This window comes from Lactuca sativa, chromosome 3, assembly GCF_002870075.4.
Source record: "Lactuca sativa cultivar Salinas chromosome 3, Lsat_Salinas_v11, whole genome shotgun sequence".
NCBI classification, from domain to species: Eukaryota; Viridiplantae; Streptophyta; class Magnoliopsida; order Asterales; family Asteraceae; genus Lactuca; species Lactuca sativa.
Genome location: NC_056625.2, coordinates 168,502,427 through 168,574,515, shown reverse-complemented (window position 1 = coordinate 168,574,515; position 72,089 = coordinate 168,502,427).

The window sequence follows — 72,089 nt, the reverse complement described above, 5'->3', positions numbered from 1 at the left end:
TCAAATTTCACTGGTAAAGGCAACCCAAAAGGACCATGCTACAATCGGGTCAAGTACATCCCAGTAATAGTTATGGGCTTAGACACCAAATCCAACAGGTAGCCCATGGCAATCCAGGTAAAGACCATGGGGGTAGCCCATGGAAATCTTATGTATGTGGCATGTGTTCTATGCTTGTATATTATATTATATTTTAGGAACTTACTAGGCTTTTGCTTACAGTTCATTTGGGTGTTTTCAGATACTTCTAGTACTAAGGGGAAGGGCCTGCTTGATGGCGCAACATTCACTCCCAACATTTTCTGCATTTATCGATATTGATACTCTGATATTTTGGATATGATATGATGTAATGGATTTTGACAAACAAACAATGATTGTAATTCCTATTTAAAAAATGAAAAATTTTAACTGGATTTTTGGGTTGTTACAAGTTAGTATTAGAGCCTTGGTTTGAGGGATTCAGACACACTCTCGGGTGTGACAGAACTCAAACTAAGGAAATGGTAACCCTTTAAAAAACAGGAAGAAACAAAAGCCAAGTATTTCTGAAAACAATTTTCTTAAGTAAAAAGAGGGAGTGCAATTCGCGCAATCGACCGAGCTCAATTAAAAGTTTCCTAAAATCTAACCATGCTTATGAATTGCAACTTGTATGCTAATATGTATAATTCATGCTAGAATAGGGCTATGGATACCTTCAAGAGTTATGAAAATTGACAGATTTGTGTGATGCCTTGTAGCCTAGGAGAGTTCGGTGTTGACTCTGTTATTTGCGAAGTGTATGCTTTCAAAGTTGTATATGTTTTGGATTGCATTGCCCTAGAATGATGGATTCTACCTCATTTCCTATTCCTTGTTTGGTTGTGGTCTTAGGGTACAAACTTTATTTAACACTCTATGTGATTCTATCTATGTATAACTTGCATACATAAGGCAACATGCAGCGTTGATTGAGGTTTTTGGTTCTGTGAGGATTGAGAAATCCTAGAAGAGTCTAGGATATGCGTAATTGCTGTGTTTTGTAGGTCATGTTTTATCTATGGTTGGGTGAATTAGATTTATCGAGTATGGCCTTGGGGAAGGTACAGCTAGGTGTGGAAGGTAGGATTGGGCTCGTATTACTGAAAGCACATGACCTGTACCCGAGACAAGGACACACCTTGAAACTCTAAGGAGTATGGTGGGGAGGAATCCCTTTGAACTTCCTTATCAATTGATTTTTATGTTGTATATTCAGTTAAGGATGGTGATGGCTATGCGAGGAGGTTCAGGTTTGGGATCGGGTTCAGGATCAGGTTTAGACTCTGGAGAAGAGCCGATTGATGAGAGGCTGCATGAGCTTATCACAGCCGAGATTACTCGCGACATCCTTGACACTACCCTGGTGATTTTCAGTACCGTCAAGGAGGGGATCATGGAGATTATAGAGGAACGACTAAGTTCTTTCCAAATTGAGATCACTGCGGGTTAGATTGGGACTCGAACTCCTTCATTCCGGGAGTTCAAGGCATGCCGAGCGCCTGAGTGCTTTGGGGTTAAGCTGCTCGTCGCTAGTCGCCGCTGGATTGCTGACATGGAAAATGCTCAAATCATGAGCTTTTTCCCCGAGGGGGAAAATGTGGGATTCACGTCTTGTACGTTGAGGAATTGGACGCGAGGCAGGTGGGAGGAGGTTACCCGTGAGGTTGGGGCGGCAAGTGTGATAGTTATGGCATGGGAGGAGTTTGTGCGGAGGTTTAATCAGGAGTTTGCACTGGCCATTAAGGTGCAACAGCTAGTGAGGGGGTTCCAGGACCTTCACAACACTACACAGTCTATGGCATAGATTACCGCAAAGTTCAGGGAGAGGGTATTACTGGTTCTGCAATACGTTTTGGATGAGGAGATTAAGAGACGAGATATCGTGCTATGCTGAGGTATGATATCCGGGAGTTTGTGAGCTTTTCAGGGTGCAAGACCTTGAATGACATGATTGAGATGGCCCGCGAGTGGGAAATCGAGTTGGAGCTCTAGACGAAGCGGAAGTCGGAGCAGGTTTAGATGACAGTGGGACATGCTAAGAAGCCTAAGACCTCCGATCCTCATAGCAGAGGCCAGCAGGGCCGGGGCCGTTGTGCCAAGTGCGGAAAGCCGCACATGGAGCCTGCCGGGTAGCAGGCTCAGTATGTTATGGTTGTGGCCAGTCGGGCCACATGAGCAGGGAATGACCCAAGAAAGGCTTGATATGTTTCCACTGCAAACAGAATAGGAATAAAAAGGCCAAATGTCCGAGGTTGTATGATGGGGCAGTGGTGGCGCCTACGCCAGCCACCTTGAGGATTACCGATGGCCACCAGGGCAAGGCAGAGGCTCTTACGGTGAAGAGCAGAGCGTTCCAGTTGACCACTGATGAGGCCCGAACAGCGCCGGATGTCGTTACTGGTATGTGACTTATCTCAATCTTTTTATTGCTTTCTTGTTATTCTTATGATGTTTTGATCTTGTATAGGGAATTTTTTGGTCAATGGATTCTCGGCTCATGTTCTCTTTTATTCGGGGGCTACCTGATCCTTTGTATCTCTTGCACTCAGCAAGAAGTTTCGAGATGCTCCGGGGACTTTGGAATCCCCTCTTGAGGTGGAGATTACGGATGACCATACTATGAGTGTTGTGATGGTGTTCCGAAGATGTGTTTTGAACATGTTCAGTGAGAGGTTTCCGATCGACTTGGTACCAATTCCTTTAAGGGGATTGAAGGTAATCATGGGTATGGATTGGTTGGGACCTAATGGATCCGTGATTGATTGTGAGCGGCATTGGTGAGGATTCGAACCCCAAGCGGGGAAGAAATAGTCACTCATGCTGAGAGAGCTTCGCATGGGCCAGCTCTTTTTTCAACTGTGAGGGCTAGGAGGCTTCTTCAACAGGGTTATTCTTGGTTTTTGGCGTATGTTTTGGATACATGGGTTGAGACCACAACAGAGTTGAGCAAGGTACCCATCGTACAATATTTTTCTGATGACTTTCCCGAGAAGTTTTCGGGAGTGCCTCCTAAGAGGGAAGTTGAGTTCTGGATTGAATTGATTCCTGGTTCGGTTTATATCGCCACAGAACTATATCGCCTAGCCCTGCCCGAGATCCAAAGTTGTCTACATAGTTGCAGGAGCTGCTAGATAAGGGTTTCATCTGACCGAGCAATTCTCCGTGTGGAGCACCGATCCTATTCGTGAAAAAGAAGAATAGGTCACACAGGATGTGTATTGATTATCGGGAATTAAACAAGCTGAAAGTGAAGAACCATTAACCACTTCTAAGGATCGACGATTTATTTAATCAGCTTCAGGGTGCATCTTGGTTCTCCAAGATTGAACTTAGTTCGGGATACCATCAGATGAGGATGTGCAGAAGACAGCCTTTCTGACTCATTATAGGAATTACGAGTTCGTGGTGATGCCATTCGGGCTCACCAATGCACCATCAGCATTCATGGATCTCATGAACCGGGTTTGCAGGTCGATGTTGGATCGGTATGTCATTATTTTCATTGATGATATTACGGTCTAGTCCAAGACCAAGGAGCAGCATGAGCAACATTTGCGAGGGGTATTGGAGACCTTGAGGTGGGAAAGGATTTATGTCAAATCCTCCAAATGTCACTTTTTGTTGCATGAGGTGCAGGTTCTGGGGCACATCATCAACTAGGAGGGTATCTTGGTGGACTCGGCCAAGATTGAGATAGTAATGCGTTCGGAGGTTCCAAAGAAAGCATCTGAGATCCGGAGTTTCTTGGGCCTAGCGGGGGAATATCAGAGATTTATTTAGGACTTCTCCAAGATTGTAGTACCTCTGACTCGCTTGATCAGGAAGAATGTGACCTTTTAGTGTGGTCTAGATAAGCAGTTAGCCTTTGAGACTGTGAGGCAGAGGTTGTATGAGGCCTCGATTCTCGCGTTACCTAAGGGATTGGATGATTTCGTGATGTATTCAGATGTTTCTATTTCAAGTGTGGGTGTTGTCTATATGCAAAGGGGGATTGTGATTGATTAAGCCTCGAGGCATCTGAAGCCTCATGAGGCGAACTACCCCCACATGATTTGGAATTTGGGGTTGTGGTGTTTGCCCTCAAGATCTCTAGGCACTATTTATATGGGGTTTGATGCACAATCTACACTGATCATAAGAGTTTGAAATATTTGATGGATCAGCCAAACTTGAATATGCGGTAGCGGAGATGGTTAGATGTGGTAAAAGATTACGATTATGATATCTTGTACCACCCTAAGAAGGCCAACGAGGTGGCCGGTGCTATTAGCTATAAGGCGTGTGCTCATCGATCTGATATATTTGTTTGAGGATGACTGTTACTTCACCCTTTGATGGATTTGATCAAGGAGGCTCAGGTAGAAGGGTTTAAGAAAGAACATTAGAAGACGGAGAGAATCAAAGGGTAGATTTCGTTATTTGTTAGAGACAGCCGGGGGTTATTGACTCAGTGTGGTAGGGTTTGGGTTCCAGCGACAGGTGGGGTGAGACAAACACTCTTGGAGGAAGCACCAAAGTCTAAATTTTCTATTCATCCAAGGGCAACAAAGATGTACCAGGATTTGAGGTTGAGATATTGGTGGCCCTGCATGAAGAGGGAGGTTGTGTGGTTTGTTGAGCAGTGTTGAGCTTGTAGGAAGGTCAAAGCCGAACATCAGAGACCTCGCAGCAAGGTGTTGTTGTTACCCATACCTATGCGGAAATGAGAGGAGATCACTATGGACTTCATCACCAAGTTACCCAAGACAGCTCGAGGTGTTGATTCTATATGGGTTATTGTGGATAGACTGACCAAGAGTGTGCATTTTATTTCGATTTCCGAGAGCATATCCGCGAAAAAGTTAGCGGATATCTATGTTCAGGAGGTGATAGTCAGGCACGAGGTGCCAGTATCTGTAGTTTCGGATTGAGATGTTCGTTTCACCTCCAAATTTTGGAGAAAGTTCCATGTGGAGTTAGGCACTCAACTGCATTTCAGTACAACATACCACCCTCAGACCGACAGTCAAAGTGAATGGACGATCCAGATGCTCGAGGATATGCTTAGAGCTTGTGTGTTGGATTTCTGAATGAGTTGGGATACTTACCTTCCACTAGTAGAGTTCTCCTACAATAATAGTTATCATGCTAGTATTGATCGGCCACTATTCGAGATTTTATATGGAAGGAGGTGTAGGACCTCGAGGTCATGGGAATCACTGAGGTCGTGCTTAAGATCACCAAGTTGATTCAGCAGGTGCACGAATGATTGCGGGTCGTGCAGAGTCGCCAGAAGAGTTATGTTGATCGATGCCGATCGGGTCTCGAGTTTCAGGTGGCATACCTGGTGTTGCTGAGGGTGTCACCTTGGAAAGGTGTCATCCGATTCCGAAAAAGGGCAAGCTAGGACCCTGATTCATTAGTCCATTCAGGATTTCTATCCGGGTCAGCAAGGTTGCATATTGGCTGGATCTTCCGGATAAGCTTAGTCAGATCCATTACACATTTCATGTATCTCTGTTGCGGAAATGTATAGTCGATGATTCTGCAGTATTTTCGTTAGACAACACACATGTTGATGAGCGCTTGAATTATGTGGAGAAGCCCTTAGCAATTCTGGATAGGAAAACTAATACTCTTCGTAACAAGGAGGTAACCCTAGTGAAGGTGCAACGGCAGCACCGCAAGGGCTCTGTGTGGATGTGGGAACCCGAGGGTGAAATGAGAGAGCACTACCCAGAATGAAACTTATTTGCAAGGAGATCCCTATGTACACTGGGTGTACATATGTGTACGCTTAGTGTACTAGGGTGGTTTGGACGTGGTCATGCACAATGTACGCGGGGCATACTAGGTCATACATGGGGCATACGTGGCCTAAGATAAAAACCCTAATTTTTTGGGCATGTACCCTATTTAAGCACTCTTATGTGACTTGGACCTAACCCTAAATAAGCTCCATTGCCTCTTATCATCCCTAAACCCTAGTTTGAAAGAAGGAGAAGGTGGTAATAAAGTCTTGGATGTTGTTGAGCTTCTAGATCCTACATCTACTTCATCTTAGGGAACTTTTGGAGGTAAAAATTCCAGACCTTGCTTATCCTTTTGCTAGTTTGAGTTAGGGTTTGGTAATAAGTTTATTTTTGGTCTATGGATCCTCTCTTGTGAGTTTGAGCAACTCCAGAGGTAAGAAATGTTAGATCTGAGTTCCTTTGGCATGCTAAAAGCATAAAAATGCTAGCTTGATGTTTTTTTGGTACCATACTAAGTTTAAGGTCTTAAAAGGAGTCTTAATGGATAAAATGAGGTGTTGGGTTCCCATATGGTATGAAAAGGCATAAACTTTCCAACTTTATTCCCTAGGACCTTTAAAATGACCAAGATCTAGATTTGGACGAAGTGGCTACATGAATTAAGCACTTAATAGCTCTTTGTGAAAAGCAGCTTGTATGTTGGGCATACTAGTTTGTACGTTGCGCGTACCGCTAAAGAACCGAGATAGCTAAGCGTACTAATGATGTACGTTGGGCATACGCTTTTAGTGAGTTTTGGGCTTTCGGTGGGCTTTTGATCCATTTGGGCCCTACTTAGCCTTAGGCTTGGATCTATTAGAGTATTTGGTCCTTTGAACTTGTTATTGGACCATAAGTAGCATTGTTGGGCCTTTTGGCCCTTGTGGCCCATTATTGTTTCGGACCTTGGATGTCAGGCAATTAGAGGAGAAAGACTGTTGGGCCTTATTGGAGGAGCTTGGACTTAGGGTTTTGGCCTATGCTTTGAGTTTGTGAATAAATTCTAATTAGGTTAGCTTATGTATATTTAGTGTGAGATTTCCAGACTAGTAGCCGAGCAGTATTTTATCAGCAGTCTGAGGTGAGTCTTCTCATAATATCCATGGGTAGAAGGCACCAATGTTGGCCCATTATCTAACATGTGGATTAACAGTTTTTATGCAATTAATTGTCTGAAAGACCCCAGGGGTAGCCTGTGGCACTTATGTGAAGACCATGGGAGTAGTCCATGGCAATTGGATATCAGATCATGGGGGTAGCGCATGACATTCCAGGTAAAGACCATGGGGTAGCCCATGGCAATTTTATGTATGTGGCATGTGTTATGTGGTTTTATGTTATGTTATATTGTGGGAACTCACTAGTATTTTGCTTACAGTTCATTTGGGTGTTTTCAAGTACTTTCGGTACTAAGGGGAAGGGCTCGACTTGATGACGCAACATTCAGTCCAAGCACTTTCCGCATTTATCAGTATTGATACTTTGATATTTTGGATATGATATGATGTAATGGATTTTGAGAAACAAACTATGCTTGTAATTCCTATTTTAAAAAATGAAAAATTTTATCTGGATTTTTGGGCTGTTACAACATACCAAGACACCAAGTATCCTAACTACACATACATAACAAAGGAGTTATCCTAGCCACTAGCATACTTCTACTCTAATGGTACCTTTCTCCTACCATGCAAATTATATATATAATAGGATACGTTGCATAGGGATTTGCAGAACCAGAGAAACACAACAACACTCAAACTCCTTGCACTGATCAATCCCTCAAACCGACTAACACCCAAACACCTAAATCCTCAATTAGCAAACCAATCCTCCAAGTTTGACCCCAAGTCAAACTAGTCAAAAGTCAAAGGCCAAATGCTCACAAAGTCAAGGGTCAAACCAGTCAAAGTCAACGTCATGTTGTTACCATTCCTTGGTCACGCCGTGGGGAGGTAGAGACAAAACAATCGTGATGATGGGTTTTGTCATGTTGTAACGACTGCTAGAGGCTACATTTTTTGCATCAAGGACTTAATCTATTAATTCCTTTACTCCAAATTTCAAGAAGGATTCATAGCCTAATAAAGCGCCATAAAAATCCTTACTTTATGGACATGCATGTCCAATGCATGGCATTCCCCAAAACGAGGTCCAAAGGGTGAAAATGGAGTCAAAACTCCATGTATTGCACCAAACAACATGAGAATGTAGATCTGGAGCATATAATAACCAAGGGACTTCAAGGAGTGACATAGTTTCTAGCTCTATCTAAATCAACTGATTATAACCATAAACCATGAGGGAAAAAACTCAAAACCTAGATCCACAAGAGATGAACAAAAAATATGGAAACTTGGAGACTTACCCAAGTCCAGAAGGTGCACCAATAGATGTAGACAAGCTTGCTAGATGATCCTTTGCTCAACAAAGTCCTCCTTCAAACTTCAAGATGCCAAAACACCATTAGAGAGCTCAAAAGGCAACGGGAGAGGCTCAGGTTTCGTTGATAGAAGTTAGAGGCTAAGAAGGAACCCTAGGTTATGAGTTAATGGCTTTAAACATGGGAGAAACCTAAAAATTCATGGGCTTGGGTTGTAGTTTCTTGTCATGTCGTGACCATCTTTTTGTCACATCGTGACAAGCATCCCGAATACATTTTCTTCATTTGGGATGCCACGTTTTGACACCCTTCATGTCACGTCCTGACACGTGGTTTTCCTAAAAAACAATTCCTTTGACTCCTTTATACCTTCTACTGATCCAATCTGGGAAACGGTTGTTACAATGATTTTGGTCATTTTACAACTAAATAATATTCCAATATTTATACAGTATTTTAACTCCCATGTCACTTCATTGAATAAAAATATGTTGCATGTACTCTCATATTCCCTTAATGAGCGTTGTTATCGATAGATTGCATTCATGAACCGATAACATATGGATGAATTCTGGAATGCCAATGTTGAGTACATTCCAACGATATTTAGGGAAATAGGGTCTTGCCTATTTCGCATGAACGATGTTTTCATGCAAATCACATGCGGCTGGGGTAGTTGACAAAATGTTTCTTCAAAATTAGACATAGTATATGATTTGCATGTATGCCATAACAAAAGTTTAAATGTTCTGTTTCGACCAACTCTTGAGCACACAACCAATGCCACACTCTTATAGCAATACTCGTGATAAGAATCAAGGAATACATGTCCTAACGAAAAAGTTATCACATTGTCCACATATGTTATGAATGAACTTCCCTAACATCCATGGGAGCGTCCTTCAACCTCATCAAGAACCAGGTACAAGAATCAACAATATATGCTATGTCCAGAAAGAATGCTATAGGCAGGGTCTGATTGTTTCTGTTCATAACAAGCGTTATGAACATTGTATGTAGGTAGTGTCTTCTTAAAGGGACACTGCCTACAAAGATGGCATGCAACAAGCAACCTATGAATGTATGAAGTTGGATTTTTTTTTCCAAAATAAAGCAATTAGTTGTAAAAATATTAGAAAATATAAATAAACAATTAAAATTTAGAACAAAATTATCTTACCATACATCCAATAGCCACAAACCAAAGTTGGAAACGATCCATAACATTAGTTTTTATGTTGGTGTAATTGTGGGGGTTTGTCCTCCCAAAGTTGTGCAAGTAAACATACAAGTTTGCAAAGCTTTCTTCATTATCGTTGTCTGAGAAACTCATATTGAAACATATATAAAACAACACAATTATGGATTTTGGTTTGTATGTAATAAAAATGGAATACACATGTTATATAGTGAAGGAAAATATAGTTTGTTTTCTAGAATATGTGTCTCGGTTATGATATATAGTATGGACTGTCTGTCCTATATGTACGGTTTTGACTAGAATTGTTCGGAAGTGACCATGTCAGTCTGGAATGTACGTCCATTGGTTCAGGAATAGAAAATTGAAATACAAACATGTATATTATTTAAACTCGACAATGTACGTCCACATGTTTAGGAAATAGAAAATCGAAATACAAACATGTATATTATTTAAACTTTATCTTTCAACTCTCGCCATTCAGTCCATATATAATGTAACCCACATCTCACCCCAAACCGTATTTGTGCATTGATACAACATACCAAAATCCCTAAAATTCCATGGAAACGGTTTTGGAAAAATTATATTATTTTTTTATTGACATGATTTATGTAATTATTTCGGTAATTATGTTTAACTTATTAATTATTTATAAAATTAAAAGAAAACTAAAAAAAAATCGTTTGTGATCAACCATGTTTTTGGAACAACTAAATTTTATGAATAACAAGATGCTAAAAGAAAACGAATACAATTACAAAGGATAGACATCACTAGGGTTTGGTTTGGTAACTAAAGAATCCTTGTCTTTTGAGTTTTCTAAATTTATGTTCAAACCGATTAAAAGAAAACGAATCTACTATAATAAAAATCTCATGTTTATATTTTTGCACCAAATAGCTCAATAATACGAAAAAAATCGTAGCGCTTAAAAAAAATTATCACGACAATCGCATCTTCGACCCGTTTTGTTGAAGATAAAGGCAATAAATTCATATAATTACATAACTTTGTAACATGATTCATAGTAGCCACTATAATATCCCATATTCGGCGAATTTGATTTCAATTTTTGAAGTGTGGCCTCACACGAATGCAACAAGTGATCAATTTCCTCTACTTGATTTACGTGAATCGGGCATATGACCAAGTCCAAATCTACATATCTATCCATCAAATTCGTTATGGTAAGCAATCAGTTTAAAATAATCCTCCATGATAGAATATTAATTTTTCTCATGCCTAAAATTTTCCATCTAGTAATGAAATTCCTAAACTGAACCATCAAATGACCAATGTACGTTCGAGTAAATCCAACCTCCCAACGATAATTACACCTCTCAGACCATTCATATCAATGTAATGTCACTAATTTTTCAATTGTACCACATTAGTTTTGCAATGACTACTTACATACGTGCAATAATACTCATCTTTGCAAGGTTCTCTCCAGTTGAAAGATGAGTTGACATTTTTGTACACTGATATCAATTGTGGCTTTCAAATTTTCTTTGCAATGTGTTTGAAAGAGCCCATGTAGATGCTCTAACCATTTACAATTTTTATCTATATCTAATAAGTACAATCTAGGAATAAGATTTTTAAAAGATACTCACATATCTAGTATCTTTTCAGAACAAAGTATTCATTCCATTACAATTCCTCTTTTTTTAAATTCGAATGGAAAATAATACATTTTTCATGAAGCTAATTGGTTTAACCAAAAATTATTGCCCAAACTTCAATCAATTTGAACACTTGGGAATTCGGATCCAGGTCATGAATAGAAGTAATGGCTTTGCCTATTTCTAGTGTCTTCAGTGGCAAATCCAAATCGTCACCTCCATATTTGAAGCAAGGTAGAACCAAAACTAAAGAGACTCGCGATACCAAGACCACTTTTCCTTTAGAAGCCAATATAGTGGCCCATTTAATTCAATTAATCTTATTTTCATGAATTTATCCTCACGAGAAAACTTATAGCGATTCTAACATCTGAATTTATCCTAATTTTGATCTTCTAATAAAAAGGGATATTCACGAAAATGAACATTTTTATTAATTGCATTTAGAATCGTTTTTAGAAAATAGTTAAAATAAACTATTAAAGATATTTACGAACATTGCCATTTTATTAATTACATTTAGCATACTGGCCATCTTTTTTCAAAAAACAACAAAAATGATCGTCATATTCAAAAATTTGGTTGGCTTATGACAAACGTTTCTTCCATGACATTTTTTCTGACCCATGCACAAGTTTCAAAACACATTATTAGTTTTAAAATACCTTTTTATGTAAAAAGGTGTTTAAAATACAACTGAAGAAACCTCCCCAAGTTGCGGTCCCATCTAGGACTTAGGTCACGGTACCTACTGCTGAAGCAATCAGTCTAAAACCATATAGACGAAGGAAAATGATGATAAAGACACAAGTCACCCAAGTTTTCAAGAAATAAAAAGCCAATGACGAAGACCATCCCTAACCCGGATCCAAAATGCATGTCCAAATTAACATTATCGACTTCTCAAAAGACCGAAGGAGAAGTTGAATCGAATGGTTGGTCACCTTGAGTCACCCCAACCAACCATCTTCCTCCTAAAAGTGTTGGCATTTCATCTATGCATAAGGAAGCACACATAATCTGTCTCTGCCATCTTAAAAAATTGATGGCATTGAAAAAGGTCTCAAAAAGCCTCGCAAGAAACACTCACACGAGTTAGTCCTTAATCTACTAAAGGTGACCATATCTCCTATGTTTCAAACTGCACAATCACAAGGAGACCACTTGGATTCTTTTTCTACAAAGGTGAACCCTAAAGGGTCAGGATACTTCGGAAAGCCTGGTGCAGACAACTTAAGTGTTGGTAAGGATGATAGATATACAAGAGAAATCATAGAGGGAGTGTACACATGAGATTGTGGTAAAGACTAGAAAATGTGTGGGAGAGTCTGTGAAGAAATCCTTAGGAATATGAGATAGTGGGGAGAGAATGAACAAGCTAGTAGAGGAGGCATGTAAAACAAAAAGAATTTCATGGGCAAGATTATAGTAGGAAAATGCCAAAAAAATTCTAGTAGAAGAATGTGACTGACGTCTCTGCAAGAACTAAACCGAAGTAAAGTACCCTAAGTGCCATATGTGGGTGCTACTCTTTTTAAGGGATGATTATAATGATTTAAATAAAGTCCAACCGGAGACTCACTTTTCCTGTGAGAGAACCTAAGCTGAAATACACTTCGAGGATACATATATGGATACATCTCAATCGCAGGATGAATATCAAGATGTAGATTACGATTTTGAATTCACGTGTACTCCCGAGGAGCATCTATCTTCAAAGATACTATGACATGTTCCACCCCTAGAGCATATCACTAAAATATTTATCACCAAAGAGGAATTTCAATCCTTAGAATGCAATGTAGATCTTCTTATTTATAGACTAACTTCGCTCAACACAAATGTATGTAATGTTGTATATTTTGAAGAATTATAAAAACTTGACGAAACTGTATCCAAGTTTTCTTCAACTATTCCAACCGAAGAGATGAAAGAACAAAGGATTATCAACATGGTGTTAAAACAACAATTTGATGCCATTATAAAAACCAAGGATTGTAACACCTAGTTTTGTGATGTTTCTAATTTTAGAATATCGGGTCGTAATTTGATCGAGTAAAGGTCATGGGCTTCAATGGAATAGAGTTTAGACCATATCGGATGTTGATAATGTTGATTAATTGATTAAATCTCTCTGTAGCATCCTAGATTTTCCACGTATTATTATTATTCATCCTAATTAAAGTGTGGAGTGGTTTGGTTTGGGCTTTGACCTTTGGGCCTTGCTAATGGGCTAAGGAAGCTGCGTACGCGGGGCGTACATTGCCATGTACGCCCAACGTACTCGTGGAAAGGAAGCGAGGAGGCCAAGCACGTACGCCCAACGTACGTGTGCAGCTCTTTAAACCCTAACATTTAGGGTTTACTACCTCTATAAGGAACATTACCTCTATTTGTGCAGCCTCCCTTCACCTTCATACAGCCTCCACAAATACCCTAGCCTACTTTTGTGTGTTCTTGTGATTTGGGAGCTATTTGAGAGTAGTTGGTGTAGTTTTGGTGCTTTGGAAGAGAAAGGAACTTGAAGAATGAGCAAGGATCTACTAAGAGCTTGTAGATCTAGGAGATTAGCACCATTTCTGACTTATTTGAGGTATCAAGTTCCAACCTTGGCCATTATATTCTTAGATTTGTTTTTTTTTTGGGGGGGGGGGTGTTTAAAGTTACTTTTGGACTCCTTTGTTGAGGTTTCTTGCATCTTAATGATTTCAAACCATAATAGTTGTCCTTTTGGGCTCTTAGAGGCACTAAGAGTCATAAAAGTTGGATCTTGATGGTTAAGCCACAACCATGCAAGTGTTTGTGGGTCTTATAGTTTATTAAAAGGACCAAAATCATGTTTTGACCCCAACCTTGCATGCAAGCACATAAAGTGTAACATCCCAAAATTCAAGGCCAAAAAAAATTCATTTTTAAATAAGTTATTACATAAAACCATCAGTATAAAACATTCATTATAATATCTCGTGACAAACCAAAGTGTCAGTAACCAAAACATATTATCATAAAACCATATCAGAGTGTAATCCCAAAGATCTCATGTGCGGAAAACATAGTGTGATGCGTTGCGATCGAGCCGACTGCTTTCCTTGAAAACAAAATACCTGAAACCAAAACTGAAAACCATAAGCACGAATCTTAGTGATTTCCCCGGATACCACATACCATACAAACCAACTAATCCATACATGCCATACATAGCCAAGAGCCATACATAACCAACATATCCATAATCATGTAAGGGGCTATGTGCCAAACATAGTCTTGCCATGGTGCTATGTGCCAAACATAGTCTTGCCATGGTGCTATGTGCCAAACATAGTCTTGCTAAGGTGCTATGTGCCAAACATAGTCTTGTGGTTATGCCACGGGCCGCACGTGGTCTTCCTGGTCAAGCCTGGGGCCACTCCCTGGGTCTTACAGACAGGTGCCAAGGGTCACCCCCTGGTCTTTTATGCAAGTATCACAAAGACAACTATACATACTACTCTACTAGGCTACTCTGCATATAGTGTGCCAGGAGCCACCTCCTGGTCTTTCATACACAATGGCATACAGTGTGCCACGAGCCACCTCCTGGTCTTTCATACATATTACCTAGGGCTAACCCCGGGGTCTTCCTATCATACATAAAAACATACTGTGTGCCAGGAGCCGCCTCCTGTTCTTTCATGCATAATGCCTAGGGCTAACCCCCGGGTCTTTTTAGCATACATAAACCAAATGGGCCGACATTGGTGCCTTAGACCCATACAAACAGTGAGGAGACTCACCTCGCACTGCTGAACTTTGCCGATAATCCTCTGGCTGCTGACCAACAAACCTCTCAACCGTTGCTCCACTAGCTCCACTAGCTACTAGTATCAACATAAGACTTCCAAACTGAACCCTAGAAGCCAAACTAAGTCAACTCTGGTCAAAGTCAAAGTCCTGGTCAAAGTCAACCTTCCAGGTCAACCCTACTCACCGAGTCTGCCTACTGACTCGCCGAGTTCATATGCTTAGAATCCTTTCATTCGCGACTCGACTCGCCGAGTCAGCCCCTGACTCGCCGAGTCTAACAATTTGCGAGTCCTGCACTGTCCAACTTACTGAGTCCCCACTCAACTCACTGGTCCGAGTCTTAACTCGAAGTGTTTGGGGTTTCGTGACTTGACTCGCCGAGTCCAAGAACAGACTCGTCGAGTCCAATGCTATCTTCAACAGACTCGCCGAGTTGTTCATCCAACTCGTCGAGTTCATCCCCATCTTCATACTACTCGCCGAGTCCACTCGTAGGACTCGCCGAGTCGCTTCAGTTCTTAATCCATACAGTGGATTTTCGAGCCATGTTGGGGCTCCAAACTGTAGATCCACTCTTCCCAAGACTATTCCTCACGTAAAGTTGCAAACTTTACGTGAAACCAAAGAGATATGGGGTTAAAACGCTCAAGGGCTAGGGCTTAGGGCAAAGTTGCTTTACCAACACACCAAAAACTGATACTTTATGGGTCTCTAGGCCAAGACACACCTAAAGCTGAAGGGATCCATCTTGAGGACGTCCAAATCCCGAAATGCATCCTACTTGGTCCAAAATCTCATAAAGAGGGACATGAAGAGATCTAACAATAACAAGACAAAGAGGAAACTTGGTTACCAAAATGAGCAGCAAAAGAGATGAATCTTCTAGATCCACAACCTTCCTCTTGAACCCTCAACTCCTTCTTCTCCTTCTAGGCTTCAAGAACACTCAAAATCCTTCAATATTGGCTCACACACTCAAAGTGAGCACTAGGGTTTCGTGGGATAACTTCTGGACAATGGGGGATACAAATGAGGCTGATAGAAGAGGAATGAGATGCTTAAATAGGGTACAAGTCCCGGAACTATGGTTTTCCCAACCCAGACCAGACTCGCTGAGTCAGTCTCCCCGACTCGCCGAGTCGGTCACTTAATCCGCGACACGGATCACGCTCCGACTCGTCGAGTTCCTCCTTGGACTCGACGAGTTAACCCCCTTGACTTAGGGTTTTCCTTCCTTTCTTGGTCTTTCTGATTATGGGTGTTACATAAAGTTCGTGACTTTATGGTTTAGGAGGTCTTGAAGGACCTGGATCTGCATCTTGGACGTAAAGACTTAATGGATTAAGGTATGATTGAAGTCCCTAAGAAGTTGGCCAGTATGCTGGGTGTATTCCTTGGTACGCCGCGTGTACTGGGTCAACCCCCCGTCTTGTTCAAGCCCAGCGTACGTTAGACATACGTGCGAAGTACGCTGCACATATGCATGCAGAATGAATGTTTTGGGCTTTTGGGCCTTAAGAAAATTGGCCTAGACTTTTGGGCCTCGTGGCCCACTGTGAAGGATAATTCTGGACTTTGGAATCTGGAACTTGAGTATTGGGCCTATTGAGCCATGATTGGACCCTTTGGTATCATTATATATTAGGACTCATAACTTTTGGGCCCATTTGGGGTTAAGGCCCAATTAAGATATTGGGAAATTAGTGGGCCCTTAGGGAGTCCTTGATGGACCACAGGAGGGTTGGACTTAATAAGCTAGAATTGGGACTTATGAATGTTCCACTCGGACCAAGGGGTAAAATTGTCATTTTACCCTAAGGGGCGTTATAGATGCTGACTAAGTATTATTATGATCATGATAGTCGGGAGTTATCGGAGCAGCTATTAGAGGTTACTTCCCGTGGGATTCGAACCTCAGCTTGGCGAAGTGAGTTACCTTCCATTAGAAGTGGGTCTAAGGCCACAATGTCGGCCCACTAATAGGAGTTCGTAATAGATAATTGTCTGTGTGATAATTATTTTGTATGCCACTATCTGTTATGTTTTATGTGCTAGCATGATATGACATTACGTGATAGTAGTAGTAAGAGGGAATAGTCCCCGGCTACCGGTCGATAGGGCCAAAGGGGTAGCCTAGTATCCAACTATGCTAGACAATATGTTTCAGTTATGTTATTATGTGGTAGTGGTAGGGGTGAAATAGTCTCCGTAACCAGTTGAGATACACCGGAGGGTAGGTCGGGCACTCATATATGCCTGGCAGGGTAGGTTGGACACCCAGATATGCCCGACAGTATGTGATTTGTATAGTATGTGGTATGTTGGGGGGGGGGGGGAGGGGGACTCACTAAGCTTCGTGGTTACAGTTTTTAGTTTTGTTTCAGGTACCTCTTCAGTGAAGGGGAAAGAGCCGGCTCGGTTGCTGCACATCACACGCACACCAGATTTCCACACTATGTGATTCATGGGATTGTACTCTGATTTTATTACTGTTCGATGTTTTGATTTTGAGACAAGTTCATGATGGTTTATGGATTGATATGATATCGACAATGTTTTCAGTAAACAATTTTATAAATTACTTAATTAAAAACGAAATTTTTGGACTCGAAATTTGGGATGTTACAAGTTTGTATCAGAGCCTTGGTTTGAGGGATTCAGACACACCTTCGGGGGTGCCTGGACTCAAACCTAGGGTTTGAAATATTTTCACAAGAAAATGTTTTCTAAAAGTTAAAGTAAGAAAGTTTTGAGAAAGAACAAGGTGTGTGATATGCGCGACCGGCCGAGCTCAAGTAAGTTTTCCCCAAGATACTCGTACACTTTATGTTATATGATGATATGGTTATGAGAACTGCATGCTAGATTAGGGCTAAGGATCTAGGAAGGATGCCTTTTATGCCTGCTATGTGTATATGAGAACTGCATGCTAGAATAGGTCAAAGGATCTAGGAAGATGCATGCTATGCCTTTTGTATACGCTTATTAAGTTGCATGATAGCCCGGATAGGATATGTTTAGGACGGGCTACACAATGCCCGAATGCTGCTTGTTTTGTGCTAAGAGGAGTTCTAGTTACTTTCAATTAACTAGTAAACAGATACATTACATTACATATTGCAAGGACTAAATAATTTCAGAAGGTTAAGTCTAGCCCTATTTCGCAGCTCTTGTCTGAGTCCAATCGTTGTAGGACAGGACCTCTCATTCAAAGAATTATTTGGTCTTAGTGGTATGTAATGGTATCCACGAGCTAGTTAGGTGAAAGTGGCAGGAAGTTCTCATGCAGTTGATGGTGGAGAGTAGGTTGGACGAGTTACCCTAGGGTGAGCCTAGGAAGAGATTAGCACTAAGTACAGTAGTAGCAAAAGGGACTTGGCGAAGTCGAAGCAATCCTTGAGGAAAGTACGAATAGATGTGGAAGGTAGTATGGACCCGTACTACTGAAAGCAGAGGATCCGTACTCGAGTGAAGGAGGGACAAGATAGAACCAGGAAACTTGTAGTATGTGAGACCTCTTGAGGTTGTGTATGACCCTGACAATTATTTGCTTGTTTCAGAATGGTGATGATTATGCGTCACAAAGGAGGATCAGGTTCAGGATCGGGCTCAGGATCAGGTTCGGGATCAGGTGCCGAGCCAGTTGACGAGGGACTACGTGAGTTCATTGCTTCTGAGATCACTAGAGGCATCCTTGAGGCGACCCCGGTTATCTTTGGGTCGATCAGGGAAGGTGTGACAACCCGAAATTTCCATTCGGTCAAACCCTAAAAGCCAACCACTTTGTATCATAAGTTAATGTAATTATTTCTTATTTTTAAGAAATATAAAGTTCGTTTGATTATTTTAATATTATTTTTAAACGAACGGGTGAAAGAAAGTGTGGTCTCGGGTTTTAAATTTCAAAAACCGCAAACACCTCGCGTCTTAGAAATTCCCGACCAAACTATTATGTTTGGGTTGAAAATTCATCCAAAAACCGTAAACTCATACCTATGTATGAGTTTACTCCCCAATAGTCTAGTTATTGTGTTTACTCCCCAAGATCACAAAAGAGTAAACTCCAAATACTCTCTCAAGTATCATCCAAGATTTAATTCCAAATCTTCAATCTTGTAAGTTTTCTAACCTTTTTAAGTTAGTAAAACACTTAATCTAGTGTTTATACATCTAATCATCCAACCATATTTGTATTTTGACTAGATTTCCAAAACACCAAGAACACACACTAAGTGTTCTTGGCCTTTTAGCTCAAATCAAGCCTTCTAACAGTAAGTGCTTTCATCCTTGAGTGATTTTAAGCTAGTATTACATTTGAATAGCAAGAAAATTTGTCAAGAACACAAGGATATAGGTGTTCACGGTCCAAGGAGATGCTTGGACCGTAAACACCAAAAAGAGCACCAAAGTGTGCCTAAGTCCTTATCTAAGCCCTAGTTTGATGTTTAAGCCTTCCAGGAATTGATTAAACCTTACTTTGATGTATCTAAGCCTTGAAAAACGCCAAAATCCAACATGTATAGGTGTTTACGGTTTGGGGATCTCCCAAAACCGTAAACACCCTAAAGTGTGTCTAAATGGGTTATTTTCCTTCCTTAGGCTTAGAAACTAGCACATACACTTACCTAATTGTGTTAGGGACTTGAAAACATGGAAATACACTTCTCCATAAGGGTTTACGGTAGTAAACCCAAAGGAAAATGCCATTAGCCCGTAAACTCCTCAAAGGAGGTGTTTTGTTGCCCTAGTCCCTTCCAAAGGCCAAACCACTTAGTAGAATTTCTTCAAAAGGCTTGCTAAACCACAAAACAACACTTGGACATTAAGACTAGAGTTTACGACCGTAAACTCTAGAGTTTACTGCCGTAAACTCCCTAGGTCTTGACCATCACAATCGTAAACTCCAAGGGAGTTTACCCTTGGACTCCAAACACACTAGTTTTTCCCTACCAACACTCGGATGCAATCCTTGTGATCTTTAACACTTGAAACAAAGTGTTTTCATGTTCTAGGGTGTCCCAACTTAAATTTATTAGTTATAAATTGGCTAATTAGTTATATATATGTTCATTATATGATAACTAGGCTCGTGCGTGTGTACAAGTCTTCATTTGTCACCTAGCACCGTAACCGACACTTCAATCTAATTCACTCACCACAAGTGAGTTCATACCCCTTTAACTAACCTTTGAAATACTTTTAAATGTTTTAAATGCTTTAATAGGGGGGGGGGGGGGGGAACACAAGTTGAATACTTATAGTTATTACATCAATCACATGTGAATAATAACTACAAAACCAATGATTTTATTACTATTCAAACTGTTTATCAAACTGTTTTACTTCAAACTGCTTTACAAACTCTTTTACTTATCAAATGCTTTTACTTAATCTTTGTTATACTTATTATAAATTGCATGCCCGTATATGTATAGTTATATAAGAAATGTTTAAAAGGCTTAGGAAGACCGTCCTCCTTATTTCCTTTTCCTCGATTTGGATGTGGTCTGGTGGATTATCGGGTAGCCGTCCGAAGGTCGTTTCAATATTAATTATATATCATGTGTACATATATAGTCATAAAAGTTCTTCCATTCTTATACGTACTAGTTACATCATTAGAAAGTTAACATCGGGGTAACACAGGATCATACTTATACTATTGCTAGATCAATGAGTCAGTTCATTCATGAGTCAATACTTATTACTAAGAGAACATATACAACTATAATAGAAGGAGAATATATATAAATATACTAGAAAGAGAACATATACAACGATACTAGAACGAGTAACATTACATTACATATACATGAATACATTAACCATTGTGATCTGAAACGGAGCATGACTTCAATGTCATGGACCGTGTTGTAGCCAGAGTCTCTTGAAGGGAGAGCGTGAGTTTGCGTATAGATCTATACTGGATTGACTATCCTACACCTTGCTGCTAGCTACAGCCGGACCTACAGGTTTGCGGGTGCCATACGTCATTTCTTTTTACGACCTACATTTGTCGTTGTTTATCCAGTCGATAGTATGGTACAATAAATCACATGATACTTTAATATAAATCCGGTTTAAGGTAGTTAGTACAGCAGTAGTTCTTATAATACAACACTACAGTACTACAATAATTTATCCTTTACATATATTAAATGATTATTTCACATAAACATTAATGTACAAACTATATTTTGTTAATGATAGTTACACTTGGGAAATTACACACTTTTACAACAAACGAACATACGGAACAGTTACCCCTTGGTAGAAGGCTACTTTATTAGAAAATATAGGTTTTTCTAGGAGATTCAAACTTTTACAAACACTTACAAACATTTACCTATTTTTTTCAAACTCATACTTAAAACCATGTTCAAACGTTTTGATAACAAACACCGACACTAAAATACTTATGAACTCACCAGCTTAATGCTGATAAAATCTTTCAAAATAACTTGTATTCTCAGGTCGACAGTAGACAGGTACCGAGGCCAGCTTTTGAGAAGATAGAGCGCATTCAAGACTCATCTAATTATTTTGATTTACTTTTTGGTGCCTATAACTGTACAGAACACACTTGTATTAAAATTATATATTTAATGCAATGGATGATGTTGTTTGCTTATTTATTGTTATACTGTGTTTTGATACTTTACATGACGTCCTCCGCCCTAGAACGTTTCCTCCGTTCTTGGTTTTGGGGTGTGATAGAAGGGATCTGTTGAATCATGGAAGTGACCCTATTGAACTTAGCTACCGCAACCACATCAGCACCCGGAGTCAGCTACCGCAGTCATTAACTAGATTACTTTGTTTGTATTTTGTGTAATACACTCTATTATCCTGTATGCCTTGCATGACTGCTTATAGAGTTGCAATCCAGTGTAGTTGTATGTCTCTATAAATAGAGACTTATTCTTCTGTAATGAATACCTATCCTGTTCACTGATAACTTATGCATTTCATCTGAATACAAATTCTAAAGTTATCATTCTATCACTCTTCACTCTCCACTTCTTACTTAAACATATCAGATTATAATCACTCTTTGGAGCAAGTCCTTGTGACTTATTCACTAAGTTTGATCTCACTTACTAACATTGGTTTGAATGCATTCCAAGTTATGAATCAACTTACGTGTATTCTTGATATAACAATTACTGTCATTTACATTACTTTACTTTCCGCATCTAACTTGCTAACTTCTAACTATTAATATTATTGTTGAGCTAACAGATCCTTCGAGATTAACTATTCTGCTATATACTTGTTCTAACCATCTTGTTCAAGTGTGTCTCAAAGTTTTTCTCTCAACAATTGGTATCAGAGCCATAGTGGTTGCTTTTTGAAAATCGGAACTCTGATTTTTCAAAGAGCCCTCTATACCACTGAAGCTTATCTCTAAACAAAATTTCAAATGGCACAATCATTATCACTAAATTTTTCCAACAGTGTTGGTGGTTCCAATCGAGCCCCAATACTGGTTGCAAATGAGTATCATCGCTGGTCTCAAATGATGGAAAGGTATCTCAGACGACTTGGTAGAGATGTCTGGAGATCTATAGAAGAAGGACCCCACCTTCCAGTCCTTACCTCTGTTCAAATTGATGGAGCCACAACAAGACTTGGAGGAGGTCAAACAGCTTTGAATCGTCCTACAAAAGATGATCTAGAGAAGATGGAAAGTGATGCTATTGCCTTTTATGAAATCTCTTGTGGAGTTGCTCCTGACAACTTCGACATCATCATAAATTGCAAATCAGCAAAGGAGATTTGGGATGTTCTTAAAAACTTGTACGAAGGTTCAGAGTAGGCTCAAGACAAAAAGCTCACTACAACACTCAACGAATTCAATAACTTCAAAGCCCACTCCGGTGAAAGTTTGGAAGACTCATTTAAAAGGTTCAACTTGATTGTCACAAAACTGTCCAATGCGGGTACCATCCGCAGCAATCATGCACAAAATCTGCAGTTTCTTAATGGCTTAGGAAGACACTGGACAACAGCCAAAATGATTGTACAAGGTGGCATGAAGATTCACTCCTTATCTCTCTATAAGCTTTATGGAGAATTGCAAGCTCAAGAGTCCACTGTACTCAAGGATTGTTCAGACTTCGGAGGACCACTCACATTAGTAGCCCAATCACCTCACACTCAAACCTATCCCACCTCGTATGACTCTCCACCGCAGTCATATGAAGCTGACTCAGAATATGACGATGAAGAAGAGTTTCAGAATGCCATTGCTCTTATCAGTCAGAAATTCAATCGCTTACCACCTTCATTTTGCAAAAACCAACAATTCAACCGACCATCTTTCAACCGCAACTTTCAAAACAATCACTTCCGTTCCACCAAAAACCCTCTCCCTCCACCGCAGTCTCAGCAAACTCAGCCCAAAGAACTACCACCGCAGTCCCAATCAACTGACTCCTATACCTCTATAGAAGACAAGAGTGACATCATCATATGTCACAAGTGTAATAAGGAAAACCATTTTGCTAAAGATTGCAAGGCAAACGTAGTAAAAGATAGAGCCTTCTATCTTCGAATAGCTTAAGAACTGGAAGATAAAGAAAAGGGAAAGGCCTACGTTGCTCAAGTGAAGAGGAATCATCAAGTGTGGTCATCAGATGACGAAGATGAAGATGTCCTTAGCAAAGGGAAAGGCAAGATCTGTATGGTAGCAACTGCTGATGAAGACAGCTCAACCAATCTAAAGAGGAACCATTGCTATATGGCTAAAGATAGAACTCTCAGCATTATGGAACAGGTAAGACTCATGATTCACACTTTAAATTACAACATGCATGATTGTCAACCTTTCATAGACACACTCAATGACACTTGTGCTGCCGTCCTTACAGACTACAATAACGCCCTAGATGAGAAGAACATCGCTTTGCAGGAGATGTTCCATGTTAAAGGACGTTTGTAAAATAAGAGACTCAAAATGGCAATGTTAAAGAAGGATTTAATGCTAGAAAAAGATGCTAGAATGCTTAGTGAAACCCAATTAGAGATAGCCTTAAATCAGAGAGATCTAGCACAGAATGAAATTGTACGTTTAAATTTGTTAATTGAAAATCTATTTAATGAAACTGAGGCTATTGAGAATCTTGTTAATAATGGGAATGTTGATAACACTTTTAACTGGGGTTGGTCCAATGGTTACCCAACCGTAACGGACTCATCACCACGGTTCACACCGGAACATCCCTATGTCCCACCAGACCGCAACTTCTTGTTTCCAGTCAATGACAAAACATTTCCTGAGGATATCCAAGCCCACTTTGGAAAACTTCATGATCTGAGTAATAATTGTGTTATAGAAGAAATTCTCCCTGAATCTTCTACTCATGTTAACAACACAGATTCTCAGACATCATCTGTAGTCGATGAGGAAATTGTTATTGAAAGTCCTGAAGTCTCTTTAGACTTCCCATCCTTACAGTCTGACCGCAGTGTCTCTGACTACAGTCACATACTGTAATCTGTCCCATTGCCTAATATCAATTGTCCTAAAGAAGTATTCACCAAGACTTACTCTGCGGTAGTCCAAAGCACTACTCCACTGATCGAAGTCAAGAGTTCTATGACCATTGAGCCAACTAATCATGAATTACCAATTGAAAATTTTGAATTTGGTCAATGTTCTCAAAGCCCTAACTTCTCATGTTCGGATGAATCGAGTCACTATTTTTCAAAATCCTCAAAAGATTCTAGGAAACCGCAATTAAATATCACTGACTGCGGTTCTCCTAAGACCGAAGCAAAAAGAGTTTTTAAAGAAGAATTTCGCTCTCGTGGAAAGCGACGAGAAATTTGCTCAAAAGTTAAGAAATCTGTGAAATTTCCTAAGTCAAAAAGTCCTGAGAAGTTTACTTTTTCAAATTTTCATTTCGAGAAAGCTGTTTCCAAGAAAAAAAAAAGGAGTTCACTGTTTCTGACAATACTCAAAAAATATCCAAACATGAGGATAAATCTTTTCGTTCAAATGGATTTCAAATCTATTCTATCAATGATCCAAAATGGAAAGGTATCTTACCTACTCCAACCTTTTCAGTGTCAAAATCTCAAAAATGGAAAGGAATTTTGCCAACTCTGGCACTCAAAAGGCCATCTCAAATGTTTAAGAAATCACATCACAAAAGCTCTACACATGCCTTCACACCTGCCAGACCTACACAAAACACCTTTTCAAAACAGACAAACAAAAGAGTCAAATCTAACAATTCTCGGAAAGGACAAAAACATACTTTTTCTTCCAAACCTCAGACCAGGTCAGATGTCAGGGAAAATGACAAAAAGTTCACTTGTCAATGTCAATGTAAAAGAATTCAAAGAACTTCCAACACCCAGGATTTCAGGGTCAATTCTAATCTCTCCAAAAGTACTCATAATTACTCACAATCTCACAAAAATCCAAAGAACTTCAAACACCCGAGACTAGGCTTGAAAGTTGACTTAAAACCTATCCCTACCACCTCGCATCATGCATTGATTAACACATCGTATCTGACCTCAGGCTCCAAACTCACTTGGGTGCCCAAATTAACCACTTAGGTTTTGTAGGCTTTGTGCAAGGACGATCAAGAAGAAGAATGGTTGATAGACAGTGCCTACTCCTTGCACATGACCGGAAGGTTAGAGTACCTTCGGGATTTCAGGCCTATATGCAATGGTGGAAATGTCACTTTTGGAAACAATGCAAATGGCATCATACGAGGCTACGGTATTCTCACCACGGGGAACTTTTCCATTCAGAAGGTTGCTTATGTAGAAAGCCTTAAACACAATCTCATCAGTGTTGGCCTACTATGTAAAGCAGACCATCGAGTGGAGTTTGATGATCAATTATGTTACATAATGACAAGTGACAAAAGCACTTGCTTAATCAAGTCACGGTCCGAAGGCACAATGTATCCTCTAGATATCTCTCTCATCATTGGCAAACCGCAGCTGTGTTTTCTTTCTAAAGTTGTATCCAAAGTCAGCTGGCTATGGCACCGCAAGCTAGCTCATCTCAACTTCAGATACATCAACAATCTGGTGACTGGAGAACTTGTCCGCGGTCTCCCTATTCTCAAATTCAGCAACGATACTCTCTGTCCAACTTGTGAATGTGGAAAACAAGTCAAAGTAAGTCACCCTCTGATAATGGATTCGTCTATTTCAGAACCACTGGAATTATTGCACATTGATCTCTGCGGTCCTTCAACTGTAGTCAGTCTCCACCACAAGAAATACATATTGGTGTCGTAGAAAGAAGAAACTGCACGTTAGTAGAAGCAGCCAGATCCATGCTTAACTTCGCCCACCTTCCTCTCTACTTCTGGGCTGAAGCTGTAGCAACTGCATGCTTTGTCCAAAACCGAAGCATTATGTGCAAACGTCTCAACAAAACACCATACGAAGGTCTTAACAACCGCAAGCCGAATGTTCGTTTCTTTCATATTTTTGGGTGTAGATGCTTCATGATCAACAACAGAGATCAGCTTAATAAATTTGCACCTAAGTCTGATGAAGGCATCTTCCTTGGTTATTCCACTAACAAGGTTACTTATCGAGTGCTTATCAGGCGTACAAGGCTGATCATTGAAAGCTTCGATGTGAAATTCGATGATTCTCACATCCGCGATGCCCCTTCATCCACTGAAACCACCGTAATCATGGAATGTGACATTCCTGCCTCTTCTGGTCCTTTAAATCTAGTAGAAGTCAATTATGATGATCTCTTTGAACCTGTTGAAACGGCAAAACTATTTGAAGTTCTTGTGTCTCCAGCAGCTCAACAACAACATGCTGACATTTCTGGATTATCTCCATCCGAAACAATATCTCTCAATACTTCCACCTCTCTGGTTGAGGAGGAAACCTCTACTCCAGATCTACCCGCAACCATCGAGGGTTTCAGTACTTAATGATATTCACATTCCTGCTAGCAGAGAATCAGTTCCATCAAATGTATCTTCGGATTCGGATGATAAACTCATAGAAAATATTGACACTAGAGCCGATCTAAGAATTATCACTCTCCCATCCGCAGTCCAGGGGGAACCCTCTCAGGTCCAGATAGACTCCCTTCAACAATCCAGGGGGAACCTATCAAAGAAAATGTCTCTCTCACTCTAACAAGTCAGGATGACTCAGCAGGCTGTTCTCAAATTCAGGGGGAACTTCCTCCCCACTTCGAAACAACCTCTGATATTGAAAACATTCCTTCAACCGCAGCTATTGATCATCTGATGCCTCGTCTACATGTATGGACGAAGGATCACCCACCAGGCCAAATTATTGGCAATCCGTCCGTAGGTATCCAAACTCGAGCCTCGATCTATCAAAGAATCTTTATTGGAAACAGATTGGATTTTTGCAATGCAAGAAGAACTGGAAGAATTTGAAAGAAACAAAGTTTGGCAACTTGTTCCCTTTCCACAAGGTCATACTATTGTTGGTACAAGATGGGTTTTCAAGAACAAGCTAGATGAATCTGGTGCGGTTATCAGAAATAAGGCAAGGCTAGTTGCTAAAGGTTATAGTCAACTGGAAGGTGTTGACTACGATGAGACATACGCTCCGGTAGCTAGAATGGAAGCAATCAGAATCTTCTTAGCATATGCCTTTCACAAAAACATCAAAGTACACCAAATGGACGTCAAGAGTGCTTTTCTCAATGGGGAATTAAAAGAAGAGGTTTATCTTCAACAACCTCCAGGATTTGAAAGTATCAAGTTCCTTGATCACTGTTATAAGCTTCAGAAAGCTGTCTAGGGTCTGAAACAAGCCCCTAGAGCTTGGTATGAAACTCTTTCTGAATTATTAGTCTCTTCATGATACAAAAGAGGAGTGATTAATCCAACACTATTTAGAAAAGCAAACGGGACTCACCTTATGCTTGTACAAATATATGTGGATGATATCATCTTCGGGTCATCTGATCAAGGAATGATGGATGAATTTGCTAAGCTCATGAAAAACAAATTTCAAATGAGCATGAATAGAGAGATTAACTTCTTTCTAGGTCTTCAAGTCAAACAAATTCAGCAAGGAATATTCATTCATCAAGAGAAATACACTACTGAACTTCTGAAGAAATATTCCATGGACAGCTACTCTTCTGCTAAGGTCCCTATGGCCTTAGGATATAAGATCTCTACTGATCCCTCTGGTGAATCTGTGGATCACAAGACTTATAGAGGTATCATTGGTTCGCTAATGTATCTCACCACAAGCAGACCTGACATTGTCTTCACAACCGGTGTGTGTGCAAGGTACCAGGCTGACCCAAAAGTGTCACACATGACCGCAGCCAAACAAATTCTTCGGTACCTAAAAGGAAGCAAATCTCTGGGTTTATGGTACCCCACAAGCAATGACTTCAGTCTTCAAGCATTTACTGATGCGGATCATGTCGGATGCAAACTTGATCGAAAAAGTACATTTGGTGGATGTCAATTTTTAGGTGGAAGACTTGTCAGCTGGTCCTCGAGAAAACAAAGTTGTGTTTCGTTATCTACCGCAGAAGCAGAATACATGGCCGCAGCCAGCTGCTGTTCCCAAGTCCTTTGGATGAAGACACAATTGTTAGACTACGGATATAGGATGCTACGGATACCAATTTATTGTGACTCTGAAAGTGCCATAGCGATCTCTCATAATCCTATTCAACACTCCAAGACTAAACATATTGAGCTACGATATCATTTCATCAAAGACCATATTCTGAAAGGTAATATTGAACTCATCTTTGTTCCTACTCATGAAGAGATTGCTGATGTTTTTACAAAAGCACTTGACTCTACAAAACTCAATGTATTCCTACAAATGTTGGGGATGATGAATCCGGATCCAAAATTCTTCTTGAATTAACTCGTACCGCAGACCTTCCTGGTCTCCATTGCAGTACTTACTGAAAGTTATTAATAATAGATGGTTTTGAAACATTCCCTGCTCTACAGTCAATGTACCGCAACCATATATTATATCTATCTTTCATGGGTCCTTCTTGTTTGTGTTTACTAATTTTTGTATAAGTGTTTCTCTCCACTTCTCACTGTAGTCTTTACCTTGGTCATCCGCGATGACATTTCCAACCGCAATGAAGTTTTCATCCGCAATCTTCGTGATAATTTCTCAACTGCTTTATCAACATGTAAACCTTTGTGTGTTATTTAATGATCCTTCATTAAATAAAATAAACCATTCTCCTTAGAAACTGTCATCTTCTCTTTCTGAGTAATCCTTTTATCAGACCTATTTTAGGGATGATGACAAAAAAAAAAAACATATTTCCAATAAACTCATCCTTAATTTGTCCTTTCCTCTCCCAAACACGTCCCATCCGTTACCTCTTCCTCTCCCATCACCCCCACGATTACCTGACGTATAAACATGCGTCTGACTTTACATTAAATGCAAACCTTTTTTTGGAAAACTCCCAAAATCTTTTACAATCCGTTTTAATATATGTGGCTGAGATTCAATCCAAAATTCATTGATTCCCCCCAAAAACCCAATCGAAGTTTTACCCTATTCTACCATTTACCTAGGGTTAAATTTTTTTTCATCCCTTTTATAAACTCATCTCCTTCACTAAATTCACTTTTCGCTTTCTGAATATCGATCATTCCCTCTCAAAACCATCAAGAATTTTGTGTTCCACTTCTTCTTCAAACACCTTCCAACTTTAACAATGGTGAAATCAGGAGTTTCAAAGAAGCAATCCAAGGCTTCTGGTTTGGTGAATCCCACAGGCTCAGACTCTCCTTCAATCGCATCAAGCAATTTCAGGGCAGTGTTTGAATATCATCCATCATACAATGCTCCCTCAAGTTTCTCAAGAACCACCCTTTGTTTGGTCCATTTGATGCATTTACAGACGTTGTTCAAGTTTCTACTCTCTTCAAGAGCGCCTTTTCTGCTTATCGCCCACTGGAAAACCCTCAAAAACTTCATCTCAATCTCATTAACGGTTCTTTGGTCATCTTGTCCAAAGAAAAGTTCCTCACAGCTATTAACCTTCTGGTTCATCCATCCATCAAATTCTTCTCACCATCAATGGATGATATCACATCCGCACTCTACCAGATGGGGTATCAAAAACCAATTCGAGGAATTGGTGAATTCAAAAAGAACCAACTGCCTGCGGTTTGGCAGTTTGTGTGCCACTTTGTCATCCGCTGCTATCCGGCAGAACCGGAGGCATTGACAACATGGGACTCAAGCTCTTGGAATTGGTATGGAGCATCTTCACCAAACACGACGTCAACTATGGGCAAATCCTTTGGGATGATTTCATTCAGTATATTCCCAAGGAGCACCCGAAGGAAAACCCAACTGAGCTCACATTTGCAAGATTTTGGTCTCTCTGCATATCAGACCTACATGCTGACGCTGGGATAGATATGGGTAGTGACATCAACTTCTTCGTCACTAAGGATCTCAAAAGGTACCTCCCTTCTTCTGATCAAACTCTTTTTGGACCGATCCCCAGGCTTCCCACTCATATCCTTTCTTCTCTTGGTCCTGAGACTGCTGATGTCTCAGACCACATTGAGGCTACGGAGGGTATTGCCCCATACCCTTCTACCCCGCCTCTTCCATCCGCAGTCGTTAACCCTGAGGGTACCGCAATCCCCTCTGCCACTACTTTATCCAACCTTTGTCAAATAAGAAAGCAGTTAGCTTCCAAGAAGAAACAAAGAACACCTAAGAAGGATGCTCCCAAACCAACCGCACCCACCAAGAAATGCAAAACCAAACCAACCACTGTATCTAGCAGTGATTCAGAAGAGGACAGATAACCGATATCTGTCCTCAAGAAAAGAAAAACCACCACTACCTCTAGCCATATGCGTGACCGGACCGATGCTGAAGCCTCTCAAAAGGCTACAGTAGTCCTTGGGGTGGCCGCGGACTCATTCATCACCACCATCCGTTTTCAGTCAGACTCAGAAAGTGAGTCTGATTCTGATTCTAATCATCATGGAGACACCCCTCCGGTATCACCCCAAAGGGATGATACTGGTTCTCGCCCTAAGGTCTCCAGGGCTTCCCGACTGCATTTGTTTTCTCCAGAGGAGTTGCACTCCATCCTTAACTCTGTCACCCAAACACTGCAAATACATTCCCATCCGCAGAGCAATTCTTCAGCCCGTGCCAGAACTGAGTTGAGGCCAGACTTGACCACGGGTCAAGGAGACCGAGGACACTCAAGATATCCTACTCTGCTTTCATCTATTACAGGTGGTTTAGGCACGGTGAGCACTAATGTGCTAGGATCCGTGAACCCAAGGGATACCTTGGTGCGAAATCAAGGAATTGACGGAAGTAACTCCAGCGATTCTTGGAGTCGTTATCAGCCAACAACCACAGCTGAAATCAAAAAGTATGAAGCATTCCGAAGGGCTTTCCAAGCCCGCAAGGAGTAACAAATCAAGCAGCATCAGCAAAAAGAACAGGAGATCCAATCAGTTGCTAAGTATTGGGCAAATGCAATCAGTAATGCCCATACTATAGCAACCATTCAAAAGGTTCAACATTGGATGGATGAAATAGCATAAACACTTCTCAAAGCACAAGCTTCAGGTGCACCCGCAGGTCCCTCCAAAGTTCATCCTACTCCAACTTCCATCCCAGTCAATCCATCACAAGATGAAGAACCCGCAATCTCAATCAGCCCTGCTCCTACTTTTGGTCTGGATGATGACGAAATGCAGGTGGTGAACAGACCCTCTCCTTCAGATGATGACTTCATGATGTTTGATGAAGCTGAAGAATCAAGTGGTTCCCATCACTCCACCTCCAAACCCAAAAAGAAGAAGAAGAAGAAGAATGCGGTGACTAGAAAAGAATTCTTATCCCTTCAAGCCAAAGTCGATCAGATCTTGGCTGCGGTTCAGCCAACTCAACCGCAGCCTCAAGACACTTTAGGACCTCAGTCTCTGATTGAAAGAATAGAGCGTCTTGAAACCAGGGAACGCATGGCTGCTGAACGCATCTCTCTTAAAGTAGAGATGGGGATCTGGTCCCTTGACAACAACCGCAAGGCTGACCACAAAGAATTTTTGGCCGCAACAGAACGCCTCATCTCGGAGGTGACCGTAATCAAAACGGATCTCCAGGCTGCCATCGCGGATCAAGCTTCTCAGTCTCAGAAAGTTATAGATGAGACTCATAATGCTTATGAGTCCATTATATTTATTCTTCAAACGACAATCAACAGACTTCATAAATCTCTTTCCTCCAACTTCCATGGCACTGAGATCCTCCACCTTACCAAAGAAATCCACAAGTTGCTCTTTAGCTCCTCCACTCCAACCAATTCCCAATTGGCAGAACTCCTAAAAGCTCAATTCCAAGAATTTTTCACCAAAGTGGATGGACTTCGGCAATGGCTTGAGGAAGCATCTGCGTTGCATTCCTTAAGAGGGGGAAGTGAAGAAGAAGAAGAAGAAGTCCATCACTCTGATAATGCCCTTCATCAGAGTCCCCCCATCATCACTAACAAAATTCCCACACCGCAACCCTCACCGCAATCATCTCAGCATATTCCCAAAAAGCCTGAAACTCCTCCTCACTTCAAAGATATTGAGGAGAACATGTCCTCACCAAGCCCAACTGATTCCCCTACTACAGCCCAAAAGAAAAGAGACTGGAGGTCAGCTAAACTTGCTGAAGAAATCTGGAGGCTAAGTGGTTTTGACACTCTCATAGACGAAACCCTTATCAACTCTTGGGTCAATCCTCACCGAAGGCAGCTAGATGAAGATTATATTCCCCATCTCACTTATGTAGAACCTCCTTCGAATGGCTACTGGGATGTTCCCATTTCACCCAATGCTAAATACTTTATTCCCATAAGTGCCATGAACCGCCTGCCCAAGAAACAACTTGACATCTGCCGGACCGCAGTTGAAAGATCGAAGCATACTACCGCAGAAGTCAAGTTCGAGATTACAAGAAGAATCACATGGCTGGAAAACGTCAGGAAGTTCTTGTGGATTTTGATAAAGTTCCTCAAACTTGATAGTTGAACCAAAGTTAAAGAGGTCACTTAGGGGGAAATTGTTGAATCATGGAAGTGACCCTCTTGAACTTAGCTACCGCAACCATCTCACTACCGCAACCACATCAGCACCCAGAGTCAGCTACCGCAGTCATTAGCTAGATTACATTATTTGTCTTTTGTGTAATACACTCTATTATCCTGTATGCCTTGCATGGCTGCTTATAGAGTTGTAATCCAGTGTAGTTCTATGTCTCTATAAATAAAGACTTATTCTTCTGTAATGTATACATCTCCTATTCACTGATAACTTATGCATTGCATCTGAATACAAATTCTAAAGTTATCATTCTATCACTCTTCACTCTCCACTTCTTACTTAAACATATCAGATTATAATCACTCTTCGGAGCAAGTCCTTGTGACTTATTCACTAAGTTTGATCTCACTTACTAACATTGGTTTGAATGCATTCTAAGTTATGAATCAACTTACGTGTATTCTTGATATAACAATTGTTGTCATTTACATTACTTTACTTTCTGCATCTAACTCGCTAACTTCTAAATATTAATATTATTGTTGAGCTAATAGATCCTTCGAGATTAACTATTCCAATGCCAAATACTTTACAATATTTGAGAAGTTTGACCAAAGCCTTCCTGATGCAAGAGACTGCCCATGGAGTTTGAAAGACTTGCTCAATTCTTTACTAAACACTCCTCTCCCATAGAGCACATATGGTCCAATGACAGGCCATCCGCAGTTGTGAACTACAAGCCTCGGAGATTCATGAAAGCTGAATTCTTCCAGTACACCCTCACCCGAAGGGGACATGACTATGTCCGCACTCAAGCAGACATTCCCCACATGAATCCGGAAGAAGTGTTTCTCATAGCCAAAGTGTTTCAGAACAAGGCTGAGAAGCATCCAAAAATGAAGACTGCACTTGATCGGGTCAACAACTTCTTGAGAGAAACAGTGTGCAACTTTGCCAAAATTGATGCGGACATCTATCCCATCATCTCCAAGAAATTTGATCTTCCACCTCTCGACCCCGCACCTATGCCCACCGAAGGCTTTGCTGACATATCACTAGGTGCAACTAACTTCCCACAGATTGGCATCATTTTCAAAAGGAAAATCGACAATGTCAAATACTTTATTCCCATAAGTTCCATGAACCGCCTGCCCAAGAAACAACTTGACATCTGCCGGACCGCAGTTAAAAGATCGAAGCATACTACCGCAGAAGTCAAGTTCGAGATTACAAGAAGAATCACATGGATGGAAAACGTCAGGAAGTTCTGGTGGATTTTGATCAAGTTCCTCAAACTTGATAGCTAAACCAAAGTTAAAGAGGTCACTTAGGGGGAAATTGTTGAATCATGGAAGTGGCCCTCTTGAACTTAGCTACCGCAACCACATCAGCACCCGGAGTCTGCTACCGCAGTCATTAGCTAGATTACTTTATTTGTCTTTTATGTAATACACTCTATTATCCTGTATGCCTTGCATGGCTGCTTATAGAGGTGTAATCTAGTGTAGTTCTATGTCTCTATAAATAGAGACTTATTCTTCTGTAATGTATACCTCTCCTGTTCACTGATAACTTATGCATTTCATCTGAATACAAATTCTAAAGTTATCATTCTATCACTCTTCACTCTCCACTTCTTACTTAAACATATCAGATTATAATCACTCTTTGGAGCAAGTTCTTGTGACTTATTCACTAAGATTGATCTCACTTACTAACATTGGTTTGAATGCATTCCAAGTTATGAATCAACTTACGTGTATTCTTGATATAACAATTGTTGTCATTTACATTACTTTACTTTCCGCATCTAACTCGCTAACTTCTAACTATTAATATTATTGTTGAGCTAACAGATCCTTAGAGATTAACTATTCTGCTATATACTTGTTCTAACCATCTTTTTCAAGTATGTCTCAAAGTTTTTCTCTCAACAGGATCATAGAGCTGTTGGAGGATCCACTTAGGGCATTCCGGAGCGACATGACATCTAGCCAATCAGGGCCGCTCACACTGTCCTTCAAGGACTTCAGGGGGAGTGGTGCGCCGGATTTCCAAGGGGAGAAGGACTCCATCGTGGCCTGGAGATGGAGTTCAGACATCGAGTTTGCACAGTTGACTAGCTTGTACCCTGAGGGGTCGAAGGTTCGATTTGTTGTTGGATGTTTGAGGGATAGGGCTAGGGATTGGCAAGAGTCAGTTGGTGACTCTCTAGGGGCCTCGACTATTGAGGCTATGACCTGGTCAGACTTTGTGACCAAGTTTAGGGCGGAGTTTGTGTCAGTTGTGCAGCTTCAGCAGCTGGCCAGGGAGTTTCTCAATATGAGGAAGACTACGGAGTTAGTGGTGGAGATTACCACCAAGTCTCGAGAGAGGGCCTTGTTGGTGCCTCAGTATGTAGGAGATGAGGAAATGCGAAAGACCCGCTACCATGATATGTTAAGAGCGGATATCATGGAGCATGTCAGTTACTCAGCTTGCCCGACCCTGGAGTCCATGATTGCCAGGGCAAGTGAGAGGGAGATCGATATAGAGCACCTCTGAAAGAGGAAGGCGGAGACTGAGTAGGGTATTGGGGTTTCGGGGAAGAAACCCAAGGGATTCAATGCTAATTCGAAGGGCCTTTAGGGCCGGGGTCGTTGTGGGAAGTGCGGAAAGCCACATGAGGGGGCATGTAGACTAGGGTCAACGGGCTGTTATAAATGCGGCAAGACGGGACACTTCAACAAGGATTCTACCGCCCCTACTCCCATTGTTCGGAAATCAGAGTTGCTATGTTTCCATTGCAACCAGCGAAGCCATAAAAAGGGCAATTGCCCGAGATTGACAGCAGCAGCAGCACTAGTGGTGACGCCAGCTCCAACGACCCTGCGACTCACTGATGGCCGGCAGGGCAAGACCTAGGCTCTTGTGGCAAGGTGCCGATCCTTCTAGTTGACTACCAAGGAGGCACGTGCCACACCTGATGTGGTGACGGGTATGATTTCTTCTCCCTAGCTTTTATTTTATGTTGCTTATGATATTGATGTGCCATGTTATATGTTTTGTTTAGGATCGTTGCATGTGAACGGGTATGATTTCTTCTCCCTAGCTTTTATTTGGATGCTACATGATCATTTGTCTCCCTTGCGCTTAGCAAGAGGTTCCCTGAGGTTTCGGGAAAATTGGAGTGTCCCCTAGAGGTCGAGATTGCGGACGATCAATCAATGTGAGCATCAGAGGTTTTCAGGGATTGTGTTTTGAGGTTTTCCGGGGAGCGTTATTTGGTAGACTTGGTTCCCATCCCGTTGCGGGGGAACAAGGTGATTATAGGAATGGATTGGCTGAGCCCCAATAGGGCAGTGATAGACTGCACACAGCAAATAGTGAGAATTATAACACCAAGTGGGCGAGAGCTGGTGATCCAGGGCAAGAGGCCACAGCGTGGACCAACATTATGTTCAGTAGCGAGGGCTAGGCGCTACCTTCAGCAGGGTTGCACAGGTTATGTCACCTATGTTTTGGATACCCTAGAAGCGGTGCAGGAGAGGGTGAGTGATGTGTCTGTGGAACGAGAGTACGCGGATGTATTCCCAGAGGAGCTGCCTGGGATACCTCCGGAGAGGCAGGTGGAGTTCAGGATCGACCTGGCCCTGGTGCGGCCCCGATAGCCAAGGCACTGTATCGGTTAGCTCCTCCTGAGATGCAGGAGTAGTCTACATAGCTGCAGGAGCTGTTAGACAAGGGTATCATCAAACCAAGTAGTTCACCCTAGGGAGCCCCGATACTATTCGTGAAGAAGAAGGACGGGTCACATCGAATGTGTATAGATTACCGAGAGCTGAATAAGGTAACGGTGAAGAATCGTTACCCACTTCCGAGGACAGATGACTTATTTGACCATCTTCAGGGAGCATCTTGGTTCTCCAAGATCGATCTGCATTCGGGTTACCATCAGATGAGAATCCGAGATGAGGATGTGTAGAAGACTGTGTTTCGGACATGATATGGTCACTATGAGTTTGTGGCGATGCCTTTTGGGCTCACTTAGGCTCCTGCCGCATTCATGGACCACATGAACCGTGTATGCAAACCTATGCTGGATCGGTCTGTGATAGTCTTCATCGATGACATCTTGGTTTACTCCAAGACACAGGAGCAGCACGAGGAGCACTTGCGAGAGGTGTTGGATACCTTAAGGAGGGAGAGCTTGTATGCTAAGTTCTCCAAGTGTGAGTTTTGGTTGCGTGAGGTGCAGTTTATTGGGCACGTTGTCAATCATAATGGTATTTTGGTTGACCCGACCAAAGTAGAGGTCGTGATGTGATGGGAGGTTCCGAAGTCTCCATCTGAGATTCAGAGTTTCTTGGAATTGGCAAGCTATTACCGGAGATTCATTCAGGATTTCCAAGATAGTTGTACCCCTGACCCGGCTGACGAAGAAAGCTATTGTTTTTCACTGGGGGCCTGAGCGGCAGGCAGTGTTTGAGGCATTGAGATAGAAACTATGTGAGGTGCCAATCTTCGCCCTGCCAGAGAGTGTGGAGGATTTTGTGGTATATTGCGATGCGTCCATCTCAGGATTGGGTGCGGTATTGATGCAGAGAGGGCATGTTATCGCGTACGCTTCGAGGTAGCTGAAGCCTCACGAGGCAAACTACCCGATGCATCATTTGGAGTTGGGGGCAGTTGTCTTCGCCTTCAAGATTTAGCGAAACTACCTCTATGGGGTCCGTTGTACCATTTACACGGATCACAAGAGTCCGAGGTACCTCATGGACCAGTCGATTCAGAACATGAGGCACCGTCGGTGGCTAGATGTGGTGAAGGATTACAATTGTGAGATCCTCTACCACCCGAAGAAAGCCAATGTGGTGGCCGATGCTCTTAGCCGCAAGGCTGCCTCGATCAGAGGAGTTTGCTTGCGGATGACAGTGGTGACTCCGCTCCTATAACAGATCTGAGAGGCCTAGCAGGAGGCCATGAAGGAGGAACATCGGAAGAGCGAGCATATTATGGGACAGTTTTCCTCCTTCGACTATGATAGTCGTGGGTTATTGATGCTACATCACAGGGTGTGGGTGTTAGATTAATGTCTAACTCCATAACTATAATTGGTAAGACTTGACCCGACCCGGCATGGTCCATTTGGGTTGCATGGCATCATGCATTTGGATAGACTATACTGAGAGAAATAACACTTAAGGTTTGTTAATATATTATAAGTGCTAATATATTAATAAGATTATTTAATTAGTATTGATCAAGAATTAATCTAGGATTAATTAAGTGCTCAAAAGAAGACTAATTAAATATATGGGTTGATTGTGTAAATCATCGATACTTATATAGTGGGCTAATGCTCCATGGATTGTCAAGTTGAGCTAAAACCCATAAGATGCTCCATGGTGTATTTGTACCCATGGATCATGGAAATGAAAGGCCATGACAATTAGGGTTTACATGGTGTAACCCTAAATATATAATGATCTTATTCATGGAGAAAATCGGCCACTATGTGTGATAGAAAGGGCTAGCCGATTTTCAAGAATTGTGATTTTCTCTCAAGTCATTCCAAGTGTATTTGGTGTTGTGTGAACCATTTGAGGTGTCACACTTGGGGCACTAGGCACTCAATCTTCATGAAGACATTCTACATCAAAGAGGTATGTAATTCTAACTTAATATATTCATATGAATCAATGTTATTATGCTAGTTAGGATAAATACCTTGGAAAGTTCATATTTGCATGTATAATAGAGAAAACATAGATCCAAGGTATTTAGGGTTGCATGTACACTTAGGAGTGCTAGAATGCTCAAAACCCAACAGTGGTATCAGAGCCTAAGCTTGTTTTCTTGTTATACTTGCAAAATTGGCTTAAAAATTGAATTTTGATGCTGTCTGCTCAGCAGACTCGCCGAGTCCACTGATGGACTCACTGAGTCCAAGGCAAAAAGCATCCAAATCGCCGAGTTGGTTCGTGCACTCGACGAGTTGGACCCCCAGACAGCATATATTCGATTGTTTTGGCTAGAATTGGACTAGGAACATTAGCCTAAGATGTTTTTGGACTTATAAACTTGTTTTTGATGTGGTAATGTTCATGCTAATCCAATTTCAAAGATAATTGTCAATAGATTCATGTTTTGTATTAGTTTAAGGGTTAGACTAATTACATGAAAAATTTTGATTTGAATTATCTTGTTCTTATGAGTTGCTTAGATTAATAGAAAAGTTAATTGATTATGCGTTTTCAATCCATTTTAATCTAAAAGCTTATTCTAAAATGTGTTTTTGTAACTTGTCCTCAAGTTATATGAAAAGTCACAGTTAAGTTTTATAAAACTCATAAAAGTTGGCAATGGTTACAAAAGTTGAAGAGTCTTGTCCTCAAGTTATGTAGGTTCAAGAGTCACTTCATTAAGTAATAAAATGTGTAACCTTAATTAATTCCATAAGTTACAAAATAAAGAAAAGTTACATTCTTTTATTCGTTTAAAGTCTTCCATAACTTGTCCTCAAGTTATGGAACTTGAAGAGTCTTTTAATTAAAACTACTTTAAAGACATAAGTTATGGAATTAATTAGGTTTTAATAGTTTCAAAACTTGCCCTCAAGTTTTTGAATTTGAAAAGTTTTCTCTTATGAATACTTTAATTCCAAGTTAAGCCCTTAGAACTTTAAAAGTTAAAATTCAATCCTTATACTTTATAATATTATAAGTTAATATATATATATATATATATATATATATATATATATATATATATATATATGTATGTATAAGAGCAAGTCAGTCTTACCGCTAGTAGGCCTCATTCACGAAGCCAGTCTATAAGGGGGGTATAAGGTTACTGCCTACAAAATGGCAGTATAATGGGTGTCCACTCTCACCCACCGCTTCCTTGACTGGTGGAGGGTCGTTAGTCGAACGGGTAGGACAAGGACTATAATTCTCCTTTCATTAAAAGTATTAATGATAAATACTAAGTAACTAAACCTTTTATAAATACCCAATCTTAGTTACTTAGGAAAATGTGAATAAGGTGCTAACCCATGAAATTACACTTTGCACTTTGTTTAAGTCGGTTAGTGGAGCGTGTGTGGTTAACTAGCACACTAACTCGTATTTAAAAAGGTAGGCAAAGGGTAACTTAATATTTATCATAGTATCGGGGGAGCGTGTATGGTTAACCGGCACATCGATTAAGGGGTAAATATTAAGGGTACCAAGTATATTTGCATGGTTACTTCACACCTTGTTTTGTGATCCTCGGCATCCCAGTCACAAAACCTGAAGGGCACACCCGAGATTGAAACATGCCAGTTCAATGAATCTCAAAAGATCTAGGAGTTTCAAATCCAAGTAAAACCTAATTAAATTATTTTGTTTTCATGGTGGAAATTGGTGAATCGTCATTCGCCTACCTTCAAATATTATATAGCTTGGATTATGGCCCTCTTCCAAGTTATAAAATAGTTTGTAGGGTCCTAGCCTTAATATTTCATATTGGGTGTTATATTAAGGACTTTAAATCAACTATCTTGAATATCTCCCAAAAGATGTCTGGTTTAGACATCTATGATCTTCCCAAATCTCTTGAAACAAGTTTTCCTAAATGAACATGAGGTCCCACGGAAATCATACTTCTTTCACCTTCTCCAATTATTCTCCTTAACCCACAAGTTCTTGAAAAGTTTAAGGTCACTCAAGACCTATTGGCAAACAAAGGTCTATGTTTGATCACATCTTGGATATGTAGTCACATATTGACAAGCCGGGAGAGTTGGGTGTCAAAGTCTTGAGAAATTTGGTGGCTAAACTACTTTCTAAGTCACATAGTGAGTTCCTTTGGGACTCCTATGAAACAGAATATGACAAGAACCTTAATGATCTTATCTATTTGCTAAGATCAACTTCCTAAAACTTTATGGACATTGACAATGAAGACACTGGAAATCCAGAAAAAGCATTCTCTTCCCAACAGAAAGGGATCGACCATAGTCAACTCGATTGACCAAATGGTAAAGAGAAAAGCTAAGTCTGTGAAAGTCCTGCATACCATTACCAAAGGGTCCATATGTTTATATTGCCAATGGAAGGGGCATTAGTTGCGAAGCTGCCAATTTTACCTAAGGATGTTAAAGTCAATAAGTTTGACTCTACTTCAGGTAAAGTCCACTATCTAACTCTGCTAAGTTTCTATTCTGAGATTCTTGATACACGATGTGACTGGGTCACATGCTGAATCTGTTGGCGTAGATGGATTTCTATCGCATAGTTTGAAGATCGGATTCTTGAGCTACTTCTTATGAGTTATGATATATTGCTTAGGAATGGATAACAACAATTTTTTCATAGGCTTTTGCATTGTAAGGATAAGTTTTCCGCAAAGTTTTAAAATAAAATGAAAATATTTGATTTTATTTATTTTAAGTATCCTTACAATGGCATTTGTGGAAAAATTATTGCTTACATGATTCCATTGATAGCAATATTGGAAAGTGAATTTGATTCTTTCATTTGTGGTAGTGTCTAAATTTACCAAATAAGGAAATATTCTCATCACCCAAGTTTCAGTTGGATAGAAACTTGGAATCATGCAAGTTGTATAGCATGATGAATGAAAACTTTCAAGCATTGGAAAAATTAAGACTAACTACTTGTTCACATGGATGTGTGAGTCAAGTAAAGGACTAATGGATCGAGTACACATTCTTGTGCACTGCTTAAGTCCACCACTAAAGATCGATAAGACTATTCGTCATTATTTACTAAGGTTTAGTAAATATGGTTATACTTACAAGCTTAAGTATAAGTTCTGAAACATTGGAAAAGATCCAATGTATGGCAGAGCGAATAAGAAGAATCAAATTAGTCAAAAGGATAAAAGTTTCTCAAATCTGAAAAGATGGGAGAGTACTTTAGTATCATGTTATATGATCATCTTAATGATTAAGAGACCTTATCACAATTCATCCTCTAAGTTCATTCTTATGACTAAGAAGAGGAATCTTGAATTGTTGGAATGGTTAAATCAAGAAGATGAGTCATACTTCTTCCAATACAAGTCTTAGAGTCATACTCCAAGATTGTAACTTGAGTGACATGTCTTAGAGAAGGTTTAAAACACTTGTCAAATGTAAGAGTAAAAGTTTTCTACTCTTGTACATTTGAAATTGGTAAGTTGTGATGTTTTGGATAAAACAAAGACCAACTAAGGCCAATTATGTGAAGTGTTTGTCTTGATTAGAATCCACACTATCTCTTGAATATTTGACAAGAGAGTCTTATATGTCAAGAGGACAGTACGATTCTTAAAGATCTTGAAAGTCTCAAGAACTAATCAAGAGTAATACCTGAAGTTCTTCACTAGTACACTACTTGAGGTTTATAACCTATCGTGTTGACATATTATGTGCCCATTCCAATTAAAGTTGGCTTTGCATATGAGTTCTTAGAGTTCTCAATTGGTTGCACAACAACTTGGAAGCAATGGCAGGCCCTCGAGCTGCCAGATGGCAAGAAATTAAGATTGAGTTCAGTCCATATGAGTTTGAATTTGTCATTAGCCTTGTGTTGTGACTATGGTTTTGACAATTCACATGGATAAGAACACATACACCATTAAATCTAAGTGTCATAAGGTTTCTCTCCGATTCATGAAAATGATGGTGATGAAATACTTTCACTAAGTAGATTTTAAGTTGATAGCAATCTTTGCATTCTTAAAGTCGTTAATGGAGCGAGTGTGGTTAACCGGCACACTAACATGGACTTGTGAGAAGTGGCAAATGTCTAAACAATCAATACTATGATTATGACATCCCTTTTCATAGTTTTTAAAATTGTTTAGACACACCTGTGAGCTATCTAAGATAAGGTGTATGATATTGATAAAGTTTTATCAAAGCAATCTAGTATCATAAATCTGAACTTTGGTAAGAAAAGTCAATAAAGTATTGTTTTTCAAGAAGTTCAGCTGATTTATGAGTACATGTCAAAGCTAGTGGGAGCATAAGTGTTATGCTAATAATCATCATGTTAGTGCGAGCATGATAATTATGATAAAGCTTGCAAGTTAGCAATGTTAATTATAGAAAACAAAAGGCTTCAATTGGGAAAAAGTTGTTTTGTTATAATTAAGGGAGAGGAAATTATACTTCATCTCAAATATAAAAGCTTACAGTGGGGTTTTAATCGTATTTAGTCAAGGAAATTCTATATATGGGTCTATTATTTGCGTTCTAAAATTCGATTATGATTACGACATCCCTTTTCATAATCTGAAATTATGAGAACTTGGCAAATGGAAATATTATAGCAAAAGACTGGTTTAGTCTTTATGTGAGACATCATGAATCGTGTCCCATATGCTTCGGATATAGGATCGATTGTATGTGCTATAATATTCATCCTTTCTAAAATTTTCCAAATGTCTAGGGCATTAAGAAGGGAAAAGGTCTAGAATTGGATATGACTAAAAGGATTAAGCAATTGTTGAGGACAATCTAAGGTTTACCAAAGATTGGTTGCTCAAGGACAGTTGGAAGTATAGTTTTAATTATTGGAAGGACCATATTGACATATTCTGAAAAAAGGAAACTCTTGTTCAGAAGTGATAGTCAAAAGGGGAATATGGAAATGATCCCATAGGTGGAAGTTTATCAAAAAATCTGTGTAAGATTAGGAAACTTAATGCAAGAAGAATGTTTCAAAGGAGTTTATCTCCTTTGAAATGCTCTGTAATGTTTGTTGTCAAGTCTTTGTGACTTCGTGCATAATAATTACAAGAGGATCAATGCATATAAGTTTAGAATCTAACAGATTTCGGTAAATGATAGGAATTTGGAATTCTTGCATTTGCAGTAAGGATTTGGGACTGTGAAATGAGTATCATTGGAGTTATGTTCAATCGATCTCTTTAACAAAGTAAAGATCATAGACAAACATAGTATGCATACTTGGTGTATGGCATGACTAGTGTTTAGAAAACATAGTGTACATGCTTGGAGCATGGGACAACTATTGTTTTATTTCAAGAATAAAGTTGATAGCTGAAACAGTATTCAATGAATAATGTGTAATCATATGGTGATAAATAAAATGTTTTTTTATTTATATTAATAAGTTCTGAGACCATATTGGATTCGATTATTATTGTGTTTCACCTTGCATGTTTTGACTTCCAGAATAACTAGGTCATTGTTTTGAATGACTAAGCTATTCAAACCATCCACAGTCGGTCATATGTTGGAAGTAGATATGAATCAAGACTGTCATGGGTTGGGCTTGTAGAGGACTAAGATGTTGGACAAGGTGGTGCTACAACACTTATGAGTGCTCATAAGTTCTGAGTATTGGATTCAACCCGCGCTCATTGGAATCACTTCATGGATTTTATCACGAGTGATCATGAGACGATAATATCTTATATTCTTCAAACCTAGAGATATGAGTTGTTACTATGAGTTGGTTATACACTGATTGCACGAAAACGCATTGGTAACTCGATGTTATAAAACGTGCCTTTGTGTATGATCCAACAAGTAGTACAACAATCCATTCCTTTTACCTTCGGGATAAAAGCGATATTTGCGGGCCCGTCGATGATTTGGTGATGACAAATGTAAGTGCTCGGCTGGGCCTGGACTGATTTGATCTGTTCAATTAGTCAGTCGTCATCAATCGGAAATCGGGAAACAACAAGTGGACAAAGAGAATGATTATATTCCATGTCTCAGTCCATATGATATCTAGAATGGAGGAATATATGATCCCTTATCTAATGGACAAGTCATTGACAAAGGTCAGAGTTCGACAGAAGCTTTTGAGAGCTACGGTTGCTAGTCGGTTCTTGAAATCATATGCAATAATAGTGTTAGACTTATCTAAGTGGGAGACTATTGGATTAATGTCTAAGTCCATAACTATAATTGGTAAGAATTAACCCGACCCGGCATGGTCCATTTGGGTTGCATGGCATCATGCATTTGGATAGACTATACTGAGAGAAATAACACTTAAGGTTTGTTAATATATTATAAGTTCTAATATATTAATAAGATTATTTAATTAGTATTGATCAAGAATTAATCTAGGATTAATTAAGTGATCAAAAGAAGACTAATTAAATATATGGGTTGATTGTGTAAATCATCCATACTTATATAGTGGGCTAATGCTCCATGGATTGTCAAGTTGGGCTAAAACCCATAAGATGCTCAATGGATGCTCCATGGTGTATTTGTACCCATGGATCATGGAAATGAAAGGCCATGAAAATTAGGGTTTACATGGTGTAACCCTAACTATATAATGATCTTACTCTTGGAGAAAATCGGCCACTATGTGTGATAGAAAGGGCTATTCGATTTTCATGAAGTGTAACCCTAACTATATAATGATCTTATTCAGCAACACGAAGCCACCAGAGTTTGATGGGACGCAGGATGTGATCGCTGCGATGAGATGGATTTCTGATATCGAGGGATGCTTCTACACGTGTTCTTGTCTGGAGCATCTGAGGGTACGGTTCGCACTGAACCAGCTTCGCTTGGAAGCGAAGGATTGGTGGAAGTTCGTGACGGCAAGCTTCACTCTTGTGGAGATTTCTGAGGTGACCTGCGAGAGGTTCACCGCCATGTTCAGAGACAAGTATGTTCCCCCTGTGGAGAGGGAGCGGTTGGCTCAGGAGTTCTTGACCCTCAAGCAGGGTACTGATTCGGTTACTGTGATTACCCAGAAGTTTCATGAGATGGCGATGTTCTGCCTTGAGCAGGTGTCTACCGAGCAGGCACGCATGAGCCGATATTTGAGCATTCTGAGGAGGGATATTCGGGAGTTCGTATTGAACTCGACTTACCATACATTTGCTGAGCTTCAGGAAAATGCCAGGAAGAGGGAGATTGAGTTGGAGACTCAGGCCAGGGAGGAGGTCGAGTCTCAGGGGATGAACAGGCAGCCAGCACAGTCTTAGCCGGCAGCCAAGCGGGCAAAGCCCGCCGATTCAAGATCTGGAGGCCAGAAGGGCCGCACTTGCGGAATGTGCGGCAAGGGACACGATGGAGTTTGTCGATCTGGTGCTTGCTAAAAATCTGGCAAGGAGGAGCATATATCCAAGGATTTCCCCAAGGGATTCATGGTTTGCTTTCATTGCAACCAAACGGGCCATCGGAAGGCCAAGTGTCCGCAGCTGCGAGGGACAGCACAAGGAGCTCAGCAGGGATCTGCCCCTGCCGCTTTGCGCACTACTGAGGTTTGGCCGGTGAATGCCGAGGCACCGAAGGCTCGCGGGAGAGCCTTCTAGTTAACAGCGGAGGAGGTCCGTGCAGCGCCCGATGTCGTGGCTGGTATGTATTCTTTCATTTATTTATGTTGAGTTTGAGGTGTTGTGCTTATATTATGATAGGCATAGGTACTTTTCTTGTGAATTATGTACCTGCTTTGGTGTTATTTTACTCGGGTGCGAGTCGGTCATTTGTTTCCTTGGCATTAGTCAGCACATCAGTATCTGACGAGAGGCTTTAAGTCGACCTCTGCGAGTTTCTATAGCTGAAGAGCGAGCGGTGTATGCTACAGATGTGATTCGAGGATGTATACTTGATTTCTTCAGTGTGGAGTTCCCGATAGATCTAGTCCCGATTACGATGGGGGACGTATGTGTCATAGTGGGCATGGATTAGTTGAGCCGATTTGGAGCTGTTATAGACTGCGAGCATCAATTGGTGACGATACGAGACCCTAGTGGGGGAATACTTACGGTGTACGGAGAGGGTACCCGATGCAGGTCAGCATTTTGTTCGGCTACCAAAGCGAGACAGAGTTTGCAGTAGGGCTGCAGCGGGTTTGTAGCCTATATGATGGACACACGAGTGGCTGCTGGGAGGCCAAGTTCGATTGATGAGGTTCTGATAGTGTGCGAGTTCCCGGATGTTTTCCTGAGGAATTGCCGGGTGTGCCTCCCAAGAGGCAAGTAGAGTTCCATATCGATTTAGTTCCAGGGGCAGCACCTATCGCCTTGCGCCACCAGAGATGCAGGATTTGTCCTCGCAGCTTCATGAGCTATTGGGGATAGGGTTTATTAGACCGAGTAGCTCACCTTGGGGAGCGCCGATCCTTTTTGTCAAGAAAAAGGATGGTTCACACCGGATGTGCATTGATTACCAGGAGTTGAACAAGTTGACGGTCAAGAACCGTTATCCGTTACCGAGGATCGACGATCTGTTCGATTAGTTGCAGGGGCATCTTGGTTCTCCAAGATAGACTTGATGTCGGGATATCATTAGATGAGGGTTCGGGATGAAGATATCCAGAAGAAGGCATTCAAAACTCGTTATGAGCATTACGAGTTCGTGGTGATGCCTTTTGGGCTCACCAATGCACCGGCAGCGTTCATGGATCTCATGAACACGGTGTGTAGGCCGATGTTGGATCAGTCGGTGATCGTGTTCATTGATGATATTTTGGTGTACTTGAGATCTAGAGAGCAGCATGAGGAACATCTGAGAGAGATTCTCGAGGTATTGAGATCGGAGAGGCTTTTGCCAAATTCACCAAGTGTGATTTTTGGTTATGAGAGGTCCAGTTCTTGGGACACCTCGTTAACCTGGATGGGATATTGGTCGATACGGACAAGATTGAGGTGGTTATGAGATGGGAGGTTCCGAGATCACCCACCGAGATTAGAAGTTTTCTAGGGTTGGCCGGCTATTATCGTAGATTTATCAGGGGTTTCTCCAAGATCGTCGTGCCTCTCACCAGGTTGACCCGGAAGGGTGTTGCTTTTTCATGGGGTCCGGAGCAGCAGACCTCGTTTGAGACACTTCTCCAGAGATTGTGCGAAGCCCCAGTGCTAGCCCTCCCAGAAGGGATGGAGGATTTTGTGGTGTATTGTGACGCATCGATATCGGGGTTGGGTGCAGTACTTATGCAGAGGGGACATGTGATAGTGTATGCATCGAGGCAGCTGAAGCCTCATGAGATGAGGTATCCCACCCACGATTTGGAGTTGGGGGCAGTGGTGTTCGCCCTCAAGATCTGGCATCACTATTTGTATGGGGTTTGGTGTACCATCTACACAAACCACAAGCGTTTGAAGTATTTGATGGACTAGCCCAATCTAAATATGCGCCAGAGGAGATGGCTAGATGTGGTAAAGGATTACAATTATGAGATCATGTACCACCCGGGCAAGGCTAATGTCGTAGTTGATGCCCAGAGACGTAGGGTGGAGAGCGCCCCAATTCGATGCATTTGCATGTGGTTGAAAGTGATGACTCTGGTGTTGGACACCATTCGGGAGGCCCAGGCAGAGGCCGTGAGACCGAAGAACCGTAAGAGGGAGCGAGTGATTGGGCAGGTGCCGGAGTTCATTACCGATAGTCGCGGGCTGATAACCCTTCAGGGTCGGATTTGGGTGTCGTATGTAGGCGGAGCGCGCACCACCTTGATGGAGGAGGCGCATAAATCGAGATTTTCGATCCATCCCGGGGCCACTAAGATGTATTTGGATTTGAAGAAGGATTATTGGTGGCCATGTATGAAGAGGGATGTAGCATGGTTTGTTGAGAGGTGCTTAACCTGTCGCAGGGTTAAGGCCGAGCACCAGCGACCGCATTGCATGTTGCAGCCACTTGAGGTTCCCCAATGGAAGTGGGAATGAATTTCTATGGATTTCATCACCAAGTTGCCGAGGAACCGCGAGGGGTGTCGATGCAATTTGGGTGATCGTCGACCGGCTAACGAAGAGCGCTCACTTTCTTGCTATCAGTGAGAGCTCTTCTGCCGAGAGGCTGGCAGAGTTGTATGTGAGGGAGGTGGTATCGTGGCATGGAGTGCTGATCTCGATTGTATCAGACCGGGATGTACATTTTACTTTCAGGTTCTGGAAGAATTTCCATGAGGAGTTGGGCACAAGGCCGCATTTCAGTACCACTTACCACCCACATACGGAGGGAAAAAGTGAGCGGACGATTCAGACGCTCGAAGACATGCTTCGGGCATGTGTGTTGGACTTCGGAGGGAGTTGGGACACGTATCTGCCATTGGCTGAGTTTTCTTATAACAACATCCACCATTCGAGCATTGGTATGCCTCCCTTTGAGTTGTTGTATGGGAGGAGGTGTTAGACTCCCATCTGTTGAGGAGAGGTAGGGCAGCGAGTGATGGGAAGCACTGAGATAGTGCTTCATACAACAGAGCATATACAGCAGGTTAGGCAGAGGTTGTTGACAGTTCAGAGTCGCTAGAAAAGTTACGCGGACAGGCGATGATCCGAGCTCGAGTTTCAGGTCGGGGATTTTGTACTCCTGAAAGTGTCTCCTTAGAAAGGAGTGATTCTATTCAGGAAGAGGGGCAAGCTGGGTCCCTGTTATATTGGGTCGTTTAGGGTGATCGCGAGGGTGGGCAGAGTAGCATAACGTTTAGAGCTACCTGCGGAGTTGGGCCAGATTCATGAAACATTCCACGTGTCTCAGCTGAGGAAGTGTATAGCCGACGAGTCGACAGTGGTACCGTTGGAGGATATCCAGGTGGACACGAGTCTGAATTATGTTGAGAGGCCGATCACAATCTTGGATCGGAATATCAAGGTTCTGAGGAACAAGGAGGTGCCCCTGGTTCAGGTTCAGTGGCAGCATCGGAGGGGGTCTGAGTTGACTTGGGAGCCGAAGTCGGAGATGAGGGAGCAGCATCCGGATTTGTTTTCAAAATGAGACTTCGAGGGCGAAGTCTGGTTCTAGTGGGGGAGAATTGTAACATCCCGAAATTCAGATAAAGCTATTTAACCCTTCTCCTTCTCCCAAGTTGTCAAGTTAAGTCCCTTAAGTAAAAAAGTCAGGCTAGTGAGTACGTTGGGCGTACAAAGGAGTACGTTGCGCGTACTCGCGCGCTTAATTTGGACGCGGAATCACCTGGGTACGTTGGGTGTACGCAGGGTTACGCTGGGCGTAGCGAGCCCAGGTGTAAACCCTAATTTGGGGCTGGTGCACTATAAAAGGAATGCTATGGCCTTGACCTCAGCCTCCATTCCAGAGAGTGAAACCCTAAAAGAGTGTCCTCCTTCGTTTCTAGCTAGTGTGTTGGTGTTCTAAGCTTCTAAGTGTCATTTTAAGGTGGTGGAAGAGAAGAAGAGGCCATTTTGGAGGCTAGAAGTTTGTGGGAAAGAGTAGATCTGAGCTTTTCAGAGGTAGGAGCTTCTTCCTGAGGTAAAAAGCTCAAAACTTGCCTTGTCATTTGTGTTGTGTGCTTCTTGGACCAATTTCTAGGGTTTTTGGTCCCAAGATGGAGACTTTAGGAGCAAATGGTCTCCATTGGCCTAGATCTATCATATTTCAGGACTATAAGTGTTGTATGTTCATAAAAATACAATCTTGGACGTAAATATTGAGCCATGCATGAGATCTAGACCTTTGGAGGGAAAAAAGAAAGGTGTTAGAGGGTGTAGGGACCTTTACAGCCATGCCAAGGTATAAAGATTCCAACTTTATGGGATAAGAGGCTTAAGGAGAGTCAGATCTTGAAGTTGAAGGATTGTCTTAACCATTTAAGACCAAAATCCATGGAATGGCTGAAATTGAGACTTACGTTGGTCGTAACTCTCAGTACGCACAATGTAAGGGGTTGAGACCCCGATTACGGTTCGTCAGCGTATGCCCCGCGTACAGAGAAGGTACGCACCGCGTACTGCCTTCTGTTGACTTCCGTTGACTTTTAGGGTTTTGGTCAACCTTTGGACTTTTGGGTCAGGAAGGGGTAAAATGGTCTTTTACCCTTCTGTGGAAATTGTAGAGTGGATTTAATCTAGCCTTTGAGAGCTGTTGTTTATTTGAGAGTATTGTTATGTGTTTAAGCGGGGGCTAGACCAGTGTGTTCGAGTGCGAGACTATCCGAGATATTGAGGTGAGTCTTCTCACTATACTGTACCTGGAAGTGTACCTAAGTGTGACCAGAAGGTCTTATATGCTATGAGATATATGTGCTATATGCTCATATGTGATATGTATGTGTTATGTATGTTATGTATGATAAGGACCGGAATGTCAGGAGGTTACGGACTGGAAGGTCGGTACGGGTAGGACCGGAAGGTCTGCCGGGATTCGGGACGGAAGTCCCCTGAGACACTTGGACCGGAAGGTTCCACAGAGTTATGGCCTGGAAAGGCGTATGTGTTGTATGTGGTATTTTGGGTAAATCACTAAGCATTTATGCTTACAGTGTTGTGTTATGTGTTTCAGGTACCAGTGAGGATCGCGGGAAGGCGCCGGCTTGATCAGTACACACACATGAGGAGTTTTACATATTATGATCTTGGGATGTGATGTTATGAGTTGTTATGTGATACAATGACATTTTTATAACAATTATGAATGAAAGTGTGTTTTTAAAATGTGAAAAATTGTTTTGAAATTTACGTCGTTACAACAACCCTGGGGATTATTAGCAATCCCAGTGGCTAACAGCATGCCCTACGGATTTACAACACGTTCTAGGGGTTATCAGCAACCATAGGGATTCTCAGCAATCCCAAATTTATCAGCAGCTTAAATTAGATAAAACAACAATCAGAAACTAAGACTCATATGGTCATACACGTAAATACCACAAAGGTAAGAGTCGTATGAAGACTCACCTTGCAGATAGCAGCTAAAATACGACAACTCTCACACCACGGTAGACGGGAATAATGAGGCACCTATCAGCGGTAAAGTCATACCCTATCAGCCTACACCCTTAAAACCCTAATTCACCCAGAAAGTCAACCATGGTAAAAAATTAACCGTAGTCAACTCCAGCCTACGGTCATGTCGTGACCACCCATTGGTCACGTTCTGACTGAAAGAAGACAAAATAGTTGTGACCGGTTAATCTCACGACGTGATAGGCTAATGCTCACGTTGTTAGAACTACTCTGGACAGATTTGAGCATTAAGCTCTTAATCCCTTAAGCCACTCTTTGACACATTCCATAGGGTCTCCCCCAACCCTAAAGTGCATAAAATCATGGCTTTTCAGTCATGCATGTCCAATGCATGACTTAAACACTAGCTAGGTCCTTAAAAAGAAAAATGAGATCAAGACTCATGCTTGGAGTTTAACCAACACCAAATCTCAGATCTGAAGTATATGCTAGAGAATATGACTCAATGATCCATAAAGTTGCTGAATTTATGGATCCCGTGCATGCCATCCCACCCAAACATGAAAATAAGGACATAAATCTAAGATCTAGCATGCATAATAGATAAATGCAATAGCTTTAGGACTTACATAGGTCCAAAAGCACTAAAGAATGAAGATGTAGAAGCTTGATGACCAAAAGTAGGCACCACAGAGTCTTCTTCTATTTCAAAGAGCCAAAAATCACCAAAAGAGCTCTTAAGATCAACACTATAGGCTAAGGACATTTTGGGAAGGAAGGAGGTGATAGAGGCTGAGGGTGTGCAAACCCTAGCCTCCCACTTCACTTAAATAAGGATCAAAACACAAGATTAGGTTTATTGTTGAACTCACATTATGAGGCATTAACCCTCAGGTCGTGAGCCTTAAAATGACCACGTGTCTCACTAAGTTTACTAGGAAGTAGATTATAGGAATCCCTAAAGCAGAATAACATCTTTTTACCCAAATAGATAGCTAACTCATAAAGTTTGTTATTCCTCATCAGAGGTTTGAGCTTGTATTTCGGCTGCTTACATACGAGGTGCTTTAGCATGAGAATACCATCGAATCTAGAAAAGTTGTGGAAGTAAATAGTTTTTAATGACTTGTGTTTTTTTAACAAGAGCAAAGATCCTTAATACCAAGTCAAAAAGCACCTTCTCACTACTTTTTTCAAACTCCGTCGGATACAGTATAAAGTAGTCATCGCTAAAGTAGGTCTGTCACGAACTAAAATCACGTCGTGACCTTAAAATTTAGGGTTTCCATTCACATTTAGGTAAAAAAAAATTAAGGATCGATTACCTGCATTAGATGTCCCATTTGGTACCTTGAAGAAGAAGAAGGTGTTCATGGTGCATGGATCCAGGAACCAAGTTCCCTCACCACCTTGGAGCACATATTCTAAACTCTTGTAAGTCTCCAAGTTCCAATCTTTATGAGTTATGCTTCCAGATCTAATATTTTTGTGCATTTTCTCTATGTTTGGGAGTGTTTGAGTGGATGGATTCCATAAAGTTGGCAACTTTATGGATCCTTGAAGTCCCTTTGAGGTTTAGTGTTCTATATATGATATTTGGTTGGTTTTTGGCTCAGGCATGAGATTTTTGACCTCATTTCCACCATTGTTATGACCTAGCTTGGGAAAGACATGGATTGGACATGCACGACTATAAAGAAGTGATTTTTATGACTCGGTTGGTGTAAGAAAGCTTTTTGGATGAGATGATTGTGTGGCTTAATAGATTAAGGGTTGAATCCTTTAGGTTGTCCAGGATCAGTTCCCAAGATGTTGGGATATGCTTACCATGTAGTGGTGTATGAGGTTCTCATGACTGTTTTTTCCAGATATTGCCATGTCGTGGAAAATGATGGACCACGATATGGTTCCCATCAAAGTTGTCTTTTGGGCCGTTGACCATTGACTTTTGGTCAAACTTTAGTAGAATTAAGTGTTTAGCAAAGATCTAGTCTCGTTTTGGAGCTAGGTAGCGTGTGTTAGTTGTTCTGATTGCTAAGGTTGCTTTTGAGCTTCTACTAGTTAGTTGGGGTGAGTTTTCTCATTGTACATTGTACTGCAGTATGTATCCTTGTGTGTAGGATGTTGTTTTGTTGTAGTGATATGGTATACTAGTAGATTTGCTATGATTAGTTGTGCTTGCTTGTTATTGTTTTGTGCATATGTTGACATAGTATAGTTGGGTTGAGGTGGTACAACTTTGTGTTGTAGGCCAACATACATGGTAGCGGTCCAACTATACATACTACATGCTCGGGAACGGTCTAACTATATGTTATAAGCTCAGGAGGCGATCCATCCCTGTGTTGTAGGCCTGGTTTACATGTATTGTACTCCCTCCATCCCAAAATTATTGTCCACGTTTGACTTTTGAACTCTTTCTATGTCAACTTTGACCATAAATAACTTTATTTGTGTTATATAATTTTTGATAAAACTTATAACAATGAAAATACATTTGAAAAATAATATATTCATATATCTTGCATAAAAAACTACATAACAAAAAGTAAATTATTTAAGGTCAAAGTTGAACAAAAGAGACTTAAAAAGTCAAGCGTGGACAATAATTTTGGGACGGAGGGAGTATGTGTATTCTTATGTGAGGTGTTTTGGAGGAACTCATTAAGCTTTGGCTTCCATATGTGGATTTAAATGTTTTCCAGGTACTCATCGGACTGCGAATGGGGGACCATACACACTCACATCAACAGTTTTATGATCTGAGATTCCGTATTGTTTTAGTTATAAATCTGATTTTGAATTATGTTTTAAGAACAATGGTTTGACCTTAATGTAACTTTATAAAAAAATAGGTGTTTATTTATTTTTTTAAAAGAAAATTTTTATTTTGGAATTTAGGACGTTAGAATGAAAATGGAAAGAAGCTGCAAAACAAAAATGAGAAAGGGTCAAAGCTCTGGTTTGAAATAAAGAGTTTAAATCAACCGACCTCTTATTTCAAGAATGAAACAAACATCTTGTCATAATATCTAAAATATTGAAAACTATTAAAGATCCTACCAATGACATAAAAATTTCTCAAATGGATAATGAAATGAAGCTCAAGGATCTTAAAAAAAAACTTGAGAAGGCAATGAACTTCTTCAACAAAATGACAGCTAACTTGGTGAAGCTTAAGTTTATACATGAAACAAGGTTCTTAGGTGTAAAAGGAGGAGAGTAAGAACTAAAGAAAAATTTGATCATTAATGAAGATACCACCAATGATTCTCCAAATATTGATGATACAAATCCTTCCCTACAAATCGAAGTTCTACAAGTTAAAGAACCCAACCGAACAACAGAAAAGCAAGATAAAGTATAATCGGGTGATCCAACTGAATAACAATATCAGGTGAAACTTGATGACATTGTGGATTCTGAACTTAATGATGATAAAGATAATGACTATGATGGTTATGATGTTGTGATGATGTAGAAGAAACTATATGATCACCATGGAGCAATTGGTTTCCACGAAAGTAACCGAAGCCTTAGATATGGAGAAAGACAAGAAGATTGAGGTTGATCAATCTACACTAAAGACCCATTTTTTCCAAATGGAGAAGCAAGAAAGTTATGAGGGAAACATCATATCAACTCTTATTCCTGAATAAGAAGGAAAGATTCATCAAAGGGATGTGATTCAACAACAGATAGAATAAGAGGAACGTATTATTAAACTTAATCAAAGCGAGTCAACAAGAAAAGAAAAAGAAGATCGAATGGATAAAGAACAACGAATTACATATTTTGTATTTCCACTCCTTGGCATCCTAAGGCTAAGACCCTATCCAACAAAGACATCGCTCCAAGAATAACTTTTTCCACCCATAATTCTAAGTACGTCCAAGTAGACCTTGCTTGGTCCTAAAATTCATACTTCTACCATATCTGTAACCAAATCATCAACAAGATCCCTATGGCATCTCAAGATCCAAATGAACGTGAACAACTTGAAGCATTCTACAAGCTACGTGCAAAATTAGAAGCAAACTATGGTCTTTGAACAACAGAGCTTGTTCCTATTTTCCAAATAATAAATTTATAATTCAAAACTTCTTTCAATTCCATATAACAAGCGTTGATAACAACATCCTTATTATATACGAAGCTAAATTCCCTTTGATGAATTTACATGATATGCTCATACTCAGTTATTTCTTTTAGAATCAAGCCTTTTAACATGAGGAACTGAAAGGTTCCCATGTGCTAGAGTCAAACAGTTCATGTTGAGTTATGCATTGGAGGTAGGCAAACAAGATAGAGAACTATATGAGGTCTTTTGGTAAGATACTCATTCTAAACCAAACCAAAACTTTCCTAACATAAAATCCAAACACCAAGGTCTTACTAACAAGCCTGGACTTTAGATCATTGTCATTCCTATGAAGAATAGAGATAATTAATTTTTTTAGGCTTAAAGAAAAGCATATGTATCACCAATGAACTCAAGGTAATGATCAAGATGACCTATGATGCAAAGCAAATGTATACTAATGTGAAGAATTAAATTGTTGTGGATCTTACCTCGTGGATAGAAACAAGAGGTTGGTAGGATCGTGCCACAAACTTTGTCAAAAACAGGAGTAGTGAAGAATGTGGCTTTAGTCACTTAGGGGAGTTTATTGAAAAAAGAATTTAACCTATACCAACCGTGATCTCTAGCCAAGTGAGGTTGCTATTACCCGAAGTCTCTCCTATAGTGAACCGAGGACTGTTGCTGTAGTTTAAATTTTTTTCATAAAGATCAATATATCAGCATAATATTTTTATGGAAAATTTGTCAAATAACCAAAAAAATAAGACGATGTTGAAAAATATGACCAAGAAAATCAGATTTTCATATAATGACTAAGGTTTCCACAGAGACAGGTTGCGGAACAGCTACCCCTATGAGGAGTTGGACACTTGTGAAAAAAAGACAAAAGCTGGCATCTGAACATTAACATTTTCGCAGAACATTAACATTTCCGTAGAGGTCGTACTATTTTCGCAGAGACCTGCTCTACGGAACTGTCTCGTTAGAACATTAACATCTCCGCAGAGGTCGTACCATTTCCGCAGAGGCCTGCTCTACGGAACCGTCCCGTTATATGTCAACTTTTGTCTTTTTGCACAAGTTTCCAATTCATCAGAGGGGAAACTATTCAACAGAGCCCGTCTCTGCGGAAACATTGGTTATTTTATAAAAATCCATTTGTCTTGGTCATAATTTTCACCCCACCTCATTTTTTGGTTATTTGATAAATTTTCCTTATTTTTGGTCTAAGGATACATTTGTGTTTGTACTCTAACATGTTTGGTACTTATTGTCCTCTAGATGCTTTATAAGATTTCATAAGGTGATAACATCTTCATTGTATCCAAAAGATTTCCATTTATGAAGTATTCAAATGTTTTTCAAGCCATTTATTTTTCTATTTATTTCATCATTATTGTTCATATTCACTCTTAATATACATCATTTATGTTGGTTGTAATTGTAATTAGATAAGTTTCCCGTGAATCCTCTTCTCATTCATTAAAATTCAATATATACAAGATACAAGATGGGTCTTACACCAATGGGCCGATATAACAAATAGGGCTATATAAAATATTCGAAAACTATAAAAAAAATTATTGAGACCACTAACAGCCCCCCGCAGTAAGTACGGGAGGGAAACGAACGTTCAATCTGGAATGAAATTCTAGAAAAAACGAAGACGGAAGACTCTTGGTGAAGATGTTTGCATGTTGAGTCGATGGGGGGACATGAAAACACGAACTTGACCCAAGGAAACCTTCTCGTGAACAAAGTGGATATCAATTTCAATGTGCTTCATGCGTTAATGTTGAACCGGATTTGAAGCAAGATAAACAGCGCTTACATTGTCAAAATAAATAATAGGTGCCTTTGTTGGTGATTTATGAAGTTAACTCAATAAATTTTGAAGCCAACAAGTTTTAGCGACCACATTAGCAACACCTTGATATTCAGCTTCAACACTAGAATAGGATGTGGTACCTTGTCGTGTAGAAGACCATGACAATAGATTATCACCAAGAAATACACAATAGCCTGATGTAGAACACTTGGTATACAGACAACCTGCCTAATCCGCATTAGACGAGCGATGAGATCCGAATCAGACTAGGAATATAACCGAAGCCCATATTCTATGGTACCTCGAACATATCGTAAGACTCGCTTTAGAGTTGCAAGATGCGGTTCTCGAGGATCTTGCATAAATAAGCAAAGTTGTTGAACAACATATTTGAGATCCGGGCGAGTGAAAGTAAGATATTGAAGAGCACTGGCAAGGCTACGGTAGATTGTAGGGTCTTCTATTTTAGTATCGGTCCATCAAGTTTGTAGAAAAGGTCAGCTGGGGTGGAGGCCATTTTGCAGTGTAACATGCTTGCACGATCCAGAATTTCAAAGGCACACTTTTGCTGCAATAAGAAAATTCCTCGAGAGTCACGAGACGCAGAGATACCGGGGAAGTAATGAAGATCACCCAAGTTAGACATAGAAAACTCGGCACTCAGGATAGAGATAATTTGAGATAAAAGTGCCTCTAAAGATCCTTTCAAAAAAATGTCATATACATAGAGAAGTAGTTAAGTTGTGTGAGAACCATGACAATAACTAAATAGCGATGAGTCACAACAGAAGTTAACAAAATCCATGTTGGAAATAAACATGGAAAATCGATGAAACCATGCTCGAGGAGCTTTCTTGAGACCATATAGAGGTCTTTGTAGGAGGCACACATGATTAGGTTTTGACGGATCTTGAAAACTAGGAGGTTGATGCATGTAGATTGTTTCTTGAAGATGGTTATGTAGGAAAGCATTCTTGACATCAAGTTGTTTAATTGGCCATTGATTTGTAATAGAAAGGCTAAGAATAGTGTGGATTGTGGCTAGATTGACCACACGACTAAAAGTTTCATCACACTCTATGTCAGGTATTTGACTACGGCCATTAGCAACAAGTCAAGCTTTATAACGTGAGAGGGGTCCATTGACATTGTATTTTACCTTGAATAACCAAATACAATTTATAATGTTTTCCGCCGTAGGAAGAGGAACAAGAACCCACATATTTTCACTAACAAGAGCATTGTATTCATCATGCATAACATATAGCCAGTAATGATCCTTAAAGGCTTGAGAGTAGGAGCGAGGGAGAGGAGATTTAGAATCAACGTGGAGATTTAGATTATGAATGGGCTTAGTGATGCAAATTTTGTATTTGGTGATCATTTTGTGAGTGGAAGAAGGGGGAGGGGTGAGATTGAGGAGTATTATTCAAGGAAGGTGAAGAGGGAGGAGACGAAACTGATGGCGTTGCCGAGGAGGAAGAAGTGATGTCTACATGAGTGGTAGGGAAGGAGGGAGTGGGGTCAATAGATGAAGGAGTTTGAGGTGATAGGGATATGAGAAATTTGGTGGAGAAGATATTTGGAGAGTCATAGGAATCAAGAAACAAATAGGAAATAGGTTGGTTAGGTGTCATGGAACCGAAAGGGAAGACGGTTTCATCAAAGACAACATGACGATAAATGATGATTTGCATGGTAGATAAGTTTAAGCAACGAAAACCACGATGGTTGGATAGATATCCAAGAAAAGCACATTGAATGGTTTTTGGGGCAAGCTTGTGTGGAGTAGGTATATGAGGATAACATAGATAGCCATAGACTCTGAGGTGAGAGTGGGAGGGTGATTGGTTAAAGGGTTTTTGGTAAAGGGAGTTATTTTGGAGAGAGGTGGATGGAAAATATTAAGGAGATGAGTGGCCATGTGAAGGGCTTCCACCCAATATGAGGGTGGAATGTGGGCATGCAATAAAAGAGTACAAATGACATTGTTAATGGTGTGGAGCATTCATTCAGAATTACCATTTTGCTAAAAGGTATAGGGACAGGAAAATCGAATATGAGTCCCATTAGAATCACAAAAATTTCAAAATTGTTGGTTGTTATATTCTCCACCATTATCACATTGAAAGATTGAACATCACATTTGAATTGCGTTTGTACATATGATCGAAAATGTAAAAATTTAGAAAACACTTCATATTTTGAATGTAACGGGTAAACCCACAAGAAATGACTAAAACCATCCAGAAAAATAACATAGTATTTAATACCGCTAACACTCTCCACAAGGGAGGTCCAAACATCTAAATGAATAAGTTGAAAAGGACTCATAGTAACAAAAGTAAACAAAGAAAAAGGTAACTTAACATGTTTACCCAACTGACAATCATGACATAAAGTAGACTCTTTTTGGTTCTTACAAGAAATACGATTATTGGAAACTAATTGTTGGAAGACATGTTGACCCGGGTGACCCAAGCATTGATGCCATAATGAAGGAGCAATGGTATGGAAGGATTGCAGATAGGTGGTGGTGACGGAATATAGGTCACCCGTGTTGTCACATCTAAGGAGCGTTTGTTTGGTTCGGTAATCCTTCACAGAAAAACCAAAAGGCGTCAAATTCAATACTACATTTATTATCACGAGTGAAACGACGAACATAAATCAATTTTTTTATGATGGAAGGAGTAATAATAATGTTATTAAGATGAAGAGTTCAATAAGGGTTGGATTGGGAGATAGTAGAGTGACCGATTTTATGAATGGGAATTTATAACCATCACCAACTAACACATATGAAGATGAAAAATGTTATTATCACTAATATTTTGAAATATACCTTCATTAGAGTGAAGATGGGCGGTGGCTCCCGAGTCCATGTACCTTTGTTAGAGTGAAGTCGGGCCCTTCCCTTTCGAATTGGAAGTACCTAAAACCATAAACAACAACTGTAAGCATAAAGCTTAGTGAGTTCCCCAAATACCATATACCATACATAACCTACAAGTCATACATATCATAAATATCCAACATTCAAGAGGAGATGCCATGTGCCAACCATACTCTTTCCATTATGCCACGAGTCGTATCATGATCTTCCTTGCCAGACCGGGGACCAAAACCATGGTCCTTACAAACAAGTGCCAGGAGCCACCTCATGGTCTTTCATGCAAGCATCACAAAGACAAATAGCATACAATCTACAACTACTTATCAACTTAACTGCCAGAGTCCAAACTTTGTTATTACACATAGATTTTCCAGGTGGAACCTACTGGTCTTTCATACAAATGCCAAGGGCCGCCCCCTGGTCTTCCTATAATACATAAACAATTAGGGCTGGCATTAGTGCCTTCGACCCATAGTATAGTAAGGAGACTTACCTCGTACTGCTGAATCACAATGATAATCCCTAACAGTTGGTCCGCCAATCCCCTGAACTATCAATATCAAATAACACCCAATTAAAAATTGGAGTCGAATCTATATCCTTCAATCCATACTTAGGGTAAAAAGACCATTTACCCCTTATCTACTTTGGCCCAAGACTAAGGCCAAAACCTACAATCCAAAAGGCCCAAACATGGCCCAAAATATCCCACGATCAACCCTGATCAAATTTATGGTCAAAGTCAAAGTCAACAATCCATGTTGACCAAACACATCGTGTTGCCCCGTGGCCACGCTATGTTCCGCCAACATCTAATCAGTCGAGAAAAATCTCGGCTACACGCCGTGTTGGCTTGCCACCACGTCATGTTCGCCCGAGTTTCACAGCTTAATACATTAATTTGTTTTCTCCGATTCCAAGAGCTCCAAACCTCAAATCTAGTCTATAATGTGGTCCAGAAGCATAAAGTTTCCAAATTTATCCATTGGGACTACCCAAAAAGGTACAAAACTAAATCCATAAGGCCGGTGAGTTGACATTGGCTAGGGATACCAGCCGAAACCCCAACCATGAGGGGCGTGTTTCTGATTTTTGGAGTTGTATTGATTTCCATGACCACCACCACGATTATTCCTACCACCATTACGACCACCTTGGGAGTTGTTGTTGCCACGAAAATCACGAGAATTGTGGTTATTATTCACATGTTCAACATTGAGAATTGAATGAGATGATGAGTTTTATTGATGATTACTTGTGGCTAACTTGTTTTGAAGTTGATTATGTTGGATTAGGTGTCTAATCCCATAACTATAATTGGTAAGTACTAGACCCGATAGTAGCATGGTCCTTTTACGTTACCTTCACCATAGCAACTGGACAGCATGAGTTTTGGAGAAAGAGGTTATTTAAATGGTTTAGTAATATATTATAGGAATAATATATTAATTGAAAAATCATATTATTTAATTAGTATTGATCAACAATTAATTTGGAATTAATTTAGTGATCAAAAGAGACCGATTAAAAGAACGGGGAATGATTGTGTAAATCAATAATAGTTATAGTTTGGGCTAATGGATCCTATTGGTATATGGTGGATGAAAATCTATGGGAAGCCCATAGAGTTTTCGTCCAAGGCTTACTATGTGGGGGTCCATGTGTTGCTTAGGGCCTAAGCAAGGGAATTAGGGTTTCTAGTGGAAAACCCTAGCAGCCTTAACTATAAATAGAACCCCCAGTCTCATGAAATCAGCCACTTCTTCCCTAAAAGAAACCTTAGCCGATTTCTACCTCTCCTCCTCCTCATTCTTTGCTTGTGGTGTTTGTGACTCCATTATAGGTGCAACACTTGAGGCACTAAGCTCTTGAAAGTCAAGATCAAGGAAATGATTGCTTGTTATTACTAGCTAACAAGAAAGGTATTCTTCTATCTCTTTTTTAACTGTTAAATCCGAAAATTGTATGCTAGATTAGGGTTCTTGCTTTGGAAAATTGATTTGCATAAGAAAAACCTAGATCCAAAGCAAATAGGGTTGCATGTGCACCATAGGAATGTTGTAGTGCTCAAAACCCATCAGTGGTATCAGAGTTTCGGGTGTTTTTCTGTTATATTTGATGCTATTGTGTTTTTCCAAAGCTGGAACAAGATCGATTTTCGGCTTCTGACAGCAGAAATCGGCGAGTCTACAGATGGACTCGACGAGTTGGACCAACTCGACGAGTGGATTCGTCTGATGGCAGATTTTTCGGATTTTAGCCCAAAATTAGATAAGAATCATTACCTTAAATTTTTTTAACTGATTAAATTCAAATTTTCTGATATGGTAATGAATATCCTCATCTAATTAAAAGATAATGGTCAAATTTAAAGATAATGTGCAAAATTTTGTGATTAGTTTGATTATCTAAAATTTGATCTTGAAGTTTTGAAAAGTTTCAAAATTTGCCCTCAAGTTTTGGAATTTAAAATTTAATTAAAAAGTTTTAATTTTAAAATATAAATTCTAAAACCCTAGTGTTTTAAAAGTTTAAAATACAACCCTTATACTATTATAATACTAAAAGATTAATACTTATATATATATATATATATATATATATATATATATATATATATATATATATATATATGTATGTATATATATATATATGTATACATATATATATATATATATATATATATATATATATATATATATATATGTACAAGATGAGTCAGTCTTACCGTTAGTAGGCCTCATTCACGAAGCTGGTCTATAAGGGGGGTATAAGGAAACTGCCTATAAAATGGTGGTTGAATGGGTATCCACTCTCACCCACCGCTTCCTTGATTGGTGGAGGGTCGTTATTCGAACGGGTAGGATAGGACATTAATTACTCATTAATAAGTATAATGAAACTTATAAAGTAACTAAATGTTTTTATAAATTTCCAATCTTGGTTACTTTAGGAAAATGTAAAAATGATGCTATTCCATGAAATTGCACTTTACACCTTGCCAAGTCGTTAGTGGAGCGTGTGTGGTTAACCGACACACTAACTTGAACTAACAAGGGTGGAAAAAGGTAGCTCGATAATTATCATAGATCAATGGAGCGTGTGTGGTTAACCGGCACATTGATTAGGTGTTAAATGACTCGAGAGTGTCAAGCTAATTTGCATGGTTACTCACACCTTGTTTGTGATCCTCTGTATCCCAGTCACAAACTTGAAGGGCACAATCGAGATTAAACATGTCATTGAAAAGTTCAATGAATCTCAAAAGAATCTAGGAATTTCATTTCATTTAAAACCTAATTCTTCATTTCGTTTTTCGTGGTGGAATTGGTAAATCATCATCTACCTACCTTTCAAATAATTTGCAATTGGATTACAGCATCCCTCTTCCAAATTATGAATTATTGTGTTGGGTCCTAGCCTTAATATTTCATTTGGGTGCTATATTAAGGATTCTTTATCTAATCAAAACTTTTTCATTTTTCTTTTTCAAATGTCTGGCTCAAACAACACTTTTGGCTCGAACTCCAACTCCTCAAGCTCCTTCTCTCTCATGAACATTTGTGCGAGGATCACCTTCGACAGATCCAACTTCAACGATTGGATTCGCAACATTCGAATGGTCTTGTGTTACGAAGAGAAGGAATACGTTCTCGAAAAGCAACTGAACGAGATCGATGAATCTAAATCTACTCCTGAACAGATAGATGAGTATAGGGCTCATGAAAAGGTCATGAAAAAGGTGTCATGTATAATGTTAGCCACTATGACTCCTGAGCTGCAGCGGTTCTACGAGGATTACTAGGCTTAAAAGATGTGCCAAGATTTGATGGAAAAGTACCATCAAAGTGCGCGTCAAGAAAGGTACGAGATTGTTGCCTCATTAATAATAACCAAGATGAAAAATGGAGAGTCCATCATGACCCACTTGCAAAGGATGCAAAGGTATGTGGATCAGTTGCTCAAGTTGAATGTCAATGTAACATCCCAAAATCCAAGACCAAAAATTTCATTTTTAATTTAATAATTCATAAAACAGATTATTGAAGACACCGTTGAGTTATCCCATATCATAAAAACCATAAGTCATATGTCTCAAAACACGTCATAATAATATCAGAGTACAAATCCCAAGAACATCATAGTGCGGAAAATAGTGGTGTGATGCGATGCACTCATGCCAGCTCCTTTCCCTTCGAAGAAGAAGTACCTGAAACCAAAACATACTGAAAACCGTAAGCACAAAGCTTAGTGAGTTCCCCCCCCCTACCCATCATACCACATACCATACAATAAATATACTATCAGTCATATCATGGTGCTCGACCTACCCTACTAAGCATATTGAGGTGCTAAACCTACCCCTGTTAGGCATATCGGGGTGCCCATCCTACCCCTTTCAGACATATCGAGGTGTCCAACCTACCCCTGTCAGGCATATCTGGGTGCCCGACCTACCCTCTGGTTTATCTCAACCGATTACGGGGACTATTTCACCCTTACCACTACCACATAATAACATATCATAAACATACTGCTAGGCATATATGGGTACTGTCTACCCCTTCGGTCTCTTCCAACCAGTAATCGGGGACTATTTCACCCCTCCTACCACTATCACAAAATATCATAGCAACCTAGCACATAAAGCATAACAGATAGTGGCATACCAAACAATTATCATAAAGACAATCATCTCAACTATAACAACTACTAGTGGGGCGACATTGGTGCCTTTGACCCACTTCTACTGGAAGCTAACTCACCTCGATAACTGGGAAATAGCTGCAAAGACTCTTGCTCTGAAATCAATCTCTCTCGGACTCCTACAGTAAACATTTCCTTTAATTATCCTTCCTACTCATGACCCCTTAAGGGTCAACTTTCATCAAAGTCAAAGTCAAGGTCAACACCCTGGTCAAAGTCAAGATCTGGTTGACTTAACTCGCCGAGTTGGTCCATCAACTCGTTGAGTTCCATGAATCATAAAATCTTGAAATCGCGATCCAACTCGTCGATTTCTTTCATGGACTCGTCAAGTTTCTCCCAATAACAGCGTCGGGACTTTTTCCAATCAAATCGTCGAGTCATCCATGAGCTCATTGACTTTTCACCTTTTACAAACTTGGAGTTCTTCGACCCAACTCATTGAGTTCTTCTATGGACTCGACGAGTTCTTCAGTCTGTTGAGGCGTAAGTCCTTATCCTTCATATCTAAGCTCCATACTTCCACTACATACTTTTAAGGGTAAAGTTTCCAACTTTACCCGTTAATAAGCCTTCTTATTGGGTTCAGCTCAAACCCTAATTCTTTAAGACCCAAAACTTGACCCAAAAGCCATAATACTTCACACTAAAGCATAACAACTGAGATCTAGGCCATAGACACCATATAAATACGTAAAGTCCCTAACTTTCCCTCCACGCATGGCCTTTTAGAGCTTAAAAGGCCAAAATAACACCTTAAAGCTTGCATGGGGCTTCCATGGCCATAACGTTTGCACCTTTATTTCATGAAACTCCTTCTAGACCCCATATCTGAAAGAGTGATCACTTGGGATGTCCAAGTCTCAAAAGCTAGCAATCTTGGACCAAAACATGGAGAAATCACTCTAAAATTATATCTAAACATTGAATAGACAAGAAAGGAGCTTTATACCTCCAACGAACAAGAAATGGAGCTCAACTTCTGGATCTACTCTTCTCCTTCACTTTCTTGCTCCTTCTTCAAGTCTCTTCCTCTTTAAAACCTCAAGAAAGCACCAAGAATGACTAAAAAGTCTCAAAAACATATTAGGGGTTCGTGGCTACGGTTTGAGATGATGGAGGCTGTATATGAGGCCATCCTTTGGAGGTTAAGGTGTTTAAATAGCGTGCTAAACCCTGAAAATTAGGGTTTCAATCTGGCAGCCCTACTCGTCGAGTTGGGGTCCCTCAACTCGTCGATTAGACTTAAAGTTCCGCGTCCAAATCCCGTTCCTACTGAATAAGTATGGGGTCTCCAACTCGTCGAGTTCTTGTACAAAAATGAATAAATTGATTTAAAATACATACTAGGAACCGGGCGTTACAGTCAACTTTGATGAAGAGTTGGCTATTGATATCATTCTCCACTCTTTACCTCCTTGTTATGATCAGTTCAAGATGACTTATCATATGAACAAGGAGGAAGTCACCTTGTGCAAACTTCAAGGTTTATTGAGAACTACTTAAAGTGGACTAAAAGGAAAAGCTATCGAGTCCACCCCTATTGTTGCTGCCCCGGTGCTTGCTATAGGACATGGAAAAGGGAAGAAGAGGAAAGATCCCTCCAAGAACCACAAGGGAAAGTCTCATGATGGATCTACTTCAAATGGATCCAAATTTAAAGCCGGTTCTGCCACTCCGTCATCTAATCCCAAAGAAGCAACATGCTTCTACTGTCACGACAAGGGGCATTGGAAATGAAGATGCTCTAAATACTTGCAGGACATCAAGTATATGAAGATAAAGCCCACCTTCTTAGGGGATAAGAAGAAGTATGGATGTGGATCATGGGAAGATGAACCTGATAATGGTGAATAGGAAATCATCGCCTGTCACCAAGATCGGGATTTAATCTTTAGTGCTTAGTAGTGGGTTAGGGCTAGATTTAAATAATTGTTGCTACTCGTCAGATATGACGAGGAATATTATTTATTTTCATGATTTGTACAGACAAGGTTTTAGATTTTCGTTTAACAATGAAATTGGTTCTATTAATGCTTTCTATAATGGTACTTTTTATTTTGAAGCATTGCCTTGTAATGGTGTATATGAAACTGTGATGGTTGTAAACAACTTAGGAAATAATGTGTTGCATATCGATTCATCTAATGGTTTAGACAAGGCATGCTTGTGGCATTGTCATCTTGGACATGTTAACAAGACGTGCATAGACCAAATCCAAAAGGATGGAGTCTTGGAGTCATTTGACCTAAAGTCATATGACACGTGCGAATTTTGTTTGCTTGGAAAGATGACTAAATCAACTTTCACTGTAACTTGTGAAAGAGGTGAGGGATTGTTGGAACTCATACACACAGATGTGTTTAGGCCCTTCAGATCCGCCACAAGGGATGCTAACCGCTTCAATAAATCTTTTACCGACAATTATAGTAGATATGGATATATCTACTTAATGAAGGACAATTCGGAAACCTTTGTTCAAAGAGTTTAAGCAAGAAGTGGAGAATCAATTAGGCAGGAAGATAAAGATGCTCAGATCTGATAGAGGTGGTGAGTATCTTAGTATCGACTTCCACAACTATCTTAAGGAATGTGGAATTGTTTCACATTGACGCCGCCTAGGACACCGCAGCTCAATGGTGTAGCTGAGAGGCATAATCGAACCTTATTGGACATGGTTCGTTCCATGATGAGTCGAGCTTCATTACCTATCTCATTTTGGGGGTAAGCCTTAGAGACTGTCACCCATATCCTTCATCTAGTCCCCACTAAGAAGGTTGCCAGAACACCTCACGAGATGTGGACAGGGAAGGTTCCCTCGTTGTCACATATCAAGGTTTGGGGTTGCGATACTTTCATAAGATGAGAGACTCACAACAAGATTGAACCTCCCAGTGAGCGGTGTATTTTCATCGGCTACCCATAGAAGTCTTTTGGATATCTTTTCTACAGACCTAGTAACAACGTGGTCTTCATAGAAAGGAGAGGGGTTTTCCACGAGTGATAAATTAAATGCCAAGAGGACAGTGGGAGGCAAATTGATCTTGAAGAGCTTCAAGAGTCGAGCGGTGAAGGAACCTCTAACACTAGCACTCACCATGAGGAAGAGATTTCTGTTGAACCTGTTGATGAGTCCTTACCTCTGAGACGTTCCAGTAGAGTTAGTGTTCCACCTGTGTTGTATGGTTTCCATATAACAGCTGGAGGTGATACGTTTATCAACGATAGAACTCTGATAAATTTGGATGAAGCTAACAACTACAAGGAAGTCATGGCAAGCCTAGAGTCTGCAAAGTTAAAAGAGGCAATGGACAACGAGATCCAGTCCATGTATGACAATCAAGATGCAAAGTACCCCAATAGAGTGTGCAAGCTTGAGAAATCCATTTATGGATTAAAGCAAGCGTCTCGCAGATGGAATCTTTGTTTCGATGAGAAATTCAAAGAGTTTGGTTTTACGAGAAGCGAGGATGAGTCATGTGTGTATGTTAAGGCTAGTGGGAGTATAGTTAGATTTCTAGTTTTGCATGTTGATGACATACTACTCATAGGAAATGACATCCCGACCTTGTAGGAGGTTAAGTCCTGGCTTAGGAAGTGTTTTGCTATGAAGGATCTAGGGGAAGCTACTTATATTCTGGGGATACGGAACTTGAGAAGTAGGGGTAGAACACTAATAGGACTTAGTCAGAGTACTTACTTGGACAAGGTGCTAAAACGTTTTAGCATGGAGAATTCCAAGTAAGGGGAACTGCCAATCCAAAGCAATACCAAGCTGGGTAAGACTCAGAGCCCGAGTACCGATGTCGAGATAGCATAAATGAGTCTAGTGCCATATGCTTCCGCCAGTGGCTCGATCATGTATGCTATGACATTATGACATGTACTCGCCCTGATGTGGATTTTGCATTGAGCATGATTAGCCGATATCAAGGGAACCCAGGTAGAGCTCACTGGACAGCAGTGAAGAACATTCTTAAGTACGTGCGAAGGACTAAGGATTGGGTCCTTATACTTGGTGGGACTGATGACTTGAGAGTGACAGGGTATAGTGACTCCAGCTTTCAGACCGACAGAGATAACTTCCGCTCTCAGTCGGGCTGGGTATTTACCCTAAATGGAGGAGCAGTTACATGGAAAAGTTCCAAGTAGGAGACCGTGGTTGATTCAACATGCGAATTAGAGTACATAGCAGCGAACGAAGCGTCTAAGGAGGCAATATGGTTGAAGATCTTCATTGGATACCTTGGAGCTGTACTAGCTACAAAGGAGCCTATGAAGATTTCTCTGACAACGAAGGAGTGGTTGCCATAACCAAGGAACCAAGGGATCACGGTAGATCCAGACATATCGACAGAAAATACCACTTCATTAGACATCAGGTAGAAGAGGGACTCCTCGTAGTCAAGAGGGTATGTTCAGAGGAGAATCCAGCAAATACCCTCACAAAGGGTCTAAGCGGGGTTAAGCACTTACAGCATGCGAGGAGCATTGGTCTGAAGGACGATATTAGTTTTAGTGATTAGATATATGTTTAGAAACTTGTAATAGTTAAATGTAATTGACATTTGATGATTAATTAATAGAGAATTATTTATGAGTAAAGTTTACTATCTTGTGTCAATTGTTTTCTATTATTTCACTTTTGCATGTTTTACTTCCAAAATAATTAAATTGTTAAAATTATCCACAGTCGATCATACTTTGGGAGTAAGTTATGAGGTTAGATTGTCACGAATTGGTTTGTAGATTGTCTAAGTGTTTAGACATAGCAAAGGTTTTCTACAACATTCATGAGTACTCTTGAAATAAGATTTGAGTATTGGATTAAACCCACGCTCATGTGAATCAATTCATGGAATTTATCACGAGTGATTGTGAGACAATAATATCGTATAATATTTAAACTGAGATATATGAGTTATTGTTTACAAGTTGTTTTTGCATTGATAATGCGTAAACGCATCGGTAACTTGACGTTATAAAACGTGTTGTTGTGTACGATTTGATGAGTAAATAGTAAAAGCATATAAGTCAACGTTTATCTGTTCCTTTTATCCTAAGAGGGTAAAATCGATCTCTTGGTCCCCTCGATGATTTTGTGTTGACTTATGTGTCGGGCCCAGTCAGGACTGAATTGATGTGTTCAATTAAGTTCTATGTCAAACAAATCAGAAGTCGGGAAACAAAATATTGGACATTGAGAATTATTATGTTCCATGTCTTTTTCCACACGATATCTTACAGAATGGAGGATTATATGATCCCTTATCTAAAGGACGCGTCAATGACTAGGTCAGAGTTCGACAACGACTTTTGAGAGCTATGATTGCTAATCGGATTTTGAAGTCGTACTTACAGTTATAGTTATTAGACTTATCCAAGTGGGAGACTTTTGGATTAGGTGTCTAAGCCCATAACTATAATGGTATGTACTTGACCCGATAGTAGCATGGTCCTTTTGGATTGCCTTCACCATAGCAATTGGACAGAATGAGTTTTGGAGAAAGAGGTTATTTAAATGGTTTATTAATATATTATAGGAATAATACATTAGTATTGATCAGGAATTAAAAGAGACTGATTAAAAGAACGGGGACTGATTATGTAAATCAGTAATAGTAATAGTTTGGACTAATGGATCCTATTAGTATAGGGTGGACGAAAATGTATGGGAAGCCCATATAGTTTTCGTCCAAGGCTTACCATGTCGGGGTCCATGTGTTGCTTAGGGCCTAAGCAAGAGAATTAGGGTTTCTAGTGGAAAACCCTATCAGCCTCAACTATAAATAGAACCCCTAGTCTCATGAAATCGGCCACTGCTTCCCTAAAAGAAACCTAAGCCGATTTTTGCCTCTCCTCCTCCTCCTCATTCTTTGCTTGTGGTGTTTGTGATTCCATTAGAGGTGCAACACTTGAGGCACTAAGCTCTTGAAAGTCATGATCAAGGAAAGGATTGCTTGTTTTTACTAGCTAACAAGAAAGGTATTCTTCTATCTCTTGTTTAACTATTAAATACAAAAATTGTATGCTAGATTAGGGTTCTTGCTTTGGAAAATTGATCTGCATGTATAACTTGAGAAAAAGCTAGATCCAAAGCAAATAGGTTTGTATGTGCACCATAGGAGTGTTGTAATGCTCAAAACCCATCCGATTCATGGTCTGCTCTTCAAGAGCCAAGATGGATCGGGTTTCCAAGAATGTAGGAAATGGGGTGTGATGGCAAAGTATACTAGCAATATGATCAAAGCGAGGGTTAAGACCATTAATGGTATAGTCGACAAGATTCTTCTCAAGTACAACAACTTCAACATTTTCAAGTAAATCAATGATATTTTTAATCCGAGTGCAGTAGGCATTTATTGTGGATTCTTCCAAAGTTCTTGGTCTAACTATATTTCTCTTGCATCTTTGTTGTTATTTTGGTCAAAAACTACACAAGTATTAATTAACCAATTTGAATGAGGGGTTGCGATGTTCAGATTAGTGTAATGGTGAATGATAAAAGAGAGTGACACAATGGTTTACAAGGAAAGCCCTTGATCCTTGCTAGGATCTCCGACATAAAACCTTGGGAGGTGATAATGAGCACCTGCCTTGCTAATTTTATTGATATAAAATGATGATTACAGTGAATTCTTAGTAAGAATAAGTGAAAAATTTTGTAGAGTAAGCTTATAGTGAAAAAATAGTGTGTTGTGTGTAGAATACAAGTGTCAATTTATAGTCTAAACTAGCCAACAAGAAGTCCGATATTTTTGGGATCCTCTATGACCAGCTTCATGAACGTTATTTGACCAAGTATTCCGGGTCTTTAGCATAGTTGAGATGATTCTTCATTGAGAATTGGTCTTCCCTTGACTACTTCTGCACACATGTTAGTTATAGACAAAATATGACAGTTATAAATATTAATAAAAATAATAACGGTAATTAGTCGGGATCATAAGGTAGCTGAGGATCATGGATATTTGAGGATCCTGAATATTGTAAGGATCTTGGCCCTAAAAATTTCCCCCAATTTACTCCTGAAAATATAGGAGTTAGTTTCGTAAATATTAAAGGAATAACTTAAAGTAAATAGATAAAAGGAGAGAGAATAGT